Source organism: Phascolarctos cinereus, unplaced genomic scaffold, assembly GCF_003287225.1.
Source record: "Phascolarctos cinereus isolate Bilbo 61053 unplaced genomic scaffold, phaCin_HiC Scaffold_5;HRSCAF=322, whole genome shotgun sequence".
Lineage (NCBI taxonomy): Eukaryota > Metazoa > Chordata > Mammalia > Diprotodontia > Phascolarctidae > Phascolarctos > Phascolarctos cinereus.
Window position 1 is genome coordinate 371,617,738 of NW_027555958.1, and position 72,089 is coordinate 371,689,826.

The window sequence follows — 72,089 nt, forward strand, 5'->3', positions numbered from 1 at the left end:
GTGCTCCAACTTGTCCATGATCCCGCTAAAATGTGACACTGAGAACCAGAGAGAATGCTACACGTGGGCTCAACAACACATCTGGAACTCAAGAGTCAGTTCCACCGCCATCTATAACATAAAGCCTTTCCTGGTCCCTCCCAGCTGCTAGTGCCCCCTCTTCCCAAACTACCTTATATTAAATCTATACATATTTTTAACTACACATATGTACATATGGTACCTCCCCCATTATAAATGTAAGCTCCTTATTGTTTCACTTTAACTCTTCATTTTAGATTCCTCTCTCTCACACTCCCATATTCAACCTGTTACCAAGGTCTGCTAATTTCTCACTTCCAACACCTTTCCAAGGCACTCCTTTGTATCCTCTCATACTGCCACCACCCTGGTGTAGGCTCTCATCACCTTTCTTTGGAGCCAGTAGAGCCTGTTTTCTCCATGACCCAGCCTTTCCCTCTGTCCTCTGATCACCATCCAATCCACAGCTCATCTGAAATAATCTAAGCCTATCCACTTGTTTCTCTGTCGCTGCTTCTGTGATCCTTGGTCTTTGAAACTGACCTTCCACAAAGAAGGACTTTCACCCTCTAGCTGATAGGTATTGAAAAACTGCTCTAGGCTTTTCCCAGTTCCTCCAAGTCACAGAATTACCTCTCTAGTCTTCACAAATATCACTACCTTGTGATCTCAGGATTCCGTGATTTCTTTTCTTTTCTTTTTTTTTAAATCTAGGCAGTGGGGTTAAGCAACTTGCCCAGGGTCACTCAGCTAGTAAGTGTCTAGTGTCTGAGGCCGGATTTGAACTCAAGTCCTCCTGACTCCAGGGCCGGTGCTCTATCCACTGTAACACCTAGCTGCCCCAGATCCCATGATTTCAAGGCCAAATATGACATCAGAGGCAAGTCTCTAGAGGCTATCCATTAACTGCCTCTTATTCAAGTCAGTTCCGTGCTACCATCATAGTGCTGTGGGGTGAGGTCGGGGGATACAAATGCTTTCTCCCAGGCAGGGCATGGATAGTCTCCTGAGAAGCTTCTTAACTTGGGGCAGAAAGTTCTGTAAATATGTACTGACAACTGTACTTTTCATTCACCATCGCTTTCTGTCTATTCCATACATGCCATAGTGTTTTAATGCCATAAATATAGAGGCAGAAAGGACCTCAGAGGCCATATAGTCCAATGCCCTAATTTTACAGATGAGAAAACTGAGGCCTAGGTAGGTTGAATGATTTGCCTAAGACCACATAAGTAATAAGCATCAGAGGTAGAATTTTATCCCAAATCCGTGGATTTCTTAATCAGTGCTCTTTTCTCCACATCACACTGCCCATGATGCCATGTATTTCATGGCATCTCTAGACAACCCCTCCTTTTGCAAGAAAGTGTTGACCTTTATTTCTGTTTTTTCATCTTTGCTGCTGAGGACTAGTGATTAGATACTAAGCACTCTCTCAAACTTGCACCATTCCAGGAGTGTTGGAATGCCTGTTGAGTTCAGACAATTTATATAACACAGACAACATGATATATTTCCCCAAATTAGAGAGCATCTCTAAGTACACTGTCAATATCTTTGTCTTCCAATGTATTAGTCAAACCAAATACTATGTGTTCCCTTTGGTGAGGCAAGTACATCATTTCATACTGACTTTCCAACCCCTGGACTGACAGCACTAGTTTTGATTTAAATAATAATTACAATGTACAAAGGAGTGCAACAAATATCAGTGCTAAAGCATACAATGTGAAAAATTGGCAAAGTTATATATCTCTAGCATAAGTTTAGAGCATAAGCATGCAATTAGAGGTACAATAAAATACAGCTGTTTGGTTCAGAATGAGAGACCCAGTAAAACTAGACAAAAATTTTGTTTTTAGGCAGTTGGGGTTAAGTGACTTGCCCAGGGTCACACAGCTAATAAGTGTCAAGTGCTTAGTCTGAGGCCTTATTTGAACTCAGGTCCTCCTGACTTCAGGGCCGGTGCTCTATCCACTGCACCACCTAGCTGCCCCTATATGTTAATTTTTTTTTTTTATTTTGAGGCAGTTGGGGTTAAGTGACTTGCCCAGAGTGACAGAGCTAGTGAATGTTATATGTCTGAGGCCAGACTTGAATTCAGGTCCTCCTGACTTTAGGGCTGGTGCTCTATCCACTGCGCCACCTAGCTGCCCTGGGGGATTTCCATTCTGACCAACAGGCATACATCTCAGGTGGGCACGTATCTCCTTGGCAACATCAAATGCTGCTACACCAACTAAGTGCTTGACCTTGTGCCGTCTCTATTGCCTTTCAGGTGAGATCCTTTGCAAATACATCACTACATTATTTTATGGTCCAGATCTGAGATTTTGTTGGTTTCCAATGAAAAAAGTCCCCCTGCCAATGCAGATCAATAACTCTTCTGCAACTTATATGTAGGTAGTCGTGTGGGACACTGATAAGTAACTAGTCCAGAGTCATAAAAAGTATTCATAAGAGGTCGTGGTGAACCAGAGTCCAGAATTGTATCCACTATGCTGTAATGTTTCTTAATCACAATGTTAAAAAATGAATACAAAATATTATATTCCTTGCCTTCTTAATGGCTAGGGAAGGAGCAGGAGGGAGGAAGAGAATTTGGAATTCAAAATTTAAAAAAAAAGTGTTAAAATGAATAAAAATTAAAATAAATGAATCATACATATGTATATATACATACATATACACATGAATATATGTGTATACATACATATACACATACATACAGATCTATGCTCAATATGGACATCTCCTCTTAGCCCATGTGATCCTTGTGTTCAGGTCCAATCCCTGTAGTGCAAGCAAGTTAAAAGTCTTGAAACTCAATTTCTCCTCCCAGTTGCTTCCACAGGGTGCTCGTCCAGTTAAGGAAGGTGACTCAGGAACTTGGAGATCTTTTGAGGCTCTTCACCTCTCTCTCCATGCAGCTCAGGTCTGTCTAGACAGCCATAGTACTTTTCTCATGTACTCATTTGCATCTCTGTCTTCTTTTATACTGGCAAATATGAGAGAGAAAGAGATTTGTACAGTTTAGAAACAGCCTAGGTCTAAGTCCTGTCCGAGTGGTCAGAAAAGAAAGACGCACCGAGTACTCAGAGCTGGGTACCACTTCCTCAGGTCCCTCTCTTTCATTTAGTTCAGCCCTTCTTTTAAATTGTTTACCTTTCAACATCTTTTCTTTCAATTTTATTAAACTCTCTTTTGCTTTTCAAGATTTCCATTTTGGTGTTTAATTGGGAATTTAAAATTTGTTCTTTTTCTAGGTTTTTTTTTTTAACTGGCATGCTCAATTAATTGATCTACTCTTTTCATCTTTTATTAATGTGTATGTTTAGAGATAGAAAATTTCCCTTAAGTACTGCTTTGCATCCCATAAATTTTGGTATTATGTCTCATTGTCATTCTCTTTAATGAAATTATTAATTATTTCTATAATTTGTTTTTTGACCCATTCATTCCTTAAGATTAAATAACTTAGTTTCCAATTAATATTTGATATATGCTTCCATGGCCCTTTATTGAATATAATTTTTATTGAATTATGGTCTGAAAAGGGTGTATTTAATAGTTCTGCTTTTCTGCATTTGGTTATGAGGTTTTTAATGCCCTAATACATGGTCATTTTTTTGTGAAGGTGCTGTGTAGAGCTGAGAAAAAGGTATATTCTTTTCTATTCCCATTCAGTTTTCTCTAGAGGTCTATCATATCTAACTTTCCTTCCACTCTCCCCTCTTCCTCCATCGTTTTTCTGGCTTCAAAGCTTTGTGGAAAGAACCCTCAAGCTTTCTCCCATTCCTTTTTTTGTATACTAACTACTATCTCCAGAAGTCACACTTTTTAAATACCCATTTCCCTAAACACCCCCACCAAAGTCCTCACCTAGTGAAATCACAGCACTGCAGCCAGACATATAGACTCCTGGGAAATATAGTCCAGGGAATCTCTCTCAATGAGGCCCAAGTAACATGGGGCATAAAGTTCTAGAGATTTTTCTTGGGTATGCCTACTACAACCAAATCTTTATGTTATATTAGACTTTAGTCTTCCTTATCCTGTTCTTACAAGCCTTTGCCATTCTGTAGACACAACCCCCTTTTCTTCCTCATCATAATCAATTGTGAGACTGTCACCAGATTTTCTTTTTTGAAAGCCTCTTGTTTCCCTTGCACCAACACTGAGATCTGTTTTGCTAAAGTCTACATTCAAGAGACATTTATTAAGTAACTATTATATGTAAGACACTGAATATACTAAGCTATGCTATCACAGATTCTAAGATGGCATGGTCATTGGCTCCCAAGATTCTTATCATTTTCCAATCCACTTGCTTATTGTTCTGAATCAGGACAGGAATAGCAATTACTGTCATTACTTCCTCTACCTTCTGAAAGATGAAGTTATCATCAAGGCAAGGCAAGAATTTATCAGCTACCTAATTTTAGCAGAGGCAGACCTCCAGAAAATGACTGGTCAATTAAAGTCTCCTATCATAATTATGTCTTGCCTTAGTGCCAGGTTTATTATCTACGTCAGCAACCCCTTATCTAATTTGTCCTTCTGGGCTGGTATATTGCAGTGAACCACAATATCACCTATTTCTCTTTCCTTCAATCCTTACCCACTCTCCTCAGCACTGCATCCAAGTTTTATGGATTTTAATAAAATGTAAGTAAGAATTGTAATATTAGAGCCAGAAAAAACTTTAGAAATCATCTATACCAGGTATTTTTTAAAATTTTTTTTATTAATTTATTTTTAATTTTCAGCAATCATTTTCACAAGCTTTTGAGTTTTGCATTTTCTCCTCCTCCCTTCCCAACTCCCTCCCCAAGATGGCTTTACCTATACATTCCTATTAAACATATTTTCACATTAGTCATGTTGTAAAGAAGAATTAGAACCAATAGGAGGAACCACAAGAAAAGAGAAACAAAACAGAACAGAAGAGAAAAAAAAGAGCAAATAGTATGCTTTGACTTGCATTCCAACTCCATAGTTATTTCTCTGGATGTAGATAGCATTTTCCATCATGAGACTTTTGGAGATGTCTTAGATCCTTTCATTGCTAAGAAGGCTAAGTCTATCAAGGTTAGTCATCACACAATGTAGCTGTTACTGTATGCAACATTCTCCTAGTTCTGCTCACTTTACTCAGCATCAGACCATACGAGTCTTTCCAGGTTTTTCTGAAGTCAGCCTGCTCATCATTTCTTATAGCACAATAGTATTCCATTACATTCATGTACCACAACTTGCTCAGCCATTGCCCAATTGATGGATATCCTCTCAATTTCCAGTTCTTTGCCACCACAGAAAGAGCTGCTATGAATATTTTTGTACATGTGGGTCCTTTTCCCATTTTTATGTATATCAGGTATTCTTAACCTTTTTTTTTTTTGTCACAGATTCTTTGGCAGTTTAGTGGTGTCCTAAAAGTCTTCGTTTAGACTTTTGGGATACTCAGTGTGTGTGTGTGTGTGTGTGTGTGTGTGTGTGTGTGTGTACAGTGCAGGAAAGTTCCAATGAAGAGTAGCAAAGACAAATAGGAATAGCAATTCACAAAATATTATTACACACAAGGGGAACAGATGAAGAGGTGCCAACAAGGAACAATCTGTGTACATCCCCCATCCCCCTTAGAAAGTGGCACAAAATAGAGTCATTCAGGAAATGGAAATGTGTGCTAGTTTTTGCATTTATGTCTTTTTAGACAAAGAGCTGATTGGCACCAATAAGAGATTCCCCTTTCACTCACAGAGAAAGTAATATAGTTCAAAATGCCTAATAATTAATGCAATGGTATTGGAGCTCACGAGGATATTGGGGCTGGGTATATAGATGTGGGGGTGATCTACATATAGATGATAATTAACCCTATGGGAGATGATGAGATTGCCAAGTGAGGAGGATAGGGAGAAGGTAATCCATGACAAAGTCCTCTAAAGACCCTTAGGCCCCTTTTTCCTTTGCCAGTGGTGGTGGGAGGATCCCATCCAGGCCCCACTATCTTGAAGAAGGGATATTGCTGCTCACACTGTTTGGAAGAGTGAGAAATCAGCAACTATGTCTTCCAGTAAGACCTCAAGGCCTTATCATTTGCCTTGTTGCTATATCACCCAGGCCTCTGGACACTGTTATCCGATCTACAGATGCATCTTAGAGGTAATGTGATGCAATGGAATCTGTGCTAGATTTGGATCCAGAAGACCTAGGCTCAGATCCTGATGCTGCAACTTACTAGTTGTATAACCTTTTCATATCAACTCTATGGGCCTCAGTTTCCTCATCTGTAAAATGAAAAGATTTGATTATATGGTCTCTCATGTCCCTTCCAGCTCAAAATCTATGATTTTATAATCCTAAAGACTTTTGGGGATTGACATCTGCCCTCCTGATGTACACTTAGGACTTTCAGGTCTTTCCATCCATCTTGAACATAAATTCTCATATATATATTGAGGCAACTAGGTGGTTCATTGAACAGAGCTCTGTGACTGGGGTCAGGAAGACCTGAATTCAAATCCAGCCTCAGACACTTAGTAGCTGTGTGACCCTGAACAAGTCATTTAATTGCTATTTGCCTCAGTTTCCTCAACTGTAAAGTGGGAATAATAATAACCTCCCAGGGTTGTTATGAGGATCAAATGAAATAATATTTATAAAGGCCTTAGGACAATACCAGGCACATAGTAGACTCTATATAAATGTTTTTTCCCTGCCTTTTTTTCCTTTTCCCCTACAATTTTTAGAGGTATTATTTTCTTCAAATAAGATAACCAGCTTTTTGAATAGGGACTGTCTTGCTCTTCAATTTTGTCACCAGCACTTAGCACAGTACTTGACATCCAGTAAGCACTTAATAAATGCTCATTCATTCATTCATTCATTTATCCATGTACTGTCCCCCATGCCTGGAGTGCATTCCCTTCTCCTCTGCTTCTTAGAACCTTCAGTATTATTCAAGTCTCAATTTATATTCTTTTTTCAACCCTAGACTTTTTGTGATCTCCCCAGCTGCTAATATCTCTCTCCTCCAAATTACCTTTCATTTATGTTGAATGAATGAATGCAAAAAGCACTTATTAAGCATTTACTGTGTGCCATGCCCTATGATGAGCGCTGGTGATGCAAATGTAAAAGAGATAGTCCCAGTCTTCAAAGATATTTATTCAAACAGGAGAAGACAACACATATAGAAGAGTGTTGGCCAGGAGGTTGTATTTTGGTTTGGGAAGTCACAGGGATGGTAAATGATGCCTACAATGGCATTTGGTTGACCTGTCCTCTCCAGGAATGGCACTGTTGTTTTGATGTTTGTTGTTTCTAGCTCTTCAGAGTTAGAAATAGAAAGTGGAGAGGAGGGTCTTTGCTCTTGGTAGCATGGCATGATGATGACTTGAGAAACAGCCTAATGAAACAGCCTGAATCTGGGCTAGATATAGCAATGGTAGGGCCCATAGGTGGGAACTGAAGTGCTAGGTTGGAGGTATTGGGCTGAAATGCACAAACGTAAGATGATTTGTATACACTTGTTTATGTATGCATTGTCATATGCCCAGTAGAACATAAACTCCTTGAGAGCAGGTAAGGTTTCATTTTTTTCTTTGTACCTCTAGCACCCAGCATAGTGACTAGCACATAAAAGGTACTTAATAAATGTTTGTTGATTGAATGATTACATATAATCTATACATTTGATCCACAAAACATTTGCTATGTATATTATGACTTTATATACTATATAGTCTTTTTTGCTAAGCAATTCCAAAGTGGATATGTCTACATATAAATCGTATATAAATCTATGTCTATATGTAGTTTGAGATTGATATCTGAATTCTGTGTATTCATAAAATTGTCTTTGGACTATGTTGTATGCCAATTTATGAATATTTATGAAGTACATCTATAAACTTTTCTTCAATCCATTAACAAATACACTTTAGTACCTAGTTTTATTTGTCAGGTTTCCTGCCTTTCTTACTGGGAAATGGGGTGGCGAGTATAGGAAAAATAGTACATTTTATACTGGTAGGAATGAAGGGCAAAGATTTCTAGCTCATCCCTAGCCTACAGGTCTTGATAAGTGAAACTCCAAAGTAATTTGTGTGGCTCCGTTCTACTGGTTAGTGGCATGATGATAATTGAAAGGAGTTTTCTCAGTTCAGTCCAATACACTGGTCTAGGAGAGATTTTGCTGAGACAGAAGCAAAGGAGTTCAAAGATAGATTCGACAAAGAATTGTGGCAGGCTGGCTGGATATGGTTGTGAGTCTGACTTACAAAAGGGTTGTGATAGCCTTAGGGCTAAAGACAGCTAGATGGGGCAGTGGATAGAATGCTGGGCCTAGAGTCACGAAGACCTGAGTTCAAATACTGCTTCAGATACTAGCTGTTTGATCCTGGTCAAGTCATTTAACCTGTCAGTTTCCTCAACTGCAAAATGAAGATAATAATAACACCTACTTCCCAGGATTGTTGTGAGGATCAAATGAAATAATATTCATAAAGCACTTAGCAGAGTGCCTGGCACATAGAATGTGCTGTATAAATGCTTCTTCCCTTCCCCTTCTGTATGGGGTAGGGGCACGAAAAGAATTGTGACTGCTCTCCAACAGAAAAGGGGGAAATGCTTAGTATCTGCAATTCAACAGATAATCAGAAGATGGCAGCAGCTCATTTGAAAATCAACATATGACAACTCAACAGCTCACCAGGGAACCAACAGATGTTAGTAAAGCAGAGAAAATAGCCCAAGAAATGACTTATGTACCTTGCAGCTCAGTGGAAAAACAAACAGACAAACAACAATTTATTGCTTGGTAGATAAAGTAGAATGTGGTTTGACCTTCATTCTTGAAAAGGACCATGACATCTGGATCTCATGGATTGGACAACAATAGATCTCTGCCCAAGTACCACTTCATGGTTATTTTTTAAGCCCTCCTGGCTCAAAGTGAATGTAAATAGTAACTGTTTCTATTTTGGCCAGCAACCCTGAGGGTCTTCCCCTCCCTGTTTGATTTTTTTTTTATTATTAAAGGGGCCATCCCTTGACTCACATCTTAAAGAGGCCTATTCACTGAATGGCCATTGACTCACTCAAAGTGAGAACCTGGAAAAACCTTAGCTTAAGAGGGCCAAGGCCTCCCAGTGCATGCTGAGCCATCTCCAGTCATCCTTATCGAGATCTGGCCACTGGACCGATATGGCTCTGGAGGAGAAAGTGAGGCTAGTGACTTTGCACAGCCCTCTCTCACTCAAATCAAAATAAACTGGAAGTCATGGCATCATCTCCCTGATGTCATGGTTTTCTTTGGGAACAAAGGACAAACCACAAATAAGCCCAGCAGATTATGTCCAAAGTAGCAGATGACATTAGCAGCTGAGTGTATGAAGCAAGTAGCAATTTTGGAGGCAAAAGGAAGTTTCAGATGGGATGAAACCATAACGATATGTTCCTTCACCATGTGTGTTCTCTGTGCATTTTCTCCTCTTCACTTGCCGGTGTGGGAATCTGCAGTTGAGTGTGCCCCAATGAATTTGAGGGGATTTTCTTTATTAGTCATTTTGTGATGCTGTTTAACTGCCATTTGCGATGAATTAGTGTTTTTTTTTTCTGATAAAAAAGAAACATCAGTGGTTTTGAATAAATGCTGACCCAAATGCTTATGCCTAGTACCATGGAGCTTTTAGGGACTTACATTTGAAGGGGCTCTGGGATACAAAAAAGAAACACAGTTTTTGGAAAATTTTTTTATTGGCAAAATCTTTGTTTATTCCCTCCCCTTCTCCTTCTACCCTGATGATTTACTTCCAAACTTTTAGTCTGAACCATGATGAAATCTGAAGAAAAAGGGTGCTGGTGACCTCAAAAATTCTGTTTCGTGAGAGAGTATTAGTTTAGGGTTTTGTTTTGGTTTTTTTTTGGTCTTGATTTGTGATTTCATCAGTGTGGAGAACTCTTGTATGAGGTACTCCCTTCACTAGCTGTTGTGAAATTTTTAATCTTGGAGAGGTGCCGGAGTGCTGAAAAATGTAAGTGATTTGCCAAGAGTCACACAGCCAGTATACATTAGGATTTGACCTGAAGGCTTCCTGCCTCTGAAGCTATCTCTCTGTCTGCCATGCCACATTGTTTCTGCCACATCATTAGATGGTTAACCACAGCCAATGCCCTTAGTCTCATGTCTCTGAGGCATTGCGAAAGGTCCAGAATTTATCTTTCTATATTGTTGGAGATTTTGCTTCTATGAAAAACAATGAAACAGTCTTACAGTCCTGGCTAAGTGCCTATCCAAGCTCCCAGTGCTAAGAGAACTGTTGATTTCTTGTAATGTTATCTATGTTGTATGTTAATAATATAAAATATTCCTGTATTGTTCGAATTGGATTCCACATTGAGATATAGATAGAGGATGGGTAAGCTATTACTTTCTGACGCAAAGCTCCCCCTTTAATGATCTCTACTGCACATTCCTCCTTTGGAGATGGAGTTATATTTTCCACAATCCCAGAAAGAGATTTTACAGCTGAATCTGAAGAGGGAGAGACATGAAAAGGTGGGTTAGCAGAATCAGAGGTGTATCCTGCATAACATAAGGTCACTACCAGAAGCTGTAACGTTTCTGGTGTTTCCCTGTTGTCTGTTTTACCGCCCAGTGCTGGTCTCACCTGTGTTTATGAAGCCAAGGATGCAGAGTGTGATGGATATGTTGACGTTCATTAGTTGTAATTCTTTTTGCAGTGAAGAATAGAATCCATCTAGAGCAAACTTGGCTGCCGAGTAGTCAGCAATAAGTGGTGTAATTAGTTTCCCTAGACAGCAAGCAGAAATGGATGATTGAGGACTATATACCTCTTACCCCTGAAACAGCTGATTTCATCTGTCTTCTCAACCAGTTGTGTCATTTGGGGAAAGCTTAATTCCAGAATCTCAGAGATGGAAGGGCCATCAAAGGCCATCTAGCCTAGGTAATTTTTGACCAGAAATTCCCTCAATAATATCACTGACCTGTCCTCCTCCCCTCTGCTTGGAGATCCCTAGGGAGAAGGGTCCTGTTATATTCCCCCAGTTTGTTCTACTTTTGAATAGCTCTGGTCATTCTGCAGTTTCCCCTTAAAAATCCAACCTCTATATAATACCCATCCATTACTTTTAGTTTTGCCCTCTCAAGGCAAGCAGAACAAGTTTAATCCCTTCACATACAGAAATAGGTTTTAGAGTGGGTTGAAGATTCAGCCACACCTGGAAGCAGGGTCAAGCCAGAGTTCAGGGGTGGGAAACCTGCAGTCTCAAGGTCACATGTGGCCCTCTAGGTTCTCCAGTGTAGCCCTTTGACTGAGCCCTTTGAATTTGTCCCTTTGAATTGACTGAAGCAAAATAAATTTGTTCTGTGAAGTTTGGATTCAGTCAAAGGGCCACACTGGAGGACCTAGAGGGCCACATGTGGCCTCCAGGTCACGAGTTCCCCACCCCTGGTTTAAATGAGCTTTGTTTAGCATCCAGACTAATTCAGTCAGCCAGTCAACTAGAATTTGTTAAGCACCTATAATGAGACAGACAACACTCTGTAATTCTTCCTTTTACACACACACACACACACACACACACACACACACACACACACACACACACACACACACATATATATGTATGTCTGTCTTTCTTTTTTGTTTTATTCTACTCAGTTTCCAGGTCTGAAGAGTGAAAATGTTTATTACTAAGAAATTAACAAGCTGTGAAACAGGTGCACACAGTCACTAAAGAGAGAGGAAATTTGCTTTTCCATTTCTGTTGGGTGAATGATTCAACTTGCCTAATCAGAGAACATGGCCATGTGGTTGGAGAGAATGAGATGTGGAGTTGAGGAATTGTTTGTTTCCGTCCACCCCCATTTCTTTTTTTTTTTAAATTTTCTGTTTTAATCATCTAAAATCTGTCTTCTCATCTTTCCCCTCCTGCCCCAAAGGGAGAACACAAGAAAAACCAAACCTGTTACAAACATGTATAGTCAGTCAAAACCAATATCCACATTGCCTGGGTCCAAAAAAATTGTCTCATTCTTCACTGAGTGCTTCATCTCTCTATCATGATATGGATAGCATATTTCATTATTAATCCTCTGGAATTGTAGCTGGTCATTATGCTGATAAAAGATCAGCGCAATAATTTTCCATAGCATTTATTTATTTATTTTGAGGCAATGGGGTTAAGTGACTTGCCCAGGGTCATGCAGCTACTAAGTGTCAAGTGTTTGGTCTGAGGATTTGAACTCAGGTCCTCCTGACTTCAGGGCTAGTACTCTGTCCACTGTACCACCTAGCTGCCCCTTTCTATAGTATCTATATGCCATACTTTGCTCATCTGTTCCTTAATTTATGGGCCCCTTCTCAGATCCCCATTCTTTGCCACCTCAAAGAGCTATAAATATTTTTGTGCGTCCTCAGAGTTTGTTTTGCTTGGGACCAAGCCCTTCCTGAATCTCTGCTATTGTTGAGGTGTTTCAGTAGTGTTTGACTCTTTATGATACCATTTGGGGTTTTCTTGCTGAATATAGTGGAGTGGTTTGCCATTTCCTTCTCATTTTAGAAATAAGGAAACTGAAGCAAACAGGGTTAAGTGACTTGCCCAAGGTTATACCGCTAGTAAGTGCCTGAGGCTTCATTTGCACTTCTTGACTCCAGATCTGGGTAGGGAGTATTCCTCCCTCAGAGATTCCTCTTCTCCCAAACTGAACTTCCTCCTTTCTCAGCACACTGCCTAAGGCCTCTCTACCTAGGTGTGCCAATTTGTACACAAGTTGAGTCTGTGACCCATAACTAGGTAGCGGGCAACAAAGCTGCCAGCCTGTACCCATCCCTGTAGCAATACCCCGCAGCTTCTCCCTAGGCAACAGAGTTCCACCATCTGTGTGCTCCTGGCCAGACCTTGTTTCCAGTGTCCACAGACATCCCTGTCTGTTTCCCTATGCCAAGCTGGGCTGGACAAATAACGCACAGTAACTTTTTCTTTATTTCTCCTTCACGACTGAGTCTGATGCATTTTCTAGGTTAGTAAAAGCAGCACTTCTTAAATTGTGGGTTATGACCCCATATGGGGGGGTTTGCAAAAATGTGAAGGTTGAAAAAAATTTGGCAGAAGTAAAAGGTTTCTGAACATGCAATGACCAAAAATTAATTAAAAATCAAGTGTGTAATGAATCTGAGGTGTTTCTAGCAGCTCTTGTCCCTGTTGCATCATGCAACTTCACTGTAGCCTTGGTTCTGAATGCACAACATGCACACTTTGCACTGTGCATGCTATCATGCCATGTAAGGCCAACGAACACAGCCAGAAACACCTGAGCTCAGATTTGAGACTACTGTATGTTATGAATTGCAGTGTTTCTACTGTACATACAAAATTGTTAAATGAATTTTGACTTTCCAACAATTTCTGAAATGGCCCTAAACATACTTCTGCCATTTTGTACTATGTATTTTTTGCAAAGCAGAGTTCTCAGCATTGACCATTATAAAATCAAAATATCTATCAACTGAAAAATGTTGAAGATGATCTATGTCCTGCAGTGTCAAATATTCTGCCAAAATTTAATTCTTTATGTAAAAATAAACAAGTACATTCATCTCATTAGTATGCAAATTTGCCTTTTTCTTTAATAAATGGTAAAGTTATATGTATACCAAAGAATTGTTTTAAAATAAATTTCTTTGTGATTTATTATTAGTATATGTTTGATTTGTATATCTATTTCATATACCTATATGCCTGGGGTCTTGCAAAAATTTCTCAGATGAAAAGTGGTCATGAGTGGAAAAAGTTTAAGAAGCCCTGGTACAAAGGATACTTGTGAAGAAGAACTTGTCTCACTAGTTCCTACCACTCTACCATCTTGCCTCTGCTACCATAAACCCCCATTTCTGCCTGGAAAATACCATCATCTCTTCTTTCTAGTCCCTCCAGATATATAACAGTTTTTAAAAAATCAATAGAAAAGAGAAATTGCATGTACACACACACACACACACACACACACACACACACACACACACACACATTTTTGCCATGACAAACTTGAAGCTTTAAAGGTACCCAAGGGAGCAGCTAAATATTTATTTTTGGTTTCAAATGCTGATTTTGTTGGTGTAGGGAACTTCCATTGAAGAAATTTTCTTCTGAAAGAGTGAGATTAAAAGACTTGCTTAAGGTCCCCCAGTATGTCAGTATGGGAACCTGAACCTAGGTCTTTCTTACTCCAAGACCAGTTCCCTCCTGTGCCACCCACCATTTCTCAGTGTGAAGTTTTCAGTCTAGAAGAAGAAATTACTGCCAGAGAAGAAAAATTGAGCATGACAAATAAAAAAGATAGAAATAAAAATAGAAAAGAAATTCTGAAAAGTAGAGTTTGAGTTCTATTCATACCACTTAAGGAGCTATATATAATCTTAGGCAGGTTATTAATTCTTTTGTCTTTTCTGTAAAATAATAACTTCCTGAAGGTATCTTTTGAGGATTGAATGAAATAATGTCTGGGAAAGACTTTAGTGAAAGTAAATTTGTATATAAAACATGAATGTGAGGCATTATTATGATTTCACACTACTTTTTCTCATAACCTCTAAGTTTTCCACAGATGACCTTCCATTTCCAGCCTCCATGCCATGGCAAGGGCTCTTATTCCCCACACCAGGAATGCTCTATCTTCTCTCCTTTGCCTTTTGGAATCTTTATTCAGCCTTAAATCTCAGTTCCAATTCCAACTCCTCCAAGAGGTTTTTCCTGATTTTCCCCCATTCCTCAACCCTAGAGTTTGTCTATAATACAAAGTAGTTTCTAAGGAAGTGGGAACTAACTCTGGAGTGAGTGGTGGGGGGGAGGGGAATCTGCACCTATCTATCTATCTATCTATCTATCTATCTATCTATCTATCTATCTATCCATCTATCTATCCATCTATCTATCTATCATCTACTGATGAGGGCTGTTCCTTTTTTGCCTTTGAATCCCCTAGTACATTCTTAATAAATCTTTATTGAATTCTTGACTTCCCTTACTTCCTTTAAGTTCCAACTAAACATCTGGTTTTTTTTAATAGGAGGCCTCCCCCAACCCCTCTTAATTCTAGTATCTTCCCTCTTTTAATTATTTCCTTTTTATCTTGTATAGAGCTTGTTTGTGCATATTTATTTGCTTATTGTCTAGCTGATTAGATTGTGAGCTCCTTGAGGGCAGGAACTGTTTTTTAACTCCTTTTGTATCTTTAGCACTTAGCATAGTGCCAGGCGCACAGTAGGTACTTAATAAATGTTTACTGACTGACTGAATTGAATGCTGAATAATGATAACTTTCCCCCCAATCTCCTTTAAAGCCTTCCCTCTGTTGATATCTCCAGTTATGTTTGTATATATTTGTACATGTATATGTATGTGAACATATACATACGTAATACACATATGTACATATACATACACATATGTACATACATATACATACATAATGTGTGTGTGTGTAAAATCTTCCCTACTAGACTGTGAGCTCCTTGAGAACAGAGGCTGGCTGTTTTTTTTTCCCTCTCCCTTTTTTTGTATCCCCACTGTTTAGCACAAGGCCTGGCACCCAGCAGGTGTTTGTTGACTTGTGGACTTGACTTCTTGATCAATTCAGTTTGCTGTACTCAGCACCACACATACTGCAATCAGACACTTCTAGCTACTCCTTACTTCACTGCCTGGCGGGATTTCCCCCTTTCTTTTCTGTTTTGGATACCCAAGTTCAGGTGAAGCTTTTCCCTCTCTGCAATCCTAGTTATTCAAGGCATTAATATCACAAGGCTTTCTGGCATTTCTAAGCCTCACTTAAGATTATTGCCAGAGAAGAATAAATCTCAAATGGTCCTCATATATCCAGAAAGGATGTCCAATCTGTCATTCACTGATATCTTCCTGGACTAGTCCCACTGTTTCCTGGGCACTTAGCCTCTGGTCAGCTCTGAGCTGCTCCCCATATGTTCTTTCCAACCTTTCTTTATGGCTGTTCCCAACAGATCATCAGCTTTCACCAAATCAAAATTTTTGATTCAGTACTTTCCCTTGGTAGCTCCCTCTTTCTCTTCATCCATTCCCCCTACAGAATTCACTCACCAGGCCATATACTGGTACCTCCACCAGGCATGTCATATTGCCTCTTTGTTAATCAATCCTGCTTAAAAATAAACATAGATGAATTGACACTTTCCCTCTCCCCACAGATTCTATTACACTGAATTTAGGGAAGTAGTTTCTAGTAAAATCAGATCAACTAGGGTCCTTTCCTGTCTTTCACTCTCCTCTCTATCATTCCTCACTTACCTGCTATTGAGGAGACCACCACGATGCTTCCATTGGTGACTTTCAGCATGGGTAGGGCAGCTGATGTCATGGTTATATAACTAAAGAAGTTGATATCCATTACTTTGCGAATGCTGGCAACATCACCATTAAAAAACCTCAAATTTACAGGTGCTATATGGTTGAGGATGAGCATGTCCAATCCCCCTGTAAGGGTCAGGCAAGAGAAACCATTTAAATTCAGAGCCTTTTCTTGACTTTTTAGCCATCCCCTGTATAGATCTAGGGAGTTCCCCAGAAGAAGAAGAGCAGGGTTCAACCTTACCCATCAGCTTTCCTGCCTTAGTGACTACTTGCTCTGCAAAAACTAAGTCCTCCATGGTTCCAGGGATGAAGTGTGCTGAGGCTGCTCCTAGTTTCAAACATTCAGAGATGACCTGCAGTGGCAAATTATCATAAATTCTGCCTCTTTAGCTTCCTTCAAAGCCCAACTCACGTACCTCCAACCTCCCTGATTTTCCCAACCACTAGTGCCTAGGACCAACCCTCTGAAATCACTTGTATTTACTTTGTATGTATGTAGCATTAGAATGTAAGCTCCTTCAGGGCAGGGGTTGTTTTGGTTTTTGACTTTGTATTCCCAGTGCCTAGCATGTAATAGGTGCATAGTAAATGCATACTGATTGATTTATTAATTATTAATTTCTTTAGATCTTTATTAGGATTTTACCATAGGGTGCATAGTGCCATTTTAGAGGAATGAGTTGATTACAGAGGAAAGTTAGGACAAAGTCTTGCCTTTTAAGAGTTTATCATTCAATCAGGGAAGTAAGGAAGTTGTGAATGTATATTTTTGTTGGTAAATTAATTCTGAATAAATAATTGTGCGTCGACATTATTCACTATTTAATGTGTTTGAGGGTTTAGCATAGAACACATATATATTATATATTGTATATGTTATTTTGTGAATATATATGTGTGTTGGGTGAATGACCATGTACGTCTATGAGTGTAGAAGTTTTCTGATGCTTCTTACTTTCTTCAGCTTTGCCTCAGTCCGTGCTGTCACCACCAAGTGGGCTCCCATCCGTGCTAGGTGATAGGCTATTTGTTCTCCAATGCCTGTGCTGGCACCAGTGACAATTACCCTTTTCCCTTGGAGCATCTCTAGAAAGCCCAAGATGGCAACAAGGAACATTATTGGCAGAAATAATCTCACGTATCTTATCCTAGAAACAAAAATCAGTTGTAGTAGTTTTATTGGTTATATTTCAGGGTTTACAACTTCAAAGCTAGACTCAATTCAGTTTATTTCAACAAATTCTAAATTAGAGTAAATATCTCTATTAAAGATTCTCTGAAGACCCAGATCCATACACACATAGCCATATACTCCTGGGCCTTTTTCACACTGTGTTTCTGTACTCCAGGTTTTACTTCCTATCTATCACTTAACTTGCTCACTTGGGGATCTGGGCTTTGGATTAGCGAGCCTGCACCATTTTTAGCCCAATTTAAACCCCATGGTGCCATCCTCATGCCATGCTCCTCCACTTCATACTTAGCACTTCACCAACTTTACTGAGGACTTAGTTTTCTGATTAGTGAGACTTTATCATTTCTTTCTTTCTTTTTTTTTTTTTTGGCTAGGCAATTGGGGCTAAGTGACTTGCCCAAGGTTACACAGCTACTAAGTGTTAAGTGTTTGTGGCTGGATTTGAACTTGGGTCCTCCTGATTCCAAGGCAGGTGCTCTATCCCCTGTGCCACCTAGCTGCCCCAACCTTTATCATTTCTAACTCAATCTGGAATTCCACACTGCTCTTACCCAGCACTCAGACGGTGGAACATTACAGCATACAGAAAATGAAAAGAGGATGGAGGATTTGTGCCATGGAAAGAAGAGATTCCAGACTGATCCAGCGGCACCTAGACCTTGTGTAGGATGTGAGAACAGGTGCCAATTGGCAGCTCTTTTACTCACTACTGAGTTCTGGTTAACAGATACAGAGAAGACTGAGGAGAAGCTCTCTACTTATGGATCGTGTTCCAGAGTGAGAAGTAGATAATTGGAGGCTGTGTGCTGAACTAGGAATAAGTTCAGAAGCAAATAGCTGTATGGCTTTGAATCTAGGACCTGAATGGTGTCTCCAGGCCAGGCTGAAGACTATAGAGGAGTAGCTTGTTGATAATGGCCAAAGCCAGCAGCAGGAGTTTGCAGAGCTCAGACGAAGAGGGCAGGGAGCAGACTTTACCTGAACCACACCACTTTTGGAGCACTGAAAGCTTGTAAGTTCCCAGCCTGAGCTGCCCCTGAGATTCCAGAATAAAGCACTTTTTAATTAATTTCCAAAAGCAGCAGAAGGATCCAAGAAGACAAAAGCTCAGTTCAGACATTATCCCCAGTAGTGTGCAGATACTTGCTCCTGATATAAGGACTGAAATCAGGAAATACGCTGGAAGAATGAGCAAACCAAAAAACAAAGAGAATCCTACCATAAAAAGATATTATAGTACCAGGGATATTCAAGACAAGAACCCCCCAAAAGAGAATGACTTCAAAATATTTAAAAGTAAAGTCTTAAAAAAAATCACAGAATGTGCACAAATCTAATCAAATTTGCTGGAGGAGATAAAACAAGAGTTTTAAAAAACAGAAAGCTAGAAATGTTGATGAAAACAATATGAAAATACTGGAGGAAAAAAATGGGAAAAGAAATGAGAGCTATAGAAGAAAGATTTGGAAAGAGAATCAGTAACTTGGAACAAGAGTGCAAAGCTTGCCCAAGAAAATAACTTCCTGAAAGTTAAAGTTGATTAAAAAGAAGTTAAAGTTATAATCCATGAGGCAATGAGAAATATTAAAACAAAAAGACTGAAAAAATAGAAGAAAATATAAGACATCTTGTAGGAAAAACAACAGACCTGGAAATCAGATTGAGGACAGGTAATTTTAAAATTGCTGGACTACCTGAATGCATGACTAAAGAAAGAGCTAGATATCACATTTCAAAGAATCATAAAAGAAAACTACTCAGATCTCTTAGGAGCAGAAGCCAGAATAAAAATGTTCACTTCTACTGTTCACTGTTCACTGTTCCCTTCTGGGGGAACAAATGAAAACTCCCAGGAATATTATAGTGAAAATCCAGAGCTTTCAGGTCAAGGAAAAAATACTGCAAGCAGACTGAAAGAAAAAAAAAAGTCAAGTTCTGAAGAGCCACAACTAGTCACACACAATTCAGCAGCCACAACATCAAAGAATGGAGAGCTTGGAATATGGTACTCCAGAAGGCAGAAAATATAGCCTTACAGCCAAAAATAACCTCCTTTTAAAAAACAGTATAATCCAACAGGTGGAGAAATGGATTTTTAATGAGAGAGAGGACTGCCAAGTATTTCTGATAAAAAGGCCAGAGGTGAGTACAAACTTTGAAATATACACACAGGGGTCAAGAGAAGAATAAAAGGGCAAAAATGAGTGGGCAGTAATAAGGGAATAAACAAGGTTAGGCTGTTTACATCCTAAAATAGAGAGATGATAAATGTATTACCCCATCATTAGGGATCATAAATGGCGACTAATCAGACAGAGAGTGATTCTGCTATGTTTTGATCATCTTAAAAGAAGAATGGAAAGGGATGGAAAGAAGAATACACTTTGGGTGAGGAAAGGGAAGAGAGAGGAAGAATGGAGCAAATTATTTCACATAATTGGTGTGTGCAAGTAGAAGTTTATATCAAAAGGAGTGTGTGTATGTGTGTGTGTGTGTGTTTGTGTGTGTGTAAATGGGTAAGGCTTAAATCTAATTCTCTTTTGAAATAGTCAGAGGAGAGGCAGCTAGGTGGCACAGTGGATACAGCACTGGCCCTGGATTCAGGAGGACCTGAGTTCAAATTTGACCTTAGGTACATAACACTTACTAGCTGTGTGACCCTGGGTAAATCACTTAACCCCATTGCCCAGCCCCACCCCACCCCCAAAAAAGAGAAAAAAGAAATAGAGGAGTGAAGAATAGTTAAATGTACACAGTTGGGTACAAAAATACATTTTACCCAATAAGGAAACAGTAGGGAAAAGGGAGGATAAGAGGAAGGGTAAACTAAAGGAGGGTTCGAAGAAAAACAAACTCCTGAAGAGAATGTGGGAAAAAAAGAAAAGGAAAAGTATAAGAGAATAGGATGGGGGTGGAGATGGGGAACACAATTTAACTACCATAACTGAATGTGATTGGAATGAACTCATCCATAAAATAAAAGAGGATAGTAGAATGGTTTAGAAAATAAAATCTAACAATATGTTATTTACAAGAAACACACTTGAAACAGAATGATTATATATATGGGGCTAGAACAGAGTCTATTATGCTGGAGCTGAAGTGAAAAAAAGACAGGGGTAGTAATTATGTTCTCAGTCAAAAGAACAGCAAAAACAGTTAAAAGAGATAAAAAGGTAAATTACATTTTGCTGAAAGGTACAATATGCAACAAATTAATATAAACATGAAACAAATGTACCAAATGGCATGGCATCTAAAAATTTTTAAAAACTTATTTAGTATTTTATTTCCCCCCCAAATACATGTAAAAACATTTTTTAATATTTGTTTTAGAAACTGTCTCTCTTTCTCCCTTTCTCCCACTCCCCCCCCCCACCATTGAGAAAGCAAGCAGTTTGATATAGGTTACACATGTGTAGTCATCCAAAACATCTCCATATTAGTCATGTTGTGAAAGAAAACATAGACCAAAAAAATGCTCAAGAAAAACAAAGTAAAAAAATATGCTTCATTCTATATCAGATACCTTCAGTTCTTTCTTTGGGGACTGATAATATTTTTCATCCTAAGTCCTTCAGAGTTGACTTGGATCACTATATTACTGAGAATAGCTAAATCATTCACAGTTAATCATCTTATGATATTGCTATTACTTTGTACCCAGTACATTTCACTTTACATCAGTTCATGTAAGTTCTTCCAGGTTTTTCTGAGAGCATCCTGCTCATCATTTCTTACAGCACAATAGTATTCCATCATAATCACATACCGTAATTTGTTAAGCCATTCCCCAGTTGTTAGACATCCCCTCAATTTCTAATTCTTTGCCATCAGATAAGAGCTGCTATATATATTTTTGTACATATAGGTCATTTTCCTTTTTATTTTTTAACTCTTTTGGAATATAGACCTAGTAGTGATATTGCTGGATCAAAGGTTATACATGATTTTATAGCCTTTTGGGCATAGTTCCAAATTGCTCTACAGAATAATTGGATCAGTTCACAGCTCTTCTGATAGTGCATTAGGGTCTCATTTTTCCCACTTCTCCTCTAACATTTGTTATTTTCTTTTTCTGTCCTATTAGCCAATCTAATAGGTATAAGGTTAGTACCTCAGAATTGTTTTAATTTGCATTTCTCCAATCAATAGTGAGTTAGAGCATTTTTTCATATGGCTATAGATAGCTTTGATTACTTCATCTGAAAACTCACTCCCCCTCATTTCCCCCATCTTCCACTCCATTGTAAAAGCTTTTATTCTTGCCTCTTTTATGTGAGATACATTCTACCTCTCTCTTTCCCTTTCTCCCAGTGCATCCTCTCTGACACCTTAATTTTATTTTTTTGGTTATCATCCCTTCATATTCAACTCATACCTGTGCCCTCTGTCTATATATATTCCTTCTAACTACCCTAATAATGAGAAAGGTCTTGTGACTTACAAGTATCATCTTTCCGTGCAGGAATGCAAACAGTTTAACTTTATTGAGTCCCTTGTGATTTCCCTTTCCTGTTTACCTTTTTATGCTTCTTTTGAGTCTTATATTTGAAAGTCAAATTTTCTGTTCAGCTCTGGTCTTTTTATCAGGAATGCTTGAAAGTCCTCTATTTCACTGAATATACATTTTTTCCCCTTAAGGATTATACTCAGTTTTGCTGGGTAGGTGATTCTTGGTTTTAATCCCAGCTCCTTTGCCCTCCAGAATATCACATTCTGAGCCTTCTGAGCCTTTAATGTAGAACAGAGGTTAAAAAACTTATTTGGCCTATTGCCCCCTTTAAAAAAAATTACTCAGTTCTCCCCTGGAAATCTATTTTCTTTAACTGTTTGATGGTTTTTTTTAAAATTGCATCATTTAAAAATATTTTTTTAAAAAATAGCACCTTAAATTTAATGATTTATTGTAAAATTGTGGTTTTTATGAAACTGTGAAATTTTGATGATGCAATATTGCATCATCTAACCATATGATATTATATCATTACATGCACATATTCCTGCTGATGCATGCTAGACTTCCTGACATGCGTGACATGCTGGCCTGCCAATACTTGCTTGTTAAGACCTGTTGGTGGATTTGATCACTGATAGGTTATAACTTGCATTTTGTGTGTTTATTTGGAAAATAATGTAAGCACTATGACTTTAACTCTGTTACACAACAGATGAAACATGTATGAATGTTTTTTCAAAATTTCCTTCTCTTCTTTCCTTAGCTTCCACTGCCCCCTTATTGGGTAGTGCATTGTGTTCTACTTTCACCCAGATGTGACAGACCTTTCTTGCTGACCTTCTAAATTGTCTTTGGCTGGAAAATTATTTCACTCCCTCCTTTTGTGGGATCTACTGCTTCAGGATTGTTTTATGGCATTATTTAAAAGTGTTCAGAGCGTTTTTGGGGGAGAGCTCAGGTGAATTGCTGCCTTTTCTCCTCCATTTCGGCATATAAATTCTTAAAGGAAAGCATAGGTGAGTTATAGGGGGAAATAGATAGTAGAATTCTAGTAGTGAGAGACTTCAATTTACTCCTCTCAGTCCTACATAAATCTAATAAAAAGAAACAATACAAAAAAGCAGTGAAGGACCTGAATAGAATTTTAGAAACATTGGCTATGATAGACCTCTGGAGGATATTGAATAGGAATAGAAAGAAGTACACCTGTTTCTCAGTTATACGTGGCACTTTCACAAAAATTAATCATGTATTAGGGTATAAAAACCTCATGAACGAATGTAGTACAGTAGAAATATTAAATATTAAATGTATATTTCGTGGACAATGATGTAATAAAATTATATTTAATAGAGGGCTTGAATAAAATATTAAAAATTAATTGGAAACTAAACAACTCAATCTCAAAGAATGGATGGGTCAAAGGATAAATTATAGGAATAATCAATGATTTTAGTTATTTCATAATGACAACAATGAGACAACATGCTAAAATTTTTGAGATGCAATTCAAACAGTACATAGGGAAAATTTGTAGCACTAAAACACATTAATCAAGGAATAAAACAGAAAAAATAGTGTAGTGAATTGGGCATGCAGAAAACCAACAAATTAAAACCACCCAAGTAATATAAAATAGAAATTCTGAAAATCAAAGAAAAAATGGACAAAATTATAAACCAAAAAAAACCAATTAATAAATCAGGAACTGGTATTTTGGGGGAAAAGGCACAGCAAAACAGACAAGACATGAACTAACTTTATTTTAAAAAGAATGAAGAAAACCAAATCACCAGTATAAGGAATGAAAAAAAAAGGGTGAATATATAACCAATGATGGAAAAAGAGGGAAAATAATTGATTGGGAGCTATTTACCTAATAATATACTAATAAAGCCAAAAGTCTAAATGAAATGGAGGAATATTTGAAAAATAGAAATTGCCCAGATTTTAAAAAATAAGTTTTTATTGATTTAAAAATGTCATCATAATCTCCAGTATTCCTCTCCTTCCCACTGTCAGAGAGCCATCCTATGCAACAATATTTTTAAAGAGGAAAAAGTCCAAAAGCATGTGCAATATGTAACAACTGTGGCTCTCCTATCTTCACAAAGGAGTGGGTTAAGAGTCTCCTCTCATATCTCTTTATTCAAGTCATGCTTGATATTCACAATTTTGTTAATTCACTTTTGATTTTTTGGTGTGTGATTAGTCTTTCCATTTACATTGTTGTAGTTATTGTGTGTATTATTTACTTGGCTCTGCTTGCTTCACTTGGCATTAGTTCATATAGATCTTTCCACATAGACTTCTACTTGCACATACCTATTTTTGACTCCTGTCTATCTCTTATTCTCATATCCTCCATCTCATATTCTCATATCTCATATTGTTGATTTCATCTTTGTAACAACTCTCAAATATACTCCCTTCTCTCCTCTGATACTGCCACCACCCTGATGTAGGCTCTTATCACCTCACGCCAACAGTATTGCAATCCGTTTCTTGGTTGACCTGCCACAAATCTCTCCCCATTCCAGTCCTTCTTTCACTCAGCTGCCAAAGTGATTTTTCTAAAGTGCAGGTCTGACCATGTCACCTCTATACTTAATAAACTCCAGTAGCTCCCTATTCCCTCCAGGATCAAATATAAGATTCTCTGTTTGCTATTCAAAATTCTTCATAACCTACCCCCTCAACTTTCCAGTTTTCTTATACTTTACATGCCACCTCACTCAGCACCATGTAAAGCCTTGTCCAGGGACACTGGCACTTGCCTCCTTCAAACAAGAATCTCTACCTGCCAACTCTGGGCATTTTTACTGACTGTGCCACATTTCTGGAATGCTCTCCGTCCTCACCTCTGCTTCCTGCTTTCTTGGCTTCCTTCAAGTCTTAGGTAAAAATCCCACTTTGTCCAGGAAGTAATTTCTCATTTCTTTTAATTCTAGTTCCTTCCCTCTGTTTCCCTGATTATTCCAATTTATTGCGCATATAGATTGTTTGCACACAGTTATTTAGATATTATCTTACCCATAAAATTGAAAATTCCTTGAGGGCAGAAAGTGGTTTTTGCCTTTCTTCTTACCCAATAGTTGGTATATCTTAATAAATGCTTATTAAATAATATTGATGAAAAACATTTAAATAATACATTAAAGAGGAGATCACAAATATTATTAACTATGACCAGATTGAATTTATAGAAGGAATGCAGGGCTGGTTCAATATTTGGAAAATTTATCTATTTTTAACACATTTGACCACATTAATAACATGAACAATAAAATTATATGATTACATCAATAGGCATAGGAAAAGTTCTTGAAAGATACAACACCCATTCCTGTTTTAAAAAATGCTAGAAAGTATAGGATAAATGAAACTTTCTTTAATATGATAAGTAGTATCTATCTAAAACTAAGAGGAAGCATTATCTGTAATGGTCATTAACTAGAAATTTTCCCAATAAGATCAGGGGTAAAGCAAAGATGTCCATTATCACCATTTTCAATACAGTTCTTGAAATGCTAGCCATATTAACAAGACAAGAAAAACAAGTTTAGGGAGTAATTATAGTTAAAGAGGAAACACAATTATTGCTTTTTTTACAGATTACATAATTTACCTAAAGAACCCTAGAAATTCAACTAAAAACAAATGAAACAATTAAAAACTTCAACACAGTTGCAGTATATAAAATCAACCCTTATAAATCATAAGCATTTCTGAATATTATCAACAGTTTGGCAGGAAGAGATAGAGAAATGCCGTCTGAAATAACTGTAGAAAGCATAAAATTCTTGTGAGTCTACTTGACAAGATATACTATGTAAACCCAATTATAAAACATTCTTTATGCAAATGAAGACAGATCTAACTAATTGGAGAAATATTACTTGATTATGGATACACCAAGCCAATATACTAAAAATTACAATGCTACCTAAATTAGTTTACTTATTCAGTGCCTTATTGATCAAACTACCAAAGGATTATTTTGTAGAACTAGAAAATATAGTAACAAAATGTATCTGCAGGAGCAAATATTAAGAGAGTTAATTAAAAAAAGTGGATAGAAAGAAGGCCTAGCAATAGCATATCTTAAATCTGTAATCATCAAAACAATTTGGTACTGGGTAAGAAATTGAAAGTTTGATCAATGGAAAAGATCAGGTAAATAATACACAGAAGTAAATGGGCATAGTGACCTAGTGTTTGATAAATTCAGAGATCTCAGTTATTGGGACAAAAATTCATTTTTTTTCTAAAGAAATAATATTGGTGAGTGTTTTTTGATGAAGGTAAAGCAGGGAGGGAGGGAAAGTTGGCATCTCAGAGTTCAGGCTGAAGCTAAAGGATGGTAGAGTTTCCATTCAGAAGCTTACATTCAAGCTATTTATTAATACCAAGAAGTCTTGGCAGCCTCAGCTAGAAGCAAAGAGGAGAATGATCCTCTGGGAACAGACAAGAGACACTGGGTCTCTTTTGTTTGAGAATGGCCGTTGGTCCTCAGCAGCAATAAAAAAAAAAAGTAATCATTTCAATCACAAACAAAGTCTGGAGGCCAAACAACCTTGAGGATTAATATGTAGGAGAACAGGTTCGAGCGAGTCATAACAGCCATCCACATCAAAGCAGCCAATATGGGCTGTCATGTGGTTGACTAGGATAATCTTGACTAGCTCATTTTTTTTTTTAACAAAAACTGTTGGGGAAACTAGAAAGCAGTCTAGCAGATACTAAGTATAGACCAATAGCTTATACCTTATGCATATCTCCTGCTAGAGAGGTGAGAGAGATGAAGGGCTCAGAGTATATGTCTTAGATATTAGACCTTATCAGGGAAACTTACTGCAAATATTTCCCCCCCCCCAATTTAACTTTGTGTAATTTTTTAAAATTTTAAAGTAATCATAATTGTCCACTTCATATTTTATCCTCATAGTTTGTGTATTTCCTATCATAGTTTGGGCATTTTCTTCCCTGTGGCCTGCCCCTGACCTCTGCTCTTGGCTTTACTCTGACTCCTTTTTTATACTTCAACAATTCTTTCCCTTATAATATAGTTTAAGGTTTGATACTGCTGAATCTGTTCCTTTACTTCTTTTTTTTACTGTTTCTTTAAAGTTCTTGACCTTTTGCTCTTCCAGATGAGCTTTGTTACTTTTTTTAACTCAGCAAAATAATTTTTTAGTAATTTAATTGGGATGATATTAAATAAATAGATTAGTTAGGTAAAATTGTAATTTTAAAAATTATATTGGCTTTACCTACCCATGAACAATAAATATTACTTCACTTCTTTAGATCTGAGTTTATTTGTATAAAAAAGTATTTTGTGTTTATGTTCATATAGTTCCTGTGTCTGTTTTGGCAAGTAAATACTCAGGTATTTTATACTGTCTCGGTATTTTAAATGGTCTAAAACAATGTTGAATAATGTTGCTGACATAATATAGTTTCTCTGTTTTTTACTTTTGGTTAAATCTATTTTAATTTTAACTGTATCTGAGATCATGATTACTACCTTTGCTTTTTTTTTTGGCGAGGCAATTGGGGTTAAATGACTTGCCCAGGGTCACACAGCTAATAACTCAGGTCCTCCTGACTCCAAGGCCGGTGCTCTATCTACTGTGCCACCAAACTGTCCTGCTTTTTTTACATAATAAATTCTACTCCTGTCCTATATTTATCTTTGTGTGTATCTCTCATTTTTATGTTTCCTGAAAGCAGTATATTGTCAGATTCAGATTTTTAATCTGCTATCCATTTCTGTTTTATGGGTAAATTTGATCCATTCTCATTCTAAGCTACAATTACTTATTTTCCTCTTTCCTATTTTTCCTCACTATCCTTCTCATCCTATTTACCCTATCTGTCCTCACACCTCTGCTTTATTTCTACCTGCTACCTTGCCCTTTTATTCCTTAACCTACCCACCCCTGTAAGAGGCCCTCCCTTATCCTCTCCCTCTACCCTTACCCTCTTATTTCTTTTTGAAGTTAGAAGACTTTTATAATATATACATACATATATATATATATATATATATATTATATATATATATATATATATATATATACATATGAATTTCCTTCTTTAACCCGTTCCTGATGAGAATAAGGTTCCAGCATTACCTGTCCTCCCCTTTATTAGCTTCTTCTGTATCAGTTTTTCCTTTCATGCCTCATTTGCATGAGATAATTACTTCTTTTTATCTGTCCCTACATAGTTTTCATTTTTTTAGAATCACTCTGTCATACCCAGCTCAGCCCAAGACTTTCTTTCAAACTCCTGAAATAATAATGACAATCATACTGCTATTTTCACATATACAAAATAAACCATTTGACCTTATTGAGTCCCTTATAATTTGTCTTCAGTGTTTACCTTATATTTCTCCTGGGTGTTATATGTCTAATTTTCCCTTAAGTTCTGGGTTTTTTGTCACAAAAACCTGGAAGCCTTTGAATTGTTAAATGTCCATTTTTTTTTTCCATTCAGGATTATACTTAACTTTGCTGGATAAGTTACCCTTGGTTGTAACCCCAGCTCTTTTCCTCTATGGAATATAGTATTCCAAGACCCATGGTCCTTCAATGTAGTAGCTGCTAGGTCTTATGTAATCCTTATTGTAACTCCATGATATTTAAATTTTTTTTCTTGTTGCTTCCAATATTTTCTCCTTAACCTGGGAGCTTGGAAATTTGGCTATGATATTACTATAAGGTTTCCTCCTGGGATTTCTTTCAGGCGTTGGTTGATGGATTTTTTCTATTTCTGCTTTGCCTTCTTGTTCTAGAACTTCAGGGCAATTTTCCTTCATAATTTCTTGTAATATTATATCAAGATTCTTTTTTTATCGTAATTTTCAGGGTAGTCTGACTATTCTTATATTATTTCTCCTCTATCTGTTCTCCAGATCAGTTATTTTTCTGATGAGATATTTCACTTTCTCTTCTATTTTTTTCATTCTTTCAATTTTTTTTTTAATGATTTTCTGGTTCTTTGAATGTCATTAGCTTCCCCTTGCCCAATTCTAGTTTTCAAGGAATTATTTTCTTTGTTAAGTTTACGATTCTCTATTTCAAGTTGGTTAACTTTCTTTTCATAATTCTTAGATTATTCTTATTTTTTTCTAATTTTTCCTCAATTTCTCCTATTTGATTTTTAAAATCCTTTTTAAGTTCTTCCAAGAACTGTTTTTGTGCTTGGGACCATTTGAAAAAGGTCATTGAAAAAGGAGTGGCTTTTTTTTTTTAGCTCCATTATCTTCCTCTAAATTTGAACCCAGATCTTCTCTATCCCTATAATAACTATGGTTGGGTTCTTTCTCCTGTGCTAAGTCATTTTTATTTATTTATTTTTCGTTTTATTTTGTTTTTAGCAGCTATTAGTGCAATCACGTTGTAGTCTGTCACAAGATATGGGGAATGATCCCCCCCCACCCCATTTCAGGTCCTTCTTACTGTTATCTCTGGTCTGTCTTGGGGCCCAGCCTTGGGCTCTCCAGTCCACTCCTAAGCCATAGGTGTGGACCCTGCCACACTGTCCCCAAAATGAACTTGCTCCCTGTTGTCCCTCTGGTGGCTGTAAACTACAGTTGTACTTTCTGCTCTGGAACTGAAACCAGGAACTTTGCTCTCCTGCAAGGGGCCACAGCCAGCAGTGTCCCTGTGCTTTTGCTATTGCAGTCACCAGGTGTATGCTAGCTTCTTCTCACAGTCACAGCCTGGGAAACATCTGGTTAGCACAGTTGTGCTTGGCATCCCTCAACAGTGGAAGGTTCTTCAATCTTCTTGTACTCAGGGGTCAGACCCCCAAATTGTCTGCAAAATGCAAGTTTCTAAGGCTGAGGCTGCCTCTCTTTTTTATTTTTAGAGGCAGTTGGGGTTAAGTGACTTGCCCAGGGTTATACAGCTAGTAAGTGTCAGGGTTTGGTCTGAGGTCAGATTGGAACTCAGGTCCTCCTGACTTCAGGGCTGGTGCTCTCTCCACTGTGCCACCTAGCTGCCCCACTGAGGCTGCCTCTTAACCCAGGTGCTCACATGGCTTGTTGTTTGTGGATTCTGCAGGATTGGTGACCTGGAGGTATTTGCATTCCACTCAGGTGGAACCTCTGCTCCTGGAGGTGGAGTCTTTCCTGGAGGCTTCTCAAATTGTTTTAGGACAGACCTGCACAACTTGTGGCCTACAGGCTACACACCAAAGGATTTCTGGCAGCCCAGAAAAGTGTAAAGGATGTTTTCCTCTACAGTTTTCATAAGCTTCCCAAAATTCTTTGGCAGGGGGCAGGTTGTGCAGGCCTGTCTCAGGAGGACAACTGCTTTACTCCGTGTTTATTTCTGCTGCTGTGAGGCAATGTTTTATCTTTTTCTGTGGAGGAAATTTGGAGAGTTGAAAGTTTTCTGACCTACTCTGCCATCTTCCTAGGATCCTCTCTGACTCTGTGACTTCTTTATGTCTGTGCATCAGTCACTGCTGAGCCACTGCTGGCTCTGTTCCCTTCTCCCCGCCAAGTCTCCATCCAACTTGTAAGGCCTTACCTGGAACTTTTCAGGAGAATATACCTTCTAACCCTCTTTCAGCAAAGACTATAGGGAAGAGAGTGGCTGGCTCCTTGACTTTTGTGACAGAATCCTCTCAATCAATTCTTGACATCTTTTAAAATGAGCTAAATTTGGTGGTCTCCCAGGATACAAAGTATTCCACTGGCAGCTCTGAAAGCATGTTTATGTAGGATGTCCAAAGTTGGTTTTCAACCCAAAGATGGCAAGGTTCAGAGGAATCTGAAAATCATGTTAATTTTTTTGGTTGCAATCTCCATCCCCATAGTAACTATCTGTGGTTGGGTTCTTTCTCCTTTGCTAACCCAAAGAAAGTTTTCCCAGTGTTCTAAGACATTGCTTCTTGCCCACCTTGCAAGCTGAAGTCCTGAGACCTCATACTTTCCTACCCCTAATACCACTGGCTTTAGTCACTGGCTAATTTGGAGGTATGTTTTGAATGACTGTGTATACACAGACACACAGACACACATATGCATATATATATATATATATATATATATATATATATATATATATATATATATATATATATATGGTAGCATATGTCTTGCCTTCTCAATGATTAGGGGAGGGGATGGAGGGAAAGGGAAAATTTGGAGCTTAAAATAAAAATATAGGTTAAAAGTAAAAAAAGAGAAAAGTTTTAGGCTTTGTAAAGTTAAAAAAAAACAAAGCAAGTGTCCCCATGTGTGTCCCCAGCTTTACTTTTGGGGAGTCATTTCCACTTCTCTTTGATGCTTTTACACTGCTCTCAATGGAGGCCTGGGAGGTAACCCTAAGCCCAGTACTTAAATCTTTTACCACTTTTGCTCCTCATTCTGCCCCTAGCTTGTGGGCACATGTCCACCATAACAATTTCACTGTTGCCCATCCTCTCAGACTTCCCTGTCCCAGCCTCTGCAGAACTTAGGAACCAACCTAGTAGGAACCCTGCCTTTGCCCACATGTCCTAGTCACCTCTGGGACTTACCAGGTCTGAAGCTATCAGTGGCTGGGTAGAAATAGTACGCCAACAAGAGTCCCAACGCAGAGAGGAAGCACTTTTTCAGTAGAGCCATGAGGTAAGGACTTTCTCAGGGAGCTCTATGGGACATGCTCTCCTGAGAATGTTTTGGGAGCAGCTTTTAAATGCAAAGCTGCAGAAAGAGAGTATGATGTAATCAAAAATTATTTGGCTAGTTTAGTAAATTAATGTTTACCTAGAAGGCGGTTAGCTGGGCCAGATTTTGAACTTTGATCCATATAAAGTACCTGGAGACTTACCAGGGAAAAATACAGCACTCTTTGTTGCATAGTCACAGATTTCTGAGCCTCCTCACCTTAACAAGGCAGAACATCCTAATACCTGGCTGTTCAGGGCACCAGGATTCATTTGAATCCACTCACATCCCGACTGGATCCATAGACCTGAGGTACTAATGGTCAGTCAGTCAGAAAGAATAGAGGGAGGGTTGTAGTCAGGCCTGGCCCCATAAATGTTGAGCCCAACTATATACACATACACATACACATGTGTGTATGTGCGTGTGTATGTATGTATATTATACACACACACACACACACACACACACACACACACATATAAACACTCTTCATTCTCAGTGACCCAATGTGTTTAATCATTGTTAAGTGTTGTTGCTTTTCAACATCTCTTGTATGGGTCACCTTCTCTCCTCATGCTAAGACACCACCCCTAGTTCAGGCCCTCATTACTTTTGCCTGAATGATTGCAATAGTCTTGAAATTGGGCTTCTTCCCTCAACTCTTTCCTTATTCCAATTCATTCTCCACAAAGCTGCCAAAGTGGTTTTCCTCACCATCGTAGATCTGACCATTTCATTTGTCCTCCTACTCAATAAACTCCAGTACCTCCCTATTATCTGTAGGATCAACAATGCAGCCATCTGTTTGGCCTTTAAAGCTGTTCACACCCTGGCCCCTCCTTACCTTTACATCTTATAAACTTTACTGCCCTCCATGTACTCTGATAAAACCATACTGGCCTCCTTGCTGTTCTTTGCACTTCACATTTTCATTTCTGTCTTTGTGCACTAGCTGGCTGTTCCCCATGCCTGGAAAGAGCAATATTCATGGCCTTTTAGAATCTCTGACTTCCTTCAAGATTCAATTCAAATACTAGCCTTTCTTGGTCTTCTTTATGGCTAAGATTTTCCAATCCAAGGTTAGCTACTTTGCATCTTCTTCTGTATATGTCTTATATATACTTACTGTGTACGTATTGTTTACCTCATTAGAATGTAACCTTCTGGAGGGCAGGGACTGTTTGTTCTCCCAGGACTTGGCACAGTGCCTGGCACACATTAAGGACTTAATAAATGCTTGATGAGTGGTTAACTGATTATTTTGGTGGCTCTCCTAGGCCAGGGAGTTTGAAGCACGTACTGAGTCAACTCTGGCAGGATGCCTGTGCTCCTTAGTCCATTTCTTTTCAAATATATGGTTTTATATGTATTATGTAAATAGTATGTGTATATGAGTCTGTTTCTTCATTTGTAAAAACAGGGATAATAATACTTGCATTAGTAATCTCATAGGTGGTTTAAAATGCAAATTCAAGTAGTTCAAGGGCTGTTATGTAGAAGACCTTTTTTTGAGGGCCAAGATGCTGTAGAGTAGCAGATTTTGTTTCTATATAATAAAGAACTTAATGATGAGTGGTCCAAAAGAGGAATGGGTTACCTTAGGAGGTTGCAGATGCCCTTCATTTAGTATCTTCAAGGAGTGACTCTATAACTTCTCATCTGAGATGGGAATCATTTGCTAGGGCTTGTGTGGATGGGATGGACACTGAGGTCCCTTCTGGTGCTGAGGTCCCTTGGGAAGCTCAGTGTCATCCTTAACTCTGTATATACATATGTATATGTATGTGTATATGTCTAGATATAGATATATTTATATCTATCTACCTTTATATATAATTATATACATTATAATTATTATTACATTATATATTTGGTTGAGGTCTACATTTTAAGTATAGGGCATCTAGGTGGCACAGCGGATACAGTGCCAGGCCTGGAGTCACCTGGGTTCAAATCTGGCCTCAGACACTGAGCAGCATGGCACAATGGATATAATATTGGACTTAGGATTAAGAAGACTGAGGATCACATCCCACCTACAATTTACTAACTGTAAATGAGCCTGGGCAAATTATTTAACTTCTCTGTTCCTTAGTTTTTCATCTGTAAAATGAGGACTAGATATCTTCCAAATTCCCTTCTAGCTCTAAAGCTATGTACCCTATGAAAGCATGTTCCAGAGAGAAAAGTGAGGCAGCTAGTCAACAAATTGTACAAACCATTGCATGAGTTACTTGATTTGCTCAGATTCACAATGTTTTGAAATGTTTTTTTTCTTTTTTTTTTTTTTTAGGTAGCAGGGTATCAATGTAAAGGGGAAGCTCTAGTAGAGCTTTTTATTTTTATTTTATTATTTAAGTTTTATTTTTTTTCAGTTGCTAAACATTAATTTTTCCCTTTTCTACACCCTCAGCACTGGAAAAAAAAAAAGAAAAACAAAACTCTTGTAATAAAAAACAGTCAAGCAAACAAATCCCTATATTGACCTTAGTTTCATTCTGCATTAGTCAATCTTCTCTCTGTCAGGAGGCAGGGAGTAGTGTTTATCTCGGGTCCTCTGGAATCAGGTTTGATTGTATTGATCAGAGTGCTTAAGGCTTTCAAAATTGGTCATTTTACACTGATGTCATAGAATACATTGTTCTCCTGGTTCTGCTCACTTTGCATTCGTCTGTACAAATCTTCCTGGGATCTGTTTTTGATTGCAGTTTGTTCAAGATTTTTATCAATGACCTCAATGAAGGCATAAATGATATACTTATCACATTTGTGGACTCCATGAAACTGGGAAACCCACTTTTCCAAATAGAGGATAGCAGAAGCATTGCTGGACAATATTATTTCCATCTTCGAAATAAGTCTTTTGAAAAGATGAGTTTTCCAGTGGGTTCCATTTTGCATTCATGTTGAACTCTTTAGGCAGATCCCCTTCTCCTCCTTGCTGGAATATGTAGAGAAAGCAAATCCATCCTTGCTCAACAGATGATAATAATATTTATAGCATATGTTAACTCCTATAGCATATAAGATTCATAGCATGAAGTCTAAAGACCTCTGCACCAGCACAAAGAAAAACTTAACGAATATAGACATGGAGTAGTTCGGATTTAATGATACTTCTGATATATCAAAAGGGGTGGAGATGGGAGACTGGTTATATGGCCTATTAAATCTGTAAGTTGCTCTACTTTCTCTGGAATTCTACAAGTTTCCTTAATGCTCAATATTTTTACTTGAGAGCCAGTGACAGCTTTTACCTCCCTGTTGTATATTATAGTAATATAGTTGTATATTGTTTTCTGTAGCTATTGTTTGGATAGTAGTTTGGCAAAAATATCCACACTTAGAAGTGGGGACCTGGATTTCAAGGGTGATATTTTTCTGTGGGGCCTTATTACCAGTAATTTTACATGGAACTAGAACAAGGAGGACCTGGGTTTAAATGTCCAATTTTATCTTAAATCTGATGCCTAGGCACCTTTACAAATGGTAAATATAACCAGGAAGACCAAAAAAAAAAAAAAAAAAGGAAACAGGGCAAGCATCTTAATATCCATTCAGGAAATTTTCTTGTTCCATTGCCTTGAATTTAGCTGTCTATTTCACGAAGTAGTCTGCTTCTGGGAAACATTTTCCTTGTAATGCTGAGTTAAAAGAGATCTGTTCTAGATCACTGTTCACAGATCATCCAGATTTGTCCACTTATACTGAGATGGGCCTTTCTACCTTGTTTATAGGGCAGATTTGCAGAGGGGTGTGTGTGTGTGTGTGTGTGTGTGTGTATAAAGTAGGTCCCTTGCCAGGTTCTAAGTCATGAATTGCCCCTTGTAATCATTCCCTACTAGTGATAGGACTTAGTGTATTTTAACAAGACCTGATAAAACCTAATCACATTAGCCTTTGAGTAATTATTTCACGTGGTAAAAGTTGTATGGTGTTAATCTTATAATCATTAGTGCTATGGAAGGAACATCAGACCAGGGTACCAGTAACTTATCTAAAAGAAAGTTTCATTTTCATATACCATTTATTCTTTCTGTCTTGCCCAAGACTTATAGGTGATATGGACAATGCAGTTTATGGGTTAGAATCTTTTTTTTTTTCACCTTAAAATTGTTTTCCCAATTACATGGAACATCCAGTCATACAGCAGAGTGAGAGAAAAGCTGACTTATGGGGCAGGCTCCTGGAGAAAATTAGAGAAGACGAGATCAAGTATAGAGAGGAATAGAGAAACTGAGGAAAGGAGAGCTGGAGATGTAGAGATGTTTTGAAATGTGTACAGGGGAGAATAAGAGAGGGGATCTCACAATGGATGATTTCAATTTTCTGAGTAAAGTAGAAAGCAAAGTTATTCATACACAAAGGTATGGAAGTAGCATTGGGGGATTGAAGAGAGATGAAACAGATTTGGAATAGCTGTTATGGAAGCATCATAGAGTCATTTGGAAAGGACTAAAGAACTGCTGTGTAGCATCAATGGTGAAGGTGAGATTCGATTTAGGGTTGGTTCTGTGATTTCAGGGAACTTCTAAAGGAGGCAACTCCTTTTACCAATGCAGATAAGTAGCTACTTTACAGCTTAAAGAGGTGACCTGGGGCACTGAAAGGTTAAGTGATTTGCCCAGAATCATACAGTTAATATAATTAGATAACATGAATTTTTTGGTGGACCCAGCCTGCATGCTTCCCGTATTCTCTCCAGCCGCGTTCTGGGCTTGGTGGCTGTAGTGCTATGAATCCCTCTGTAGTTCCTCTTCCTTTTCATAGGTGATTCCAGGTGTTTCTTTTTAGTGCTTTCACCTCTCTACCCTCTGCAAGCCACTATACTTTTTTTTTTGTTTGTTTGCTTTTGCTCCCAGCAGGTAGCCCCAGGTGCTGTTCTCTAATCTTTAGAAAAAATCCTCCAAAGAGTTCTAATGGTCTGGAAGGTATCCCTCTTTGAAGTGGAAGGAACTGTAAGTCTTTTCTCTATGATGACTGGGATAGGCATCTCTCACCCTTGGGAACACTCCCTACTTGTTCAGGAGCCCACAGAATAATCCAGTTACCCCTTACTTGGGACTCCTTACTTTAAAGTTTAAAGTGAGATTATTCAAATTATCCAAAGCTGTCAAAATTCTTCCTTGGAGGTAGGGAAGCTGAGAAGGATCAATCAGAGAAGTGAGAAGAACTTGAAAAAGAGCTTTACCCAAGACTCGCTTTGAAAAATAAACAATCTTTAGACATCCATGTTCTCAGGCTGATATCATTTGATCAGACAAGGTGAATGGAAGGAAAGGAAAAAGCTAGTATCTGATACATGTAATATTCTGTGTGGTAAATGATAATAGTAATAGTAGTAATGATAGCTAACATTTATGTAGCACTTAAAGATTTGTAAAAATATGTCATCTGATTTGGTCCTCACAAACACCCCAGTGAGGTAGGCACTATTATTATTCTCATTGTATAGATGTAGAAAGTAAGGCTGATACAGGTCAAGTGACTTATCCAGGGTCACACAGTAGGTGAAAATAAAGGTCTTTATTATTCCTAGTTCAATGCCACCTAGCTACCTTACTAGGCTATAAACTCCATGAGGGCAGAGGTGGGTTCTTCTCTAAACCTTGTATTTCATCCATTGTCTAGCACAGTGCTGTGCAGAGAATAGGAGCTTAATAAATGTTGGACCCAATTGAATGACTAAACCCCTACTATTTGACAATGATCACTATTTTTCCTTTTAAATGTTTACAAGCCATTCATTTAAAAATTCATTTGGCATTTCCACCAAGAATCAGTCAAGCTCATTAGCCTATAGTTTTGAAGAATCAATCTTTCTCCCATTAAAAAAAAATCAAGACAGATATAATGAATAATTGCTTAGATACCTAAGATGGAGGGACCCATGTGGGCAATTGCAGGGACTTGCTTCTGGGAAACATCTTGTGTTTCCCTACTGTATGGGTGGGAATAGCCTCTTTCCATTGAATGCATAGCTGGTGTGTACTCCTTCCCAAACCATTATGAACCCCCAGGACCTGAGAAAGGCCTAAGACCTGGATTGGCCAATCAGGAGAGATATTTTGGCCCACTCTGAGCTTAACCTACCGTAAAGCTTTGCATGTTCTGGCATAATAGACATGCTTTAGTTTGCCTTCTGAGTGAATTCAAAATGTTCCTTCCTATGTTAGCAACTGCAAGGCCAGATGAAGCTGACTAGGAGCATTATTCTGTTTATGACCACTGAGGACAAGACACCTTGACCCAAACACTATCTTGAATAATGGGACTTTTCTTATCTTGATATTCTATGGACACATGTTATGCTATATTATGTCATGTTAATGATGGAAGAAACACAGACATCCTGGATCTATAATTTTAATTGATACCTTGACGTTCTCCTATCTTACTGTATTTACAACCAATCCTGTTAAGAAATCACTTTCTCATGTTACGGTTAACACATATTGAGACTATAATTTTGGCTGACATAGGCATCCTGAGCCAGGAAGAGAAGGAGGGCTACAAGGGAATTGTTCTGAAGACAGAAAATCCCCTTTGTCTGTCCATCCTTGGGTTCATTGTCTACAATGAACTTCCATGGATATCTCTATATGCATGTTTCACAAGCTTTGAGAGAAATAAACATACACATGCAGCCTAATTTTGTTTGTCTTTCTAAGAATGAACTCAGTAATGCTTGACACTAAAATAAGCTTAAAACTCCCAGACAGGAACTCTCTCTCTCTCTCTCTCTCTCTCTCTCTTTCTCTCTCTCTCTCTCTCTCTCTCTCTGTTTTTTTCCTGCTGCATCCAGCAGGGGTAAAGGTTTTGTTCTACCTTCCCTCCCAATATGGGTACCATGAACTAAGCTGGGTAGGGGGAAAGGATACTTCCTGTCCCTCTCCCTTTTAGGCCCCATGGCTCCGAGAATTGGACTTTAGGTTTGGTCTGTTTTGCCTTTCCTTTTCAGTTCTAGGTGTAGGTGATGGAGTCCCCAGATGTGAACTTGAACCATGGTGACCTCGGAGCCAGGATCCCAGGCTGGATATTGCTGGCCACCCAGCATGGAAGTCCTAAGAAGTCAGGGGACAAGCTGGGGAGAATTGGATTTGGAATTTGGTGGGACCACGCTATATGAGAACTGAATTAAACTGTAAACCTAATCTCTTTTCACTCTGCAGAGACTGAGGTCATGTAACTGGGGATTATGCCCTTCCCTTCTCCACCCACAAGCCTTGGGGATGGGATGAATATTTAGTTTTGGTTTGCTTTAAAGTAAATATTCCTTTGTAAACACTTATCTGAATGTTTAGTAGTTAAATGGAACTAGAATACTGAGGAACCACCCAAACTGGGAGAACACCTTTGGTGGCATGGGCTTGAGCCAATGGTATATACTAGATATCCCCAGCTGCCTTAAGAATACTGGAGAACTGGGTGGCTGCTCCTGGAGCTTCTGGTCCACAGACTGAGGGGGAATCAAGTGGCTGATCAGAGGGGGATTGCAGGGATCTCTTTGCTGGTGCTGAGACAGGATTCTCTTGCTTTACCCATGCTTGGATCTGGGTCACAGTTCTGGGTGGTGGTCCTGGGATGAGGAGCGCTGGCTTGGCTCCTCGTAATTCCAAGGCAGAAAAGAATGCTTGTGGTCCTTCATAGACCACAGTACAGACCAGGAAAGTAGTTAAACACCTTGCCCTTGATCATACCACCCTGGAAGAACTGAAAATTTACAGATCCCTAGAAGTATCTCTGAAAACAGCTGCACAAAACCCCCGAAGCTTGGGACAGTACATTCTCAACACTGGAAGCAGACTCCTACCTTAACAAAGAGTTTATAACTCAGGTAATTGGCTGGGATCATGAGGAAACTTTGAAAAAAAAGTCAGTCATAGAATCTTTCTTTGGTGACAAAGAAAATCAAAACATACAACCAGAAAAAGACAACAAAGTCAAAGCTCCTACATCCAGAGCCTCCAAGAAAAATATGAATTGGTCCCAGGCAATGGAAGAGCTCAAAAAGGATTTTGAGAAGCAAGTAAGAGAAGTAGAAGAAAAAGTGGGAAGAGAAATGAGAGTGATGCAAGAAAATCATGAAAAACAAATCAACAGCTTGCTAAAGGAGACCCAAAAAAATACTGAAGAAAATAACACCTTAAAAAATAGCCTAACCCAAATGGCAGAAGAGGTCCAAAAAGCCAATGTGGAAAAGAATGCCTTAAAAAGCAGAACTGGCCAAATGGAAAAGGAAGTCCAAAAGCTTACTGAAGAATATACTTCCTTAAAAATTAGAATGGAGCAAATGGAAGCTAGTGACTTTATGAAAAGTCAAGACATTGTAAAGCAAAACCAAAAGAATGAAAAATAGAAAACAATGTGAAATATCTCATTGGAAAAAAAAACAATCTGAAAAAAAAAAAGAATAAAGGAGAACCCTTGGGGGAGAAGTTAAATGTTAAGTACCTGACCTTGAGATGGTGGGAGACAGGGTAGTAGCCTTATATAACCTTTTCCCTTCCCCAGCCTTCCACAAAGTTTCAAAGATCATTGTTTCAGCAGTTCTTCTGGATTTGATGAATTGATGGATTCCTGACAGAAAGGTAATGGACAAAATAAGCAATATGAGGCAAACAAGTCTAGATTTTGCCAATGTGAGAATTTTTAACTATGAATATTTGTTAGAAGAGTTTTGTTTTCTCTCTTTTTTTTTTCTACTGGAGGGGGGATGTGGGAGGGAGAGAAAATAAAATTTTAATAAAAAAAAGGAATTTTTCAATTAATGTCTTGTCAGCAAGAGAGCCAGCTAAACAGGAAGATTACAGCTTCTGAGAAAAAAAAACAATTCCACCAAATTGCACTGTGTAGACAGCCTCCGATTACTTAAAAAAAAAAAAAGAGAGTAAGTTCAGGCCCAGAGTAGAGGAATAAAACCACTGCCAACAGAATAATTCTACCACACCATTCTTGAAAGTTCACCAGCAAGCATGGGTTATAGAGGGCTGAACATACTTTTAAAAGTAAAGTAACATAGAAAGAGAAATATTTATAATATTCATTACATGTTAGGTTATACTATAATATTACATAGCTAAACAATTAGAAAATTTGAGTAATTAAGGAAGAAAGGAGAGTTGGGGTCAGAGTTTGGTAATGCTGGTAATCTCTGCTTTCCATGGTTTGTTTTTCTTCCACATGTGCTTGGGTGAAGGAGATCTCTCTCCTATCAGCAATGGCAGAGCAACTCTGACTCAGTAGAAGATACCCAGAGGATTGAGTTTGAAAGGGAAAAACCCATGAAGTTTAGTAAAGTGACCTGCCTGACAGATGTGCTGGAAGATCATAGAAGGGGCATATTAGCCTTTTTAGACACAGAGAAAGAGGAAATATAAAATAAAACCTTCCAGACTAATTTGTCCTGTATAAAAACGGGGTTATGTTTGCTTTGCGTATTCCCCACTTAGTCATTCGAAGTTTCGTAAATTAGACGATTAGAGATCTGCTGGATCAGGGCTAGAGACTGGTATGTGGTGGCATGTCTTGATGGTGACCTTGTCTCCTCAGCATGCCAAATTGTTCCAAGCCATTTTCCAATATTTATGCCAGTGCCAACCTTTTCATGAGATGCCAGTATGAGGAGAATTTGAACCCAGATCTCTGTGGATACAAAGTCCAGCACTCTTTCTCTATTATACTGCTTAACATGTAATCTAATAACTGACCACCCTTTCCCCTCTATAACATCTTCCTTTTCAACCCCTAGTATGACCTTCTGTGTACCTTTCCATCAGTCTGTACCCTAGTTAAGGGAATCCCTTTTGCTCTAGACCTGAGCACCTATGTTTATACACAGTTCACCACCTCTATTTTCTCCTACAAGTTCCTATTCTTTCAGCCTTGATGTGAAAGACTTCAGATTACTCTTTCCATTTTCTACCCAATGGGTTCATGGTGGTTTAGTGGTGGAAATGTCTTTTGAAAATGACATTCGTGAGAACATTATGAAATGCAAAATGGATAATTTTAATTATATCAAATTGAAAAGTTTTTGCACAAAGCCAATGCAAACAAGACTAGGAGGGAAGCAGAAAACTGGCAAAGAACTTTTACAACCAGTATCTCTGATAAGGGCCTCATTTCTAAAATATATAGAGAACTAAGTTAAATTTATAAGAATACAAATCATTCCCCAATTGATAAAAGGTCAAAAGATATGAATAGGTGGCTCTCAGATAAAGAAATTTAAGCCATCTGTAATCATATGAAAAAAATGCTCTAAATCACTATTGATTAGAGAAATGCAAATCAAAACAACTCTGAGGTACCACATCACACCTATTAGATTGACCAACGTGACAAAACAGGAAAATGATAAATGTTAGAGAAGATGTGGGAAAATTGGAACAGTAATGCATTGTTGGTAGAGTTGTGAAATGATCCAGCCATTTTGGAAAGCAATGTGGAACTATGCCCAAAGGGCATTAAAAATGTGCATACGCTTTGACCTGGTAATAGTACTTCTAGGGCAGTATCCCAAAGAGATCATACAAATGGGAAAAGGACCCACGTGTACAAAAATATGTATAGCAGCTCCTTCTGTGGTGGCAAAAAATTGGAAATTTGAGAGGATGCCCATCAATTGGGGAATGGCTGAACAAGTTGTGGTATATGAATGTAATGGAATACTATTGTGCTATAAGAAATGATGAACAGGCTGACTTCAGAAAAACCTGGAAGGACTTTTATGGACTGATGCTGAGTGAAGTGAGCAGAACCAGGAGAACATTGTACACGGTAACAACCATGTTGTGCAATGACTAACTTTGATAGACTTAGCCCTTCTCAGCAATGCAAGGATCTAAGACATCTCCAAAAGTCTCATGGTGGAAAATGCTATCCACATCCAAAGAAAGAACTATGGAATATGAATGTAGATTGAAGCATACTATTTGCTCTTTTTTCCCTTCTGTTTTGTTTTGTTTCCTCTTTTTTTTGTGGTTCCTTCTATTGGTTCTAATTCTTCCTTACAACATAATTAATGTGAAAATGTGTTTAATAAGAATGTTTATGTATAGCCTATATCAGGTTGTGCGCCATCTTGGAAAGGGAGGTGCGGAGGGAGGGGGAGAAAAATTTAAAACTCAAAAGCTTATGGAAGTGCTTGCTGATAACTCAAAATAAATTAATTAAAAAAAAAAAGTAAATGACATTCGTTATTTACTTTTGTTGGTTTGTAGGTCCATACTACTAAGGGTTTTAAAAGGCTCTTGCCAGCAGAGGGAGCCTTAGGCTCAAGAAAAGGCAAACAAACTATGGGAAGTTGACATTACCAACTTTACCAAACCCTGGCCTCTACTCTCCTTACTTCCTTAATTACTCACATTTCTTAATTATTTAGATATGTGATTTTATAGTAAAATCTATATATGAATGAACATTAATAAGTGTTTCTCTGTTTATGATACTGTTGTGTGGGTGGTGTGTGTGTGTGGCAATTGGGGTTAAGTGACTTGTCTGGAGTCACACAGCTAGTGAGTGTTATGTGTCTGAGGCTGGATTTGAACTCAGGTCCTCCTGACTCCAGGGCTGGTGCTCTATCCATTGCACCACCTAGCTGCCCAATACTTTCTCTTTAAATTATGTTCACCCTGTATAATCCATGCTTCCTGGTGAACTTTCAAGAATGGAGGGGTAGAATTGTTCTGTTGGCAGTATTTTTTTTAAAAAATTAATTTATTTTTAGTTTTCAACATTCACTTTTATAGATTTTGAGTTCTAAATTTGAGTTCTAAATTGCCCCCTGCCCAAGACAGCAAGCAATCTGATAAACATATTTCTACATTAGTCATGTTGTGAAAGAAGAATCAGAACAAAAGTGAAAAACCACGAGAAAGAAAGAACAAAACAAAAGAAAGTGAAAATAGTATATTTAAACCTACATTTAGACTCCATAGTTCTTTCTTTGTAGTGGATAGCATTTTCCATCATGAGCCTTTTGGAATTGTCTTGGATGATTTTACTGTTGAGAAGAACTAAGTCTATCAAAGTCAGTCATTGCACAATGTTGCTGTTAATGTGTATGAGGTTTTACTGCTTCTGCTTCACTTCACTTCACTCAGCAACAGTTCATGGAAATCTTTCCAGGTTTTTCTGAAACCCACTTGCTCATCATTTCTTATGGAACAATATTATTCCATTACATTCGTATGCCATGACTTGTTGAGCCATTCCTCAATTGATGGGCATCTCTCAATTTCCAGTTCTTCATTGGCAGTGGTTTTATTCCTCTACTTAAGGCATAGTCATAAAAAAAAAGTCACCCTATCCCCCAAATATCTTTGCCATTGTCCTGTCATAGACCTTGGCCAGTGGCATAACTGTAGGGACTTGGTACTTAGAGAAGCCATTTATCTTGCCTCATGAAAAGGGGAATCAGAGCTCTTGGAGACAAATAACAGCTAGAAAAGTATAAAGCCGTGGACCCAGGAAAATTTCAAGGCAAATGAGAAAAAAAGTTAACCAGAGGGATAGCAAAGTACATAATGAATTACACAATTACTGTTCTAACTCCTGTAGGAATTGGTGAGGGTGAGGCATGAAAGAAAAATAAGGGGGCCAGGATGCAAGATCTATAAGACAATAATATAGAAAATGTTTAGAAGAAGGAACCCAAAGTTGAGACCTTAAAAGCTTTAATTCCACAAGGAATAGACTAAAGAAAGAATAAAGAAATATAAGGGCTACAAATCAAAGAATAAAAGTCTAGAATAAACAGAAAGGGGAGATATATAGTGAAGAAGGAAAGAAATCCTTTTTAGAAAAAGCAGAAAATGAAATTTAAAAAACTAACAAGCAGGCAGTAGGTGATGCAGTGGATAGAGTACCAGCTCTTTAGTCAGGAGGACCTGAGTTCAAATCCAGCCTGAGACATGTAACACTCACTAGCTGTGTGACTCTGGGCAAGTCACAACTCCAATTGCCTCACCAAAAAAACAAAACAAAACAAAAACTAACAAACATAATAAAACAATTTGAAGGAGAGGAGACCAAGGAGTATTCCACTTGACTTCTTACCTGAGAGGAAAATAAGACTGGAAGAATTAAATAACTAGATAAAATCAAGAAAGGAAAAGAAACTAATATGCAAAACTCCAAAATCAGGGAAAGGGGTAACAAATAGGAGAGTGACTTGAAAGTGAAGAGAAGAGAGCTGGTGGAAATAGGATTCCTTAAAATATATTAAGCTAAAATAACTGAAGGGACACAGTACTGTGTTTATAGTTGAAGAGGGAAATAATCATGAATTGGGAAAAACCCAATATCACAGACAAATGAAGAAAAGTATAGATCTAACTTAATAAAATTTTAATGGGAATGGATTAAACAATCCAATAAAATGAAAAAAAAAGACAGATTAGATAAGAAAGCAAAATCAGACAATCTGTTGCTTACAAGAAACAATCAAAAAAGATGTGCACAGAATAAAAATGAAGGACTAGAAAAATTACTATGCATCAAGTGAATTTTTTTAAAAATCAGTAATTTCAATCATGCTATCAGGTGAAGGAAAAAAACGTTCAAAACATAAAACAGAGATAAACCCCTAAAATACATTATACAAAAAGGAACCATAACAATAAATCATTATCATCATTAAATCTGTATGCTCCAAATGCTGTAGCATCTAAATTCATAAAGGAAACATTAACTGAACTACAGACGGCCAAAGACTAAAACAATAACGACAGGAGATTTCAATGTACTTTTCTTAGTTCTGAATGAGTCTAACAGAAAGTAAAACAAAAGGGAAAATACAAAACTGGACAAGTTGCTAGAGAAACTAAAGGCAAAAGACTTGTGGCATCTTCTGAATAGGATTGCAAAAGGATATACATATATTTTTCAACACCACATGCAATTTTTAAAAATGGCCAAGTGTTAGGGTACAGAGATATTGCAAACAAATGTAGGCAAAAAGAAGGCAAAAATAGTAAATACACTCTTTACGGACTATAACAAAACAACAAAAATACATTAACAAAGTAGAAAATGAGAGGATTAATGACCTGAATGTATATTTAAAAGCTAGAAACTCAACAAAATAAACCAACCTAAAATAAACATAAAAGAGAAGGTATTAAAAATCAGAGGAAAGATAGATAAATTAGAAACAAAAAACCTTCTAGAAATGATAAATAAAACTAACTTTTAACTTCTCTGATTAAAGAGGACAGAAAATCACATCAACAAAAAAGCAAATGAACAAAGTCAAATCGAAACAAAACCAGGAGAAATAAAAAGAATTATAAGAACTTATTATGCATAATTATAATAAAAATATAATATGTATGTGTGTTTATAGCAGTGAAGTGGTGCAGTAGAGAGTGTGCCAGGCCTGGAGTAAGGAAGACCTGAATTCAAATCTGGCATCAGACACTTGCTAGCTGTGTGACCCTGAGCAAGTCACTTAACCTTGTTTGCCTCAGTTTCCTCATCTGTAAAATGAGTTGGAGAAAGAAATGGCAAACCACTCTACTATCTTTGCCAAGAAAACCCTAAATGAAGTCATGAAGAGTCAGACATAACTGAAACAACTGATCAATTACTTACCTCTATATCTATCTATCTATCTATCTATCTAAACTGAGAACAGAAAAGAATACTTATCAGAAGACTAATTAAGCTCTTAATCAAATTCAGAAAAAGAAATAGAACATGTTGCGAAGGAATTACTGAATAAAAACTATTGCATTAATAAGCTTATACTCTAAGAAAATCATTGAAAAGAAAAAGGTCCTTATGTACACCAAAATATTTATTTTGCAGCATTTTTTTGTGATAGCAAAAAATTGCAAACAAGGTCAATGTCTTTTGATTGGGGAATGACTAAATAAATTTGAATTTGTTCCATTGTTACATGAATATAATAGAATATTACTGTGGTATAAGAAATGATTTATATGACAAAGACAGAGAAACATGGAAATGTTGACATGATGCAAAGCCAAGAAAACAATATATACAATATAGAGAGAACTACCACACACACACACACACACACACACACACACACACACACATGAAAATCAAAAGTGAATGTCATAAAATTATAAAAAGCAAGCATGTCTTGAAAGTAGAGATATGAGATGACACTGTGATCCCATTTGTGAAAGTGGAAGGTCCATCAATGTTGTACATTACAATATTTTCAGAATTTTTCTCTGCATTGATTAGTTATACTATTTTTCTCCTTGGAAAGACCACTTTCCATTGAGTGATGAGGTCAGAAGCTGACTTGAAATTGGACTAAAAAATGACAGGTAAGGAAGTAGAGGTTCCCCCTTTCCCCACCATGATTTCTTTTTCCTCTAAATTTCTATAACACTTTGCACCAGTCCTAGGCCCTTGACTGTCTTGTGTTGCAGTGATTTGAATGTTTATTTTGTGTTTCTACAAGATTGTAAACTTTTGAGGACCAGATTTTGATTTACTAATTCCAACTCTTCAAAGGCCTAAAGGCTTGGCAGAGTGTCATTCCCCAGTGGACTTTAAAAAATATGGGTTGGATGAATTTGTTGAAAGGGTAATTCCTTGGCTAGCTAACACATCAGGAGACAGTTTTATCCAATGGATTCAACCCATTATCACAATCATTGGGGTTAAAATTCAAAGGCTTTGATGGAGATTTGGAATAGAGGGGAAGGAAGGATGGACAAAGAAGTGAGGGTCCTAGGCTGATGAAGCTCGGATAGAATTTTTTTTTTTTAAGTGAGTCAATTGGGGTTAAGTGACTTGCCCAGAGTCACACAGCTAGGAAGTATTATGTGTCTGAAGCCGGATTTGAACTCATGCTCAATCCACTGTGCCGCCTAGCTGCCCCTTTCAGATAGAATTTGTCTACAAATGTTATTTCACAACTTTCATAGGGGTTATAGGTTCAGAGGGCATTTAGTGCAACTCTCTCATTTTAGAAATGAAGAAACTGAGACCCAAGTCAGATAGCTAAAAAGTAGCTGGGGCTAGAATTGTATTAGGTCATTTAACTCCAATTCATTTTTCCCAAAAATACTGTATTAGTAATAGTTGGTAGGTAGCATTGATATAATGTCTACTGTATGTCAGGTACTGTGCTAAGCAATTTACAAATATTATCTCATTTGATCCTCACAACCACTGTATGAGGTAGGTGCTATTATTATACCCATTTTTATAGTTGAGGAAAAACTCAAATAGAGGTTAAATGACTTGCCCAAGGCCACAAAGTTAATAAATGTCTGAAATTAGATTTGAATTCAGGTCTTCCTGACTCCAGGTCCAGTGCTTTATGCACTATGGCATCACCTAGCTATTGTATTAATTTTAGCTTATTTTGTACAGCTCTTTACTGGTCTAAATAACTCAGCTGCAGTAACATTACACCAACCATATTCACAGTAGATTGTGAAGCAGTCATTCAACAAGCAGTCATTAAATGCCTATTATGTACCAGGCACTCTGCAAAAAGTCAATGATCTAATTGAAAAAGTCCAGTGGATAGAGTTCCAAGTCTGGAGTCTGGAAGACCTCAGGTCAAATCTGGTCTTGAACACTTACTAGCTGGATGATCTTGGGCAAGTCGTTTAACCCCTGTTTGCCTTGGTTTGTGTGAGGATCAAATGAGATAATAATTTATATATATATTATAGTATATATATATGTATATATATATATACATATATATATACTATGTATATATATAATATATATATATACATATATATATAGTATGTATATGTATTATACAATCAAACCAACAATAGCATCTTCCTCCTTGTCAGTTATCTGCCTGGGAAAGTGAATGGAAATGAGTGAGTAATTCAGCCATATTTATTCCTTATTCTTGACTTTGGGAGATAAGCCGTGGAAAGACAAACCCAAACAAGAAGACATGATTTGATCTTGTGCTTGAGGAGCCAAGGAAACAGAACATACACACATGAAAAGGGTGTAATATTTGTCATATGAGGAATGTTTGTGGACACTCTGAATGTTCACCCTGGATAAGAGAAGACATGAGAGATATCTTCAAGTGTTTGAAGGACTGTCTTTTGGAAGGACTCATCTTGTTCTGATTGGTTCTAAAAAGCAGAACTAGGCACAAGGGGTGGAAGTTTTGAGAAAATAGGTTTTAGTGAAATGTAAGAAATGATTTTCTAACAATTAGAGCTTTCGCAATACAGAATAAGCTTGTTGTGTAAGTTGTGAGCTCCTCATTATTAGCTGTATTCAAGGAGAAGTCTAATGATGACTTATTGGAAATTTTGCAGAAGAGAGAGGGATGTAGGGATCATAGGATCATAGATTTAGAGCTTGAAGAGACCTCAGAGGTCATCTCATCTAACCCCCATATTTTTCAGATGAGGAAACTGAGGCTCAGAAAGATTGAGGGCCTTACCCAAAGTTGTATAGGTAGTAAATGGCAAAGGGGGCATTTGAACACCAGTGCTCTCTGCACTATACTGTGTCTTTTCCCTAAGTGTCCTTTCCACAGAATCTTAAAGGAGGAAGGGATGTCAGAGATCATGTAGTCACATTCATGACTGAACAGACATCCCTTCTGATATGCACCTGTGTGGGGAAGTTAAATATAAGGACAGTTTCAGTGGATCTTTCTTCTGTACTAGATGACCTCTAAGGTACTTCCAACTCTACCTATAAAGCAATAAATGAGTGCAAATTAGTATCTAATGCAAACACAGTCTAAGTGTACTTTGTCTTAGGCAAACATGATGTGTTACTGAATTTTCACAAAGAATAAATTAGGCAATTATTTACATTACAAAAAATTCTTCCCTTTATCAGAGGACTGACCACAGAATTATTTTAAATAGCAATCTCACCATGCAGTTTCAAAATAAAGGTCAATTAGATCTTATAGTTAGAAAGGGCACATGACTTTTTGTTTTTATTTTTAAAATTCCTAATCACAGAATTTTTGTGTAGGAAGGGATATCAGAGGTCATCTAGTCTAATTCATGCCTGAACAGGCATCCCTTTGGTGAGGGTTGGAGAGGGGGGAAGTTCACTCTAAGGATGGTTTCAGTGGTTGTGCTTGGGAGAGTTAGTGAGTCAGTGTGTGCCAGGTAGAGTTATAGCTAGGGTAGGGTGATCAGGGCTTTATCCCTAGGACCAATATGCAGAAGATAATTCCTCTCTAGAGATATGCTTTCTCCTCATTGTGGAATGGAGTTTAGAGGCATCTAGGTGGCACAGTGGATAGAGAACTGGCCCTGAAGTCAGGAGGACCTGAGTTCAAATCTGACCTCAGACCAAACACTTGACACTTAACTTGCTGTGTGACCCTGGGAAGTCATTTAACCCCAATTGCCTTAAAAAAATGGAGCTTGTCATTGTCACATCTTGCTCCTTCACTAGACTATAATACATGGAGGGATCCCACTTCTAGAGTCCTATTATCATGGCACCTTTTCCCCCCCTTCCCACCTAACCTCTCTAGGTACGGGCTAAATTCTCTGAGAGAAGGGTCGTCTCATTTCCCAGTGCCTGCGGTCAAATTGTCCTCTGTGCTGCTGCAACTACTTCCCTCTCTCCTTCCTCCCTGCCTCCCCGTTTGGATTGTCTTCCATGTCGTTGCAACTCTTCTCCTCCCCTCATATACCCTACTGAATTGTTTTTGACTTAGAGGAAAGAATTCTCAGTAAAGCCCTAGGATAATATAATATACTCTCCATGTCTGTACTATGTGGTTCAATACTTAATAACATACTGTCTTACATTGTTTTCTAAGCTTTGTGTATGTGAATCTTGTGTTCACTGCTGGTCCCTCAACTAGAAGGTAAGCTCTCAGAGGGTAGGGACAATGTCTTCTGTAGCATCCTCCATAGCAGCTAACATGATGCTAGGCAAATAGTAAGTAATTATTGACTGATTGCTGTGGTTTGGAGGAGAAGAAAGAAAGGAAGTTTTACCTGAAGGGTTGGAAAAAGGGGGATGGGCTAGAGATGATCTACTATTAATTTTTTAATCCAGAACATGTCAAAACCTGACACACTTTCTTTATTATCTGTCTTTGTCTCTTCTCTAATCAGGATTTTTTTTTTCAATGAAAATACGGAAGGCACACTCATTAAATTCGCCTAAATCTGGGAGGCTCAAATCAAGGTTCAAAAAGATCTCAACAGGTTAGAACACTGGTCTCAAATGAGCACAACTCCCCATTGACTAGGACAAAGCCTTCTTTGTATTTCGTAGACACTCAGATATTTGCTTAATAAATGTCAAGTACTGTGCTTAGGTTCAAAATGTCACCTGACTGGCTCTGGAATTCTACAACTTGGATAGATAACAGTTCACAATCATAAAGCTTTTTATGCTTGAATGTCTAAGAGAAATGTATTGCTATTGACTAGAAATGGGACAAGGCAATGTGGCTTAGTCAGTTGACTGCTGGTCTTAAATTCAAGGAAGATCTGGTTTCTAATCCTTTCTATGACACTTGATAGCTGTGTGATGCTGGGTAAATCACTCGACCTTTTTGAGCCTCAATTTCTTCATTTGCAAAATGAGAACATTGCACCAGATGGCCTCTTAAAGTTCCTTCCAGCTATAAATCTAGGATCCTATTGTAAGATTGGAGATAGAAAACCTCACTCTAATGAATGTGGAGGCATAGACCCCAGGGAGCCAGATGGCTCAATGGGCCTGGAGTCAGGAAGACCTGAGTTCAAATCTGGCCTCAGACACTTGCTAACTGTGTGATCCTGGGCAAGTCACTTAACCCTTGCTTGCCTTAATTCGCTGGAGAAGGAAATGGCAAACCATTCCAGTATCTTTGCTAAGAAAACCCCATGGACATTATGGTCTGTGGTGTCATAAAGAGGTAGACTTGGCTGAACAACAACATGGACCCCCAGACTTCTTCTTTGAATTAAAGTTACAAATGAATGTGAACTTAGTCCTTAATCAGTTTGGAAGAAAGGAAGTGCTTGATCAGTGGGTAAAATCAGATGACACCACACAGGAAATGTATTGAGATTAATGAAAAGAATCAGACATTTCCCTGGACATATGTGTATTTTATTAGCAGATCTTAGCAGGAACATGCCAGTAATAAGCCAATGTGAGGACAGCTGAGGGAATTGTCCTCAGGTAGGGAAGACTGAGTTTTTTTTCCTTTATTTTCCCCCTTCCTGTAGGAAAAACATGTGAACCTTATGATGTTCACAACATCTGCACTTGGCCTTCCCATCTTTGTAAAAAACAATGTCCCCAGAGCACCAGGTTCTCCCATGGATCATTTCTATGCCAATAATTCTAAGATCTATTTGTCTAGCCCTAACATCTCTTTGAACCTCTAGACCTGCATCTCCAACTGCTTGTTGGATGTCTCAAACTGGATGGTCCAGAGACATCTTTTTTTTTTAGGAGGGAAGACATGACTGGCTTTAATTTTTCTTTTTCTTTTTTTTTTCCTTTTTTTCTTTTTTTTTTATTAATTTATTTTGATTTATCAATAATCACTTCCATATGCTTTTGAGTTTAAAATTTTTCTCCCCCTTCTGCCCTACCACCCTCCCCAAGATGGCTCACAATCTGATATAGGCTATACATTTATATTCTTATTAAACATATTTTCACATTTAATAAAAATTAAAACCAATAGGAGTAACCATCAGAAAGAGGAAACAAAACTCAACAGAAGAGAAAAAAATAGCAATTCAACTTCCATAGTTCTTTCTTTGGATGTGGATAGCATTTTCCATCACTAGGCCTCTGGAGATGTCTTAGATCCTTGTATTGCTGGGAAGGGTTAAGTTTGTCAATATTAGTCATCGAACAATGTGGCTGTTGGTCCAGAGACATCTTAAACTCAACATATGTAAAACTGAACTCATTATCTTTCTCCTCAAACCTTCCTTCTTTTTTTTTAAACATTTGGTTTTAATTTAAAATTTATTTATTTATTTTTAGGCAATTGGGGTTAAGTGACTCACCCAGGGTCACACAGCTAGTAAGTGTCAAGTGGTCTGAGGTCAGATTTGAACTCAGGTCCTCCTGACTAAAGGGCTGTTGCTCTATCCACTGTACCACCTAGCTGCCACAAACCTTCCTTCTTTCTAAAAAGGTTTTGCTATCAAGGACACCACCATCCTCCCAGTCATGGAGGCTAGCAACCTAGGTGACATCCTTGACTCCTCACTCTCACTGCCCTTTCCCTCCCCCTCATAGCCACTCTCTTGCCAAGTCATTTCAATTTTAGCTTCTCACCATATTTCATATACACCTCCTTCTCTCCTCTGACACTGCCACAACACTGATTCAGGCCTTCATTACCTCATGCCTGGACTACTGAAAGAGCCTGCTGGTGGGTGTCCCTGCCCCCTCCATCCTTAGTCTGGTCCATCTTCCACTAAGCTGTCAAATTAAATTTCCTGGGAAGTGCAGATCTGATAATGTCACTCCCACCCCAACCCCCATTAAATAAACTCCAGTGGTTCCATATCACTTCTAGGATCCTCTATTTGGCATTCAAAACCCTTTACAGTGTGACCCCCTATATACTCCTGACGCCTTACTCCCCTCCATGTGGGTTGGTTGGTTGTTATCCTTCATTCTCAGAGGACCAAAATGACATCACTATACTGGGGTCAAAGTACAGTGTGTCTGATTGTGGCTGATCAGACCAATATGAGCTTGGAAGGGTCTACCACAGATGAAGCACAAATAGTCGCCTCCATGCACTCTGTGATCCGGTGATGCTGGCCTCCTCTTGGGACAAGATGCTCTTATTTCCTAACATAATTTCAGGCATTTTCACCGGTTATTACCCCATGTGTGAAATACTCTCCCTACCCATCTCCACTTCCTGGTTTCCCTAGCTTTCTTCAAGTCCCAGATAAAATCTCATCTTCTATGAGAAGCCTTTCCTGATCTCCTTTAATGTGAGTCCTTTTCCTCTGTTGATTAGCTCCAATTTATCCTGTATATATATATATATATATATATATATATATATATCTTGTTTCTACATAATGATTTGCCTGTCATCTCCCCCATTAGACTCAGTAGGTCCATAAACATTTACTAAGCACCTACTATGTGTCAGGCACTGTATGGTAAGTGCTGGGGGTACACAAATAGGCAAAAGATAGTCTCTGTGCTCAAGGAGCTTATAATCTAATAGTAGAGACAAGCAAACCGATACGTACAAACAAGCTATTTATACGATAAATATGAAAATAATTAAGAGAAGAAAGGCACTAGCAGTGAGAGGGATTGGGAAAGCCTTCCTATAGAATATGGGCTTTTAGTTGGAACTGAAAGGAATGAGTTTCACATGAGTGTCTTGAAAGCAAGGGCTCTCTTTTGCTTTTCTTTGTGTCTCCCACTGCTTAGAACAGCTCCTGACACATAGTAGGCACTTAATAAATGCCTATTGGCTGGCTGGCTGACTGACTAATGGCAGTGTTCACATCTTGAATGGAGAAACATGCCAAGTTCAAACCAGACAAAACAAAAAAAGGCAGCTTCTGCACAAACCCTTAAAGGCCAATATGAGAGCCACACCAAGGGGGAACTTCGTGAGTACTCCACCGAGGGAGAAAAGAACTTCCAGGAACCAGGATCTATGAATTCCTCTTTTGGCCATGTGTGTGCAATCTCTGAGCTTGAGTCCACTTTTCCAATGGAGTCTATGTATAACTGCGGAAAAGTGTGTCTCAAACTTTGGGGAGGGATTGTCCTTTGCACCCACTTTTCATTTTATACCTACTCAGTAAATACTTCTTTTTAAAAGCTAATTAATTTGGTCTGAATTGATTATTATTATTAATTGATATATATTAATCAATTAACAATTGATTAATGTTGAGCACACCAGATGGAATTTCATGAGTGGATAATATTAGAAACCCCTCAACCCCTCAGGGTTTCCCTGAGAATTCTGAGGGAGAATTAGTTAGCCACCCTTTGGGGGAGTCAACCTGCCAGTATGAGCAGGAGTTGGGAAGTAGCCCGAGCAGATGTTACACTATTATGATTTTTGTTTTAAACATGTTGAATAGTTAAAGATAAGGCTGTAAGGTAGGTTAGAGACATCATATATAGTGCCTTGAGGTTGGATATGCTCCAAAGTTGTCTATAGTCTGGTTCCAAATGCCTTTCTGGGCTTGTATATCACTAGCTGTGGAGTTAGAAGACTTGGATATTAATCTCTGAGGCTCACTACCTGCATGATGTGGGCAAGTCATTTAACTTCCCTGGTCCCAAGTTTGCTATCTGTAAAAGGAGAGAGTTGGACTAGAGGGCCTTTGAATTTCCTCCCAGCTCTAAATTATCTCTATTAGAAAATTAGCTCTACTATCTTATGATGCTGAATAGTAAAGCCAAGCTGGACCTGCATGTGTTCTCTAAACAGTTTTTACTTTGCTGGTTCCATGTCTTTTCTCATGCCATTTCCTCTGTCAGGGGAGCCCTTTGCCTGTCAAAACCCACTATTTAAAGCCTTTTCCATGAGACTTATAACCAGGAAGAGATAAGTGAGGCTTGGCTTGGTTTAGAGGGCACCAAATCAATGCCACAGACATTGAAGTCTCTACAATTCACACCAATGAATGCAACACAGGATGGGTAAGAATGCCAACACTCTGGGCTTTGTCTCATCCAGCAGGGGCTAGAGAAGTCAATCCTTCCCTTGGGGTGCTTTAGCTATGTGGGACCATATTTAAAATCTCCTTTTTAGTAAAACTAAGGATAATATGAATAATATTTTCCTCTAAAATTCTTTCTAAAATCCTTAGAAAAGTGAGTGATAGGTCAGGACAAAAAGGAAAAAAGGCCTTTCAATAAGTGAATAGATTAAGAGTGATAACCAGAAATTTAACAGAATACCTTGAGTCTGGATATGATAATTGCCTTCCTCCACTTCTGAAGTAATGGTGCTATGACCCACACAAGGCAAGGCGACATTGTCATTGTTTCCTATATATATTCCCTATGTGGATCTGTGAAAGGAACCCCATTGGTTCCTCTAGGACAGTGGTTCAGGAGATCGAGCTATCATTGCTCAACTATTTAGAAGGTTAATCCAGAACTGTGTTGTTACATATCTTGGTATTCTTTCTCAGACTCCTACAAATGTTACTTAAAATTTGGCTGAGGTTGGGGGACAGAGAGTCATGTTGGAGGACATGGAGAATGCCAGTTTAGACATCTCTTTCTCCAACCTAGATGTGGTTTTGGTATAGATTAATGATAAATTAAATAAAATTGCTTCTTTCAAACTTGAACCTGAATTGTAGAGTATTGGAAATGTTTATTTTTTTCTTCAACAGTTATAATATTCTAGGTTCCTCTTACCCAAATCAAGGCTGGGGAGGGTAGGGATGGGAATGGCAGTCAACCTTAACACACACACACACACACACACACACACACACACGATGGGAATGACAACATTTGAACATACATCTGCTCAGCTTGAGTTGGGTGGCAAATAAGCTCCTTCTCCCACTGACTGCTTCTTGGCAGAGGCTCCTGATCCTTTGCCACTGATTAAGGGTAGTCTCACCCACCCTCAGGACAGAGGGAGAGAGAGGTACTTCTGTTGTATTTTCATTTGGGAAGAGGTGTTGGTGGTGGGGGTAGGTAGGTAGAGAAGAGTTCTGGGTCCTCTCTCCTCCCATACCTGCTATTCTGAACATGCTCACCTAGCACATAGTTAAGAAAAATGTTTAGTTAAAAGAAGAAACCATTCTCTCTTTCAGAATCAAATGCTGAGAAAAAGGTTTCTTCAGTTTTTTCTTTTTTTTTTTTTTTACTTTCCTTTCTCACCTCCCCCTCACTTCTCATACCCTTACAATCTGGCTTCTGATGTCACTGCTCGACTGAAACAGAATTCTCCAAGGTCAACAAGTATTTCTAAATCGCTAAATCCAACAGCCTTTTCCCAGGCTTCATCCTTTTAAAATTTCTCTGTAGTTTTTGACACAATTGGTTACTCCTGGATACTCTCTTCACTCTCAACTTTCATGACACCAATCTCTCAGGATTCTCCTTCTACCTATCTGACCTCTCCATTTTACTCTTTCTCAGTCTGTTTTGCTGGATCATCATTCTTGCTGACCAATGAGGGTCTCCTAAAGCTCTGGTCCGGGCCCTTATCTCTTTTCTCACTATACTCTTTCTCCATAATCTCATTGGCTTTCATGGGTTCAACAATCATATCTATGAAGAAGACTTCCAAATCTACGTGGAAAGCCTTTATCTGTACCCTGAGCTCCAATCTCAGATCTCCAACAGCCAGTCGACTAGTGTTTCCGTAGGTATCTTAAACTCATTATGTCCAAAACAGAGCTCATCATCTTCCCTCTGGAACCTTCCTATCCTTTTTAATTCTGTTGGGAGCATTTCCTTCTTTCTGGTGACCCGGATTCACAACCTCTGAGTCTCCCTCTGTTCTTTCCTCTTCCTCATTTGATGTATTCCATCCTGTTGCCAAGTCTTTCCTGCTCTACCTTCACAGTATCTCTTCCACTCATTCTTTTCTCTCTATGCACACAGCCATTTCTCTAGTTCATTCGGAACCCATAACCTCTGATCTGAATCATAGGAACCCCCATATTTGGACTCTTGGTCTCTCTTTTTTCCAATCCATCCTCCACAGAGCTGCCAAAATCATTATCCTAAAGCACAAGTCTAACCACATCCCTCCTCTACTAAGAACCTCCTGTAGCTCCCTATTACCTCTGAGATAGTGTAAACACAATAGCTTGACATTTAGAGTCCTCTCTAGCCTATCTCTAGCCAGGTTGTTTTTCCCTTATATCATTCCCCTTCTCTCTGTCTACTTACTTTACCAAAACTTAGAACAGTGTGAGCTTAGCATGCCAGAAATGCATCCCCTCCTCATCTCTGCCTTTTAGAATCTCTAGTTGTGGGGCAGCTAGGTGGTGAAGTGGGTAGAGCACTGGCCCTGAAGTCAGGAGGACCTGAGTTCAAATCTGGCCTTAGACCAAACACTTGACACCAGCTGTGTGACTCTGGGCAAGTTACTTAACCCCAATTGCCTAAAAATAAAAATATTTTTAAAAAAAGAACAACAGAATCTTTAATTGCCTTTGAAGGCTGCTAAGTGGTCCGGTCCATAGATAGATACTGAGCCTGGAGTCAGGAAGATCTGAGTTTAAATGTGGCCTCAGAAACTAGTTGTGTGACCCTGGGCAACTCACGTAACCCTGTTTGTCTCAGTTTCCTCATCTGTAAAATGAGCTGGAGAAGGAAATGACAAACCACTCCAGTATGTTTGCCAAGAAAACCTCAAATGGAGTCACGAAGAGTCAGATGCAACTGAAATGACTGACCGACAGCTGCCTTTGAGGCTCAGATTGGCACATTCTATAGGAAGCCTTTCCTGATCTTAGTTGTCAGTGTTCTTTCCTTCCTCAAATAACATACATACAATATCTGTTTACATGTTATATTGCCCCAAGCAAAAGGTCCTTGATGGTGGAGGCAGTTTTAAATTTTGTTCATGGAACCCCAGTGTCAAGTACAGTGTCTTAGACATAACAGCTTGACAAACACCTATTGGATGGAACTGTAAGTTATTAGATCATCTCCAGATGTGTGCTATTCAGTCCTAGCTCCTCAAAGTAGTGTCTGGGTGTGTCTGTATCTTCCTACAACTCTAAATGAGAGGACCTTCCCTACCTCTTGCCTTAGACACAAAATCTCTCCTGATAGATGAGTCCTCCAAGAAACCTTCCTTGATTCCCTCTATTAAAAGACGTTTAATGGCTCCGAGTCAGCACTTACTCAGTACTCACAATGTGCTAAGTACTGTGTTAAGTGCTGGGAATACAAATCGAAGCAAAAAGAAAGACAAGGCCTGTCCTCAGGAAGCTTATATTCAAGTGGAGGAAGACACCAGATAAAAGAAAGCTAAAAATAAGGGTGAGGGGAAATACCAAGAAGGGGAGCATGGAGGAGAAAGAAATCTGGACAATAGTAAGGTGAGAGGTGATGAGGAGCTGAACCCTGGTGGTTACAGCAGGTACTCTAAAGCTCTGGGTTATTTTTCAGTATGGAATACAGGCAGTTTTCCTTTCAAACTTACTACAGCCAGAGTACTATCCAACTTATATCAATGCCTGATAGGCTTCCTCATTGAGAAATCCTTCTCCAGAACATGCTTCCAAAACCCCTTGTCCCTAAAACCTTTTGCCACAGTTTAAGTCAATTTCCTAGAGAATGAAGATCCCATTAGAATTTTCAACAGGGCACTTGCAGGTTGACTCTTTCCTTATCAATCCATAGTTCCTTTTGGGTTCCTCCTCCAACCATTTCTCTCTTTCTTGATTACTTTCATCTGGAAGCAATCTCTCTTTTCTGGGTTCCCTTAGATCTTTGTGGTAAGTGTTTTAGAAGGCACCACAGCATCATAAATTGGTCATGGAGATAAGAAGATATGGTTTCAAACCCTGCCTCACACACTTAGCTGTGAACCAGTCCAAGTCACTTAACCTCTTTGTACCTTAGTTTTTTCATCAGTAATTTGTAGGGGTTGAATGATTCTAATGAACCACTGATGAAATATGTTACCCATCTCCTGACAAAGGAGGGATAGATTTTAGGGTGCAGAATGAGACATTTTTTGGATATCACCAATTCAGGAATTTGTTTTGCTGGAATATGCATATTTGTTACAGGGGTTTTTCTTTCTCCCCCCCCCCCTTTTTCTTAGCAGGTGAGGTAATGGAAGGAAGTGAAAGCAGATTTTAGTGATTGAAAAAAAAATTAATTAAAAAAATTAAGAAATTAGGGATTTGAATTTGATGGCCCCCAGGTCCCTTATAGCTTTAAATCTATGATTCTAAGAAGTGTATTCTGCCTCTATTACAGTTATTTGTATTTAGGTCTCATCCACCTTACTGAATTATAATGTTCTCTAGGCAGAACCTCAAGAGAACAAGTCCAGGTCTCTGGGTTTAGGGGCTTTCCCCCTCACTCTTTAGAAGGCCAAGATGAAGGGTGTGCATTTTATCAACAAGAAGATCTCAATTGTTCTGTCTGCCACAGTGCCTAGTACCTATGTCCTGCCTTTGACAGAGACTTAATAAATGCTGGGGGAATGGAAATATCTCAGACTTTGTGCTTGTTGAGGGAGTTTGATTTGGTATTAAGGGACAAGATAAGGAGACTGTGTGCCCCTGCCTCCTGTTGCTTAATTAGAGCCTCCACCTATAGCATCGGTTCCATGAATTAGCCTTCAGCCGCTGTGTGTTCCATGGGTGATTGGACAGAGTGAGCTCTGGCCTGGGAAAGAAACATTGAGTTCTAGCCTGGAGAGAATGCATTTCTTTTTACTCTTTTTGTATCCCCAATGCTTAGCACATTGCCCAGCACATAGTAGGTGCTTAATAAATATTTATCGGTTGATTGTTTGATTCTTACTAAGACCTGAATCAGAAGAAGGGAAGCTGAGATAGAGGGGACAAAAATTAATAGGCAGTCCCAAAGAAGTTTCAAGGTGCTCCTCATTTTTTTACTCTCACTTTACTTATACCAAAATGCAATTGGGAAGAAAAAGGCCAAGCTTTGTCCTGGACAAGGTGAGGTGGATAGCTTTTCTCCTCTATTTATTAGTTCCTATGATTTACAGCTAGAAGTCCAACCCGTTCATTCTCTAGATGGCAAAAGTCAGGGAAGAGATGAAGTGACAGGTCCCAGGTCACGTGCTGTAGGTAGTAAATAGTAGAGTCAGGATTTGGATTCAGGTCCTGTGACTTTAAATCCATTGCATTTTTCTTATACCACTCTGATATGGAACCTCTCATCCATTTAAAAAGTACTATGAACCCTCAGGAAAGTTGACAGTCTGACATTAGTGTTGTTTATATAGGATGAGACTAGTCTTATGGGATTGAATAAGGAGTTTCCTCCTATAAAAGATCCATTCTCCACCCCCAAACCTAGAAGAGTTCATAAAGGTACTAGATTTCTAAGTACTGGAACTGGCATGGTTTGACCTTCAGAAAGCTGCTTTCTTCCCACTCCCCCTTACATGTCCCAAATCCTAGTATCCTTCATAGGATCCTATAACCCATCCCCCCACCCCCAGCCACCCACACAAGCAAATGCCACCAAATATTATAAAAATCATTTTATTCCAAAATGCAAAATAGTGACAATTGTAAGAATATTAATGATAATATAAAAGCGTGTCCCCCTTCTTTCTCCAGAGTGCAGAAAGAATACTTTCAATGCACTCAGATACTGCAAAGGTATATTTATGGTTATTAGGACAGATCAGCCCTCTGTACTGCTGCACAGCAGCAAAACCTACACCATAGACATTTATGTAGAATCCCTGGTGCTTTTAGTCTCAGCCACAGTCTAGTCCTAGATTCCTTTCTCAGAAATCAGAAGCTTCCTAGGTCGAAGTACAGAGCCAACGGTGCTGTCAGCTGGGACTCTCTGTCTCTCAGTGGCCTGTTCTCCCATTCTTGGGGCAGCATGCTTCTTGTACTGCACACTGCTTTTAGGAGGCGTGTTGGCGATGGGAGAGGCTCCAAACGCTTCTTGTTGTTTGCTTTTCTCCAGCAGTGCTTCCCTTCTCTTGGACTCCTGGAACCTGGCAGCTTGCACTGCCGCCATGGCTGCCTCGTCCTCCTGAAGCCCTCTGTTGGCACAGAAGGGACTGCATACTGTCTCCACCAGGCCAATCACGACTCCGACAAAGGCCAGCACACTGCCCAGCACATAAAACTTCATCATCTTCCCATTTGGCTTCTGGGCCATCATTTCCTTGGCCAAGGGGATCAGCTCCTGGACAGTTTCCATTTTTGGCCTTTAAGATAAGGGGGTGACCTGCAAAGGCACAAAAGTAGGGAAAGGGGGAACCCTTAGCAACTTCAAATGGTAGGAAGGGTGCAGGAAGTTGAGGGAGATAAACTGGGGAAAGGACTCCATTTGGGGTTCCATTTCCTTAATACCCAGGTTGTTAGAACTGGAGGGAACTTCAGAAATCATTAAAATTGGTGGGAACTTCAGGCATCATTAAATCCAAAGCCATCAATTTACAGATGGGAAAACTGAGACTCAAAGAGGCCAAGTGACTAGTCTATAGTCATGCAGCTGGACCATGAACCCAGTCTGCTAATACCTTCTTCAATGCTCTTTTCATCACATCATGAGCTCCTCTGGTAAAGGAATGTAACCAACTTCTGTGTTCTGAAGTCCAACCAAGCACCCTTCTTCTCCCGGCTGCCCCTACTTCTAGCCTCTTCAAACAATGCTGCTCCCCACTCTATGCCCAGCTCCCTCCAGCCCTAGTGGCACCTAGGAACACCTGAGTGCTAGCGCTCTCCCTCTTCCCACGTGCCAAGAAGGGAGCCCTCCTACCTGGCCTGGGTACGAAGAGATGACAGCGGCAAAGAAGCTGCGGTCAGTGGGGTAGTATGTTGGTCCAGTGGTGGAATGCCGTCTCCCCCAGGGCAGTTGCAGCACTTCCAGATGAAGACTCTGCAGCTGGTGCGGAGGCTAGAGCCAAGACAGGCTTTTTATTCCTTCTCGAAGCCCCACCCCCTCTTGGGGCAAATTCTCCTAGGGCAGGGGAGAGGAGGAGGCGGGAACGGGGGACTGGAAGAGGAGTTCAGGAAGCTAGAGTGTGAGAGTCTGTGTGTGCGTATTGAGTGGTTGGGAGGGGGTACTCAGGGGAGGTGTCCACGCGTTGTGCACGCCCTGGTTGTGTGAGCTGGTGGTGTCCAGGGAGTAGGGGTCCGAGGACAGCTAGGAGGGCGACAAAAAGAGGGCAGGCAGGCTTCCAGCCCCTGGGGTCCGGCACCTGGCTCCCGAGGTGGAGAACTGATTGGGCTTTTTGCACGTACACAAGATATTACGATAATGACTTTATTTCACGTTTTTGCGGGTGCGCAGCCTTCCTCTCCCACGTTTGCCATTAGCGATTCAAGTGGGACCTTAATAAAGGGCAGTGGGGAGCTTGCTGACCCACCAGCTTTTTCCAGTCTCCACTGGTTCGGTTTCAGTTACATCACCTTCTCAAGAGTTTGTATGGAAGGCGAGAGAAAGCAGAGGGAACGGGCAACAGAGATGAGTTGTTATGAAGGAGTTCCCTGGGCAGTAACGAGGAGGAAAAGTGTGTAAGGGCTGGCGTGGATATATACTCATATACACACACACACACACACACACACACACACACACACACACATACACACACACACACACTTTATTATACATATACTTTATTATATATATACTTCATTATATATACTATATATATATATATATACATATTATATATACTTTATTTATTATATACTTGTATTTTTTTACCGTAACCGTGTGCACATTTGACACGTGTATACTTTTCTGCCCAACATTCTCAGAACAACCCGAGTTCAAATCCTGGTCCTGTACACCTTGGGCAATCATTTCATGTCTCTGAGCTTCAATAACTGTACAGTGAGGGGGTTGGAGTGAATGACAATATTCCTCTTGAATGATAAATTTCTTATGATTCCATATGGGAGGGGGCAGGGATGGAGTTGGGAGGAAGAAGAGGAGGAGGAGAAGGACTAGCTTTTTGATGAGGATTAGACTATCACTTTGGAGTGACTTGTTCATGATTTGGTAAGCGACATTCTGCAACTGGAGCAAAGGGCATCAGTCTGTTTTGGGCAGTTGGGGGGAGTAAAGGGGAGGAAAAGAGGGCGGGGGAGATGAGCTGGCCAGAAAATTGCAAAGGTCAGTGATGCAATCTTGCAACAGACTGACAGCTGTCATTGTGAGCGCTGAGAGCTAGGGCAGGGGGCAAATGTTTCTGGGATCAAAGATTTTAGTCATCTGAAATTTTAACAGGGATTTCTCCTTGTCACTTAAAATGGTTGGTCAGACAATTTGGTTCCTTAAAAACGCACTTTGCTTTAGTTGTCTGGAGATGTTGGGTTAAGAGATCAAATGACAACATATGTAAACCACTTTGCAATTCACCTTAAATTGCTATACAAATGCTATTATTAATCAACATTATTCATTGATAATCAATCAATAAACATTTGAGTGCCTACCATGTGCCAGGTACTGTGCTAAGAGTGGAGCATACAAAAAGGAGCAAAAGACAATCCCTGCCCTCAAGAAGCATATGATCACATGGGTTATTATTATTATTATTATTGTTGTTGTTGTTGTTGTTGTTGTTGTTGTTATAGTTTTAGGGGAGGGGCCAATTATTTGGAGAGTTGGCTCAATTCTCTACTTTGGGTGTATAGAATGGAAATAATTAGTCGATATCAGCAAGAATTAATTAAGCATTTTTCACATGCATACATACAGGGCATATGCAGGATGTGCACCTTAATATCTCAAAAAGTTTGTGCTTTGTGTTTCATTTCATAAAGTTTTAAAAAATTTAAGTTTAGTTAAGTTTCAGTTTATTTAGTTTGATGAATAAAAATAATGCAGTATATTAGTATTCACATAGCAGTAGTGTCAAACTCAAATAGAAACGGATCCCTGAAGGCTGCTTATTGAAGTATTTAGTCATTTCAGTCATGTCCAACTCTTCGTGACCCCATTTAGGGTTTTATTGTCAAACATACAGGAGTGGTTTACCATTTCCTTCTCCAACTCATTTTACAGATGAGGAAACTGAGGCAAACAGGGTTAGGTGACTTGTCCAGGTTCACACAGTGTCTGAGCCCAGATTTGGATTCAGGAAATGAGTCTTCCTGTCTCCAGTCCAGCCTTCTATCCACTGAGCCCCCAACCACCACATATTGACTTAGAAAACCACAAATTAACATTTTCTATGTTTTATTGTATTTTTATTTATTAAAAAAACATTCCCCAATTACATTTTAATCTGGTTTGGGCCCAAAGTGGGTTTGACACTTCTTTCCTATATAGACTGCATACTCAGTAAACATCCACCTTAAAAAATGAAATTTGTTGGGTATATCATCTAATGATATGTATTGCTCTTACCTATGGCACCTATTATGTGCCAGGCACAATGGTGGACATTGGGGAGACAAAGACAAAAATGAAACAGATTTTTTTTCAGACAGTGACTAGTGATCAAATGGGTAGTATTTCCAGTTTTTCCACTTCTCCTCCCTCATCATCAAAGAGACACATGACCTTGAGAACTGTCAAAAATAATATTTGTGTTTTCCTGAAGTAAAGTTCAGTAGTCTGGGCACTGATTGATTATAGTCTGGAGCAATAGCTTTAAGACAATGTGGCCAAGTGGACTACGAGTTCAGACTGCTAGTAACTTGCCATGTGGTCTGGGACAAGGTTTCTTTCTCAGCCTCAATTTCCCCATCTGTAAATGAGAGATTTGGAGGAGATGATTTCGAAGGTCCTTTCCACATTTAACATTTTGTCATTTTATGGTTTACAGACAAGCATATGACTTCTTCCTCCATTTCTCAGTATGTACCCAGAATCTTCTCTCATTTCTGAGTCAATCTAGTCCACACTAGCACTACAAACCTTCCCCAAGAATGTCATCTGTATGGACTTCCTCTGTGTCACCTGCTTTCAAAGAAGCAAGCTAACTTCAGGAAAGTGGGGTCATCTGCACTTCTGCTTTCCTCTGTCCTGCTATGTCATAGAATCTCAGTGCTTCATATCACACAATCTTACTGCCCACCATACACAGTATGACTTGGCCATAAAGTCCCACCAACAAATTTGGCTGTGGAAGAGCCAAGTTTGTGTGGAAGCTGTGGCGATTGTGTGATTGTGGCCACTGGATGTTTTTTCAACAGTTTTAGGTGATGTTAGTGGGACCTTGGGATGGTGTAGGAAGGCAGAAAGGGGTGGAGGTAGATGACAAAAAAATCAGCTATATACCTTTGCACACGCCCAATGTTCGTTATTCATGGAGTGCCCTGCTCACTTATTCAATTTGATTAAATTAAACAAGCCTTAGGTATCTATTGTGTCAATAGTTAATAAACATTTATTAAGCATGTAATGGGGCAACTAACTAGGTGGTATAGTGGAGAGAGAATATGGCCTGCAGACAGGAAGATCTGGGTTCACATCTGGCCTTAGACACTTGCTAGCTGTGCGACTCTGGGCAAGTTATTTAACCTCTGTCTGCCTCCGTTTCCTCAATTGTATATTGGAAATAATAATAGCAACAACATCCCAGGGTTGTTATGAGGATCAAATGAGACAATAATGGTAAATCACGTAAACACAGTGCCTGGCACATACTAAACATTATATAAATGTTAGCTATTATTATTATTATTAATTAAAAACATATTGATGTCTTTTGTTTTCTTATATCAGTTGTTTCTGATGTTTCTTCCCCTTCCCCATTGAACTACATTTCATAACAAAGAAAGACAACTGAAGAAAAATGCCTGATTCAGCAGCTGCTTCTGAACAGCTCTCTGCTCTAGAAGACCCTTATCTGCTGAGAGGAAGCACAGGTTTCTTTGTTCTTTAGAAGCCTTACTGATTTTTCAGTTACTTGGGGTTCATCCTTTTTTATTGACCTTTTAATTTACATGGTTGTATTCATGCATATTGTTTTTCTGCTTCTGTTTATTTCTGCACAAGTTCTTATAAATCTTCTCATGTTTCTCTAAATTGCCCATATGGTCACATATTATTGGCACAATAATATTCCATTACCTTCTTTTAACCACATTTTGTTCATCCAATCCTTAATTGATGGATTCCCACCTTGCTTCCATTTCTTTGCTCTCACAAAAAAAGTATTGCTGTGAACACTTTGGGGACAGCTAGGTGGTACAGTGGATAGAGTGCTTGACCTGGAGTCAGGAAGAGTCATCTTCCCGGTTTCAAATCTGGCTTCAGACAACTTACTAGCTGTGTGACCCTGGGCAAGTCATTTAATCCTGTTTGCTCAGTTTCCTCATTTATTAAAAAAAAATGAGGTGGAGAAGGAAATGGCATTTCTTTGCCAAGAAAACCCCAGATGGGGTCATGAGGAATCAGACACAACCAAAAAAATGACTGAACAATAAATGAATATTTTGGTATATTTTGTGTATCTTCTTTTCCCTGTTGGTTATATTCTTGGATTATATGCTTAGTAAGAAGATCACTGGGCCAAAGGGCAGAAAAAGTTAGTAACATTGCTTGCATAATTCCAAACTGATATGCAGAATGGTTGGGATAACAGCCCTACCAGTTAGCATAAGGCATATCAGCATTTTTCCAGTGGTGCCATATGGCATTAAGTCATGGACCTTTGCTCCTTAAAGAATTAAAGGTGCTGAAATACATGGCATTATGTAATAGTGAAGAATTGCAGAGGAGAAGTGGCATCAAGGAAATCATTAGAGAGATAAATGCCCAGAAAAGGAGATTGGAAAGTTGTATAGTGAGAGGGAGGGATAATCATAGACAGCTATTGTGCTCTGCTGGAATCCATGCAAGGACAGGCGATCTACCAGAAGGCCTCTGGGATGTTGGGTTGGCCACTTGTGGAAAATTTTGGGGAGAATATAGACAATAGCTGAACAGGAAGAAAAGTTGAAAATGGATGGTGATCTGTATCTTAGATTGGATTATAGATTTAGAACTTGAATGGATCCTCAAAGTTATTTATTCCAATATTCTCATTTTACACATGAAGAAACAGGCCTAGAGAGGTTAAATGAGTTTTACAAGGTGACATAGGCAGGAAGTAGCAAAAGTAGGTTTTGAACTGTGTCCATCTGATTCCAAATCTAGTGTCAATTCCACTGCACCATGTTAACCACTTGTGGGAGGCCTTACTTCAGTGAGATTATGGATCTATCAGCATCTGTCTGCTAGGGACAATGATCTTTGGACTAGGAAATACGGAACAAAATTGGTTAATAGGAAGTTGAAATCCAAGGTAAGTAAAGAGATGACAAGGGGCACATTGCTGCCTTCAGTGAGTTCAAGTCACCAGACTTGAACAAATGACCTCCTAGCATGGATAATTAATTTATGAGCCACTGCCTGTGATCTCTGAATTACTTCCAACAGCTGGAGAAGTACCACCAAACTGAAAAAGGGCAACTGTTTATCCAACATTATAATCTTCTTTATAGGCTTACGAGTTTGACTTAATAATAAAAATCATGGCAATAGCTGACACATATTTAAGGTTAACAAAGTATTGTACATACATTATCTCTTTTGTTCTCTATGATAAGTGGGTACCATGGGATTTCGGTTACAAAATTCTAGAAAGAATTCTAACAGGGGTTGCTTTATGATCATTTAGAAAGAAAAGTGAGGATCAGTAAGAGCTGACATGGTGGTTGTGGGATGAATGTATTTACAATCTCTTAAGTGAGATCCAGATCAGATTTGGGTCATTTTAAAAAATAAACCAATCATACCAGACTAACCATATTTCTTTGCTTGACAACTTTACTGGACTGGTTGATCCAGGGAATTGTAAACATAGTAAACCTGGAATTCAGCTAAGTCTCTCAGGATCTCTTTGTGAATTAATCCACTCAATCTTGTGAGTCTACCCAGGGGCTGAACTGTCTTTATTGGAAAATGAATGATGACAAACTCACCTAACCCAGGATAGATAGCCCTCCTCAAACCATGCTACCTATCACTTCATCCCAGACATTTTGCCATCTGCCCTGCCTTATTGTGAACATCCTGGTTCAACCCCCTAGTAATTAAAACAAAATACTACAGTCCCTTCTGGGAAGGGTTTGATAAATCAACCACCCTATGGCCTCACTCATCATTCCTGTGACACCCCAAACAACAGGTCCCTTCGGTGGCTTGTTCAATCTTTTCAATTGTGTCTGACTCTTTGTGACCCCAGTTGGGGTTTTCTTGGCAAAAATACTGAAATGGTTTGCCATGTCCTTTTCCAGCTCATTTTATAGATAAGGAAACTGAGGCAAACAGGGTTAAGTGACTTACCCAGGGTCATACAGCTAGTAAATTTCTGAGGTCAGATCTGGACTCAGGGTGATGAGTCTTCCTGACTTCAGGCCTGACACTATATCCACTGCAGCGCCACCTAGCTGCCCTACTAGTCCACCATTTGTAAATAAGCTCTTTGAGGGTTGGGACTGCCTCATTTTTGTATTTCTATACTTAGCATCATGCCTAGCACAGAGTAGGCATTTAGTAAATGCCTTTTTGTTTATTCATTTGTTTATTCATTCATTTTTTTAATGAAAAAACTATGCCAAATACACTAATGTCATTTCCTTTTTTTGACAGGTTTACTAGACTGGTTGATCAGGGCACTCCTGTTAACAGTGGTGCTCCTGGTATTTGCTGCTGATATCCAGCACTTAGCAGAGTTCCTGGCACATAATAGGTGCTCAATAAATGGTTATTGATCAATTATTATTGATTTCATCAAGTCTTTCAAGGTATTTTTGTAGAGATGAGCTAAGGTTTTAGGCTAAATAATATTACAGTTGGAATGATTCAGACAAGTTGAACAATTGAATCTATAAATTATGGCCAGCTAAATGGCACAATGAATAGAGCGATGGGCCTGGCATCAGGAAGACCTGAGTTCAAATCCAGCTCCAGACACTTCCTAGCTGTGTGACCCTGGGCAAGTCATTTAACCCTGTTTGCCTTAGTTTCCTCATCTGTCAAATGAGCTGGAGAAGGAAATGGCAAACCACTCCAGTATCTTTGCCAAGAAAACCCCAAATGGGGTCACAAATAGTTAGAAATGACTGAACAACAACGACAATCCATATAATAGTGGTGAATGGATAGATGTCAAACAAACTGAGGTCTCTACTGGTGTGCCCCAGAAACTATTCCTGTGCAGTTCTACATTTTTATCAATGACTTTGTTAAAGGATAGCTCTCATGCTCTTCATATTTGCAAATGACACAAAGCTGTAAAGGCTATAAACACTTTGGATAATAGTGAGAATTTAAAAAGTTCTAAATGATGTAGAATAATAAGCTAAATATAATGGGATAAAATTTAATAAGGATAACTAGCATTTACATAGTGCTTTAAAATTTACAAAGTGTATTACAAATATCATATCAGTTGATCCTTACAACCACCTTGGCACATAGGTGTTTTTGTTGTCCACGTTTTATAGATAAGAAATTGAGGCAGACTTAGATCAGGTGACCTGCCTAGAGTCACATAGCTGATATTTGAGGTAGAATTTGGACTCAGGTCTTTAGGTCCAGTGTTCTGACCATTGTGCCACCAAGTTGCTTCATTTGGGTTAAAAGATCAGCTTCACAGATGAGGCAGTTGTGAGTAGACAACAGTTCACATGAAAAAGTCCTAGTGAACTGGGAACTCAATGTCTATCAACAGCAGTGTGAAAAATAAAGTTGTAGTAATACTGTCCAGGATGAGAGAGGTGATGGTTCTACCACACTTCAGACCCTATCTAGAGGATTGTGTTTAATGTTTTAGGAAGGACACTGATAAAGGGTAGCAAGCAGAATGGCAAAGAGACTAGAGACCGTGCTATATTTGGGTGGATTAAAGGAATTGGGGATGTTTCATCTGGAGAAGGGGAGATGTACTAGTTCAAATATTTGAAGAGTTGTTCCATGGAAGATGGATTAGACTTGTTGGCCTTGTCCCAAAGGGCAGTGCTGGGAACAGTGTGTGGATGTTGCAGACAGATAGCTTACAGGTCAAGGTTAGGGTAAATATGCTAGCAATGAAGAGGGACATACAGTAGGCTCTCCTAGGAGATGGTGAGTCCCTTTTCAGGATGGGATCTTCAAATGGAACTAGATGGTCAAGGTGTCCCACTGCATGCTGGGTCATTGCCAGGTGTTCTGACCTATGTCTTGCCACTTGACTCCAATGGCTCTGGAGGACAGAGTGAGACTGATGACTGTGCACAGCCCTGCCTCACTCAAATCCAATTCACTTGCAAGTCAAGACATCCACCTCCTGATGTCATTGGTTCTCTTTGTGAACGAAGGACCACCACCACCACCACCACCACCAACATGACCACTTGCTAGGGAAGTCATGGAGGATAGTCTTGACCAGATGGCCTCTGAGTTCCTTCCCAGTTCTGAGTTTCTGAGATGTTCTGGGATTCCTTAGCCTTCCTATCCAGGAACTGGCCTCCTTGCGGTTGCTTGAACATGACCTTCCATTGTCTAAATCTTAATGTTTTCACTGGCTGTTCTTTATGCCAGGAAAGGTCCTCCCTCCTCAACTCTGCTTCCTGACTTTGAGTCTCAGCTAAAGCCCTCTGCAAAAAGCCTTTCTCAATCCTCCTTAATCCTACTGTCTTCCCTCTAAGACTAGCTCCAATTTATCCTGTGTTTATCTTTTTTGTATATATTTGTTTCTGTCATCTCTCCCCACATTAGACTGTGAGCTCCTTTGCTTGTATCCGCAGTGCTTAGTATAATGCCTGTCAAATACATAATAAATGTTAATTGACTGTCACTGAATAGCACGGTAAACAGAGGGAAATAAAGTGTAAGGAGACTGGAAATGTAGGAAGAGGCCAGATTATAAAGGCTTGTTTCACCGGTAAACATACCATTTGTTGGGCAAGAGAACACAGGAGGGCTCCTAACACTAACAGGTGCTCTGTCTAGCACAGGTTCACTTTTGATTTGGTCAGACAAGAAGATAGCTTTGTAGGGGTTAAATAAGTTTACTTTATTTTAGTCTAGTCTTATCAAAAATGGATTGCTGATAATGGGAGTACCAATGTCTCACAGGGGCAGGTGAGAATAGGAGTATAACTGCTTCAAGATTCCCTAAGCCTTGATGGGGGCCGATCAAGGCAGGTACATGCATTCTTCTATGCATTACCCAAATCCCAAAATGGGTTCCCCTGCTTACTGACCAGTGCCCACTTGCTTTATAGGACAACAGACAAAGAAGGCATCTTGCCAACATTAAGCTCTCAGGTTAATGTTAGCAATATCGTCATGACCTAGCACAGTGCAGGTATACATTATGTCACCGCTATATCTCTACTGCGACTGCACAGTAAAAGTTGTTTTTCAACCATAATTCGTGGGCAAAAATTTTATCTAGGATCCTGGAACTATTATCTAAAAAGGAGTAACAAAATCCTTCTTACACGCACTAAAATTCACCTTACTTATAGGGCTTTAAAAGCCAAACAGAGGATTAAAAACAATTTTTTTTTGGTCCAGGAGGTAATAGTGAGCCATTGGAGATTATTGAATGGGGGAGGGGGATGATATATTCAGAACTGAAGATAAGTTGGCAGCTGAACAGAGGATGGGATGGAGTGAGGAGAGGCTAGAGGCAGGCAGACCCACTAGAGGCTGTTGCAATGGTCCAGGCATGAGGGGACGGGGGTCACGTTGAG

At 38.9% G+C, this 72,089-nt stretch overlaps 2 protein-coding genes across 5 annotated transcripts; both read right to left on the minus strand.

Moving 5' to 3' along the window:
• Positions 1-10,233: 10,233 nt before the first annotated feature.
• Positions 10,234-31,788, minus strand: HSD11B1 (hydroxysteroid 11-beta dehydrogenase 1). 4 transcript variants are annotated; one of them, XM_021007773.2, is made up of 7 exons: positions 31,635-31,723; positions 30,641-30,883; positions 17,393-17,523; positions 16,679-16,790; positions 16,375-16,560; positions 10,698-10,841; positions 10,234-10,561 (listed from the first exon to the last, which is right to left on the minus strand). In XM_021007773.2, exons 3-7 carry the CDS (start codon positions 17,519-17,521, stop codon positions 10,335-10,337), a joined length of 798 nt encoding a protein of 265 aa, XP_020863432.1. In that variant the 5' UTR covers positions 17,522-17,523; positions 30,641-30,883; positions 31,635-31,723; the 3' UTR covers positions 10,234-10,334. The 4 variants fall into 4 exon arrangements, with proteins under 4 accessions (XP_020863432.1, XP_020863430.1, XP_020863429.1 ...); XM_021007771.2 differs by having other exon boundaries at positions 17,393-17,585; XM_021007770.2 differs by lacking the exon at positions 30,641-30,883 and having other exon boundaries at positions 31,635-31,788.
• A 29,414-nt stretch (positions 31,789-61,202) lies between these two features.
• G0S2 (G0/G1 switch 2) lies at positions 61,203-62,369 on the minus strand. Its single transcript, XM_021007831.2, is given in 3 exon segments — positions 61,203-61,326; positions 61,329-61,623; positions 62,158-62,369. Coding segments are annotated over 2 exon segments (300 nt in total). The 5' UTR covers positions 61,597-61,623; positions 62,158-62,369; the 3' UTR covers positions 61,203-61,294.
• Between the last annotated feature and the right edge of the window lie 9,720 nt (positions 62,370-72,089).

What these genes read in the sequence shown, in the direction of transcription:
- HSD11B1 (XM_021007770.2), bottom strand. Translation starts at nt 31,722, where the DNA reads ATGGCTCTACTGAAAAAGTGCTTCCTCTCTGCGTTGGGACTCTTGTTG. An exon ending in GGTGGTCTCCTCAATAGCAG is followed by an intron (nt 10,842 to 16,374) that starts GTAAGTGAGGAA and finishes CTTGCTGTCTAG; the next exon opens with GGAAACTAATTACACCACTT. An exon ending in CCTTGGCTTCATAAACACAG is followed by an intron (nt 10,562 to 10,697) that starts GTGAGACCAGCA and finishes CTCCCTCTTCAG; the next exon opens with ATTCAGCTGTAAAATCTCTT.